At 36.3% G+C, this 72,089-nt stretch overlaps 3 protein-coding genes and 2 non-coding genes across 8 annotated transcripts; 2 read left to right on the top strand and 3 right to left on the bottom strand.

The window, feature by feature from the left end:
* Positions 1-18,769: 18,769 nt before the first annotated feature.
* LOC106663488 (helicase SEN1) lies at positions 18,770-35,483 on the bottom strand. 4 transcript variants are annotated; one of them, XM_024230220.1, is made up of 20 exons: positions 35,347-35,483; positions 34,961-35,081; positions 29,711-29,839; positions 29,537-29,631; positions 25,086-25,199; positions 24,861-25,025; positions 22,959-24,776; positions 22,735-22,901; positions 21,601-21,689; positions 21,321-21,542; positions 21,164-21,249; positions 20,958-21,101; positions 20,794-20,890; positions 20,442-20,734; positions 20,108-20,385; positions 19,905-20,055; positions 19,600-19,841; positions 19,381-19,524; positions 19,112-19,307; positions 18,770-19,048 (listed from the first exon to the last, which is right to left on the bottom strand). In XM_024230220.1, the coding sequence occupies exons 4-20, from the start codon at positions 29,618-29,620 to the stop codon at positions 18,902-18,904; spliced, it is 4,437 nt and encodes a 1,478-aa protein (XP_024085988.1). In that variant the 5' UTR covers positions 29,621-29,631; positions 29,711-29,839; positions 34,961-35,081; positions 35,347-35,483; the 3' UTR covers positions 18,770-18,901. The 4 variants fall into 4 exon arrangements, with proteins under 4 accessions (XP_024085988.1, XP_014243841.1, XP_014243839.1 ...); XM_014388355.2 differs by having other exon boundaries at positions 29,537-29,839; XM_014388353.2 differs by lacking the exon at positions 29,711-29,839.
* Positions 35,484-38,115: 2,632 nt separating this feature from the next.
* LOC106663519 (26S proteasome regulatory subunit 4) lies at positions 38,116-39,614 on the top strand. The gene has a single exon (XM_014388402.2). The coding sequence runs from the start codon at positions 38,228-38,230 to the stop codon at positions 39,548-39,550; it is 1,323 nt and encodes a 440-aa protein (XP_014243888.1). The 5' UTR covers positions 38,116-38,227; the 3' UTR covers positions 39,551-39,614.
* A 285-nt stretch (positions 39,615-39,899) lies between these two features.
* On the bottom strand, positions 39,900-41,603 carry LOC106663416 (dynein light chain Tctex-type 1-like). The gene is made up of 4 exons (XM_014388236.1): positions 41,425-41,603; positions 40,390-40,422; positions 40,157-40,322; positions 39,900-40,093 (listed from the first exon to the last, which is right to left on the bottom strand). The coding sequence occupies exons 1-4, from the start codon at positions 41,494-41,496 to the stop codon at positions 39,930-39,932; spliced, it is 435 nt and encodes a 144-aa protein (XP_014243722.1). The 5' UTR covers positions 41,497-41,603; the 3' UTR covers positions 39,900-39,929.
* A 10,660-nt stretch (positions 41,604-52,263) lies between these two features.
* Positions 52,264-52,336, top strand: Trnay-aua. The gene has a single exon. It is a non-coding gene; the product is annotated as a tRNA-Tyr (tRNA).
* A 3,035-nt stretch (positions 52,337-55,371) lies between these two features.
* On the bottom strand, positions 55,372-55,444 carry Trnay-aua. Its single transcript has one exon. It is a non-coding gene; the product is annotated as a tRNA-Tyr (tRNA).
* Between the last annotated feature and the right edge of the window lie 16,645 nt (positions 55,445-72,089).

Below are 72,089 nucleotides of genomic sequence, written 5' to 3'. Positions count from 1 at the left end.
AAAAATTTTTTATCCATTGATTCAAATTTTTTATACATTCAAAATTTTAGTAACTCGTTGTAATTTTATATTTTTAATCTGGTAATTTTAATAGTTTATTATCTGATTATTTATTGTAGATTTTCTGTTATATAAGATGAAGGGTCTGAATTGTTGTTCTTTTTTTTAGCATACTGTGTACATATTAATTTATTTTTCTGAAGGTTAAAATTAATTTCCACGTTGACATTACAAGGCTACTATATAGGAAGACATTTCAAGTTTTTTTTGTCTAATAAACACATTTTGAGAATTTTTATCCGAATCTCTTTCAATGACTTTAGCGACTTTGTGTCAGGTCAGAGATAGAATTTTTCCTGGGGTAGTTCGGGCGAAGAAATCAGATAATGATTTTCAATATCGACCCCGGCAATAACACGCGCCATTACCTCACGTACGACCGAGTAGGCCATTAACAGACTTAAGTCAGATTTTCTTTCACAATTGAAAAAGTCAATTATCTCCCGACGATTCGTGTAAAAGTGCCACGCCGGCTTTTCCTCGTGGTTTTATTACAACGGGGATTTTCTTAACGGCTCTTGGATCAGCTGGGCCGTATAATCCGCCCTAATAACGTCACCAATTCCAAAGGAATGGAACACAAGTGCCATTAAAAGTTTTCTATATCGAGAGAATCTGTGCGAGTGGCGATTTATAGAGATGTTCGGCTTCCTTATCAGAATCGACAAAGCGCGTACATCGTGGGCAGCTGGTTTTTACGGCCAAACCTCGCTGGCATCGAGGCCCTCAATCCAGAAGGGCACATATTGGATTTATTTGACATAATCCGAAAGTATATTACATAAATGTGCCTGCATTCAGATATATTTTTGGAAGAAACAGATAATACAACTTTTTTCGTTTAACTCACTAATTCCATCTTTCTTTCTTACTCACTCACTCTCTCTCTCTCTATCTCTCTCTCTTTCTCTCTCGCAATTTCTTTCTCTCTCTCTTTCNATTTTTAAACAAGAAGGTTTTATAATAGCTTGTAGAAGTACGGGTTCACTTAAAAACATCCTCTCAAAACCTAAAGATAAGGTAGACAACTGGCAAAAAGCCGCTATCTATCTATCTATCTACATATCTCACCAGTTCATCTACCTACATATGTATCTCCGTATAACTACTCTCAATCACTTTCGATTTGTCTATGTATGTAAATATCATCCCGTGTAAGAAATATAATGTTTTACTAAAAACAAATTAATTAGCAAAGAATGTTTGGGGTATTTCTCCGCGCGGTATGTGGGGTAATGAATTTGTAATTATGTCGTTACAGATCATTTTGTTCGTGCCCATCGCTGGGTACATTATATTTAATAGAAGTTTAATATCATATTGTAAGTGTGGAGTGGGTTTTGCGAAAGGATGATTTGTTTTTACTAATGGTTAGTACCATTTTTTTAACACCGGCCGAGTTTCGGGAAATCATATAACAACCAGCGGAAGAAGTTGAGCTTTAATTTTCGCTCCTTATTTTCTCACTCATCCTTAATACACTGTTTCACAAACAAACAAAATACACAGCGGTTAATGTAAACTGATGTGCTCCTTAAAAGCCGTTTCGTATCTCGTTGTATTATTAACGTGTAAAGTTTTTAAAAAGGCGTTCATATGGAAGTTCTAATTAGTAAAGTTTCATAATGTGACTTTATGTTTTTTTGTTTTTTTTTAATGTAGGGTTTATTCATAGGCTTACTCCTTTGAGAATACTTTCTTTAATAATTTAATCTTCTTCCAAGTTTTTAGTGTTTTCTACTCAGATCAATGTTATAACTTTCAGTACGATTTCATCTTTATTTTTGGTGGTCATCAAATTTGTGTTTCCTTGACTTTATCTCCAGTCTTACGTACTTTCTCAGGTTATTTGATCTTTTGTTATTGCGTTGGGGTTTTCTTAACTACGAGGATTTGACAGATATGTGTCATTTATTTTTGTTCCATTTTCCTCCCAATACAGTTGCCTAATTGCTCTTTTATTTGCGCAACTAAAGAAAATGGGAGATAGCGGGTCATTTTATTTTAAATCGACCTGCCCAGAGTAACACACATTGCACCATACCTTCAGCGTATAGAAATGGTGAATGATGGAGTGAGTGCAGTGTTCGATCCTTTTTCAAAAAAAAAATAGTTCCTACTCGCAATAACTTGTTCTCAAACGATCCGGATTTCGAGCCCTTACCTCATCATCAGGTTGAAGGACTTGTACAACCACGCCTCTCGACATGAAATGCAAAAGTGAACCCGCCGATACCCCCGCCAACACGACGTTCCAATGAAAAGCTGGTTTTTTAATGGCGCTCAATTTGAACGTGCGAAAAGCGGGAATTATAACACAAATAAATATTATAATTTGTGTTATAATGTAAGAAATTAATTATAAATTATAATATATAATGTAATATTATAATGTAAGAAATTAATTATAAATTAGTGATTAAAGTTAAAAGATAAAAAAATTAGAATAATACCTTAATATTATTAAATTATTACAAATATAATAACAATTAACATAATCAATTTAATTAACTAACTTTTTATCATTGATAAAAAACAAAGTATATTATATAAAAAAATTAAAAACTTAAAGTACGGTACACTTAAAAATACTCATAAAGACCCAAAAACCTCAGTTAAATTTTACCCAAGGGTTATAAACTTAACAAACATGGAACTAAATAAAGAAGAAAACAATTTATTAAACAAAGGTTTAAAATTTATCCCTAAATCAGAATTGGGTACAAAAAAATCCCTTGGTACATCGGTAGTTTGTTGTAACATAAATACAAATATAAAATATAAATGTGCTGAAATAATTAAACAAAACTTGGTAAATCTAAACGTCAAAAAATTAAATATCCCACGTACAAAATAAAACGGTGATAAAAAGTTAAAAAATAACAACAATGTTATTTTAAAAGCCGATAAAGTCAATAGTCTACACTACTACCTTGAACATCAAAATTACGTTTCTAAATTTGTGGATTTCCTAAAAAATAACGAGTGTAAAGAAATACAAAAAGATCCCACCTTAAAATTAAAAACTAGAGTTCAAACAGCCATAAAAATAGTAATTTTTTTAATTGTTTTTAAAAACCCCAATGTTATACGGTACAGTCAAAATTCATAAGGAAAACAAACCTATAAGACCAGGTTATAAAATATAACCTTTTATAATTCCCCATGCCATAAACTTGGAAGTACAATGGACAAAATAATTAAAATTCACACCAATTTCAAACCTACATTTGGTATTAACAATTCTTTAGAATTGATAAAAGAATTAAATAATATCAATATACCCAACAACTGTGTTTTAGTGTCATTTGACGCTACTACAATAATTTATTCACAAATATCCCCGTTGAAAACTAAACTCATAAAGCAAAAACTTACGAGAATTCTATTCACGAATTTGTAAAAAATGATATAACAGACCTCTACTATCTAATTATTGTAAATTCAATAATAAATTTTACGAAATGAAAGGGTTAGCACTGGGGTTTCCATTATCCCTACTTTGTGACGAAATATTATGGATAATTTCGAAAAAAAATCTTTTCAGATCAAAGAACAAATTAATTAAATCTGTTCATTTTTGTAAACGCTATGTAGACGATATTTTATGCATTTGGTCGGGAATATAAGAGGATCTCAACGAATTTCTCAAAATAATTAATTCTCTACACCGTAATATAAATTTTACATTGGAAATTAACAAAGATGGTTGTTTGAACTTTTTAGATCGAAAATTGTTTAGAAAACCCTCAACTACAGGCACTATGATACCAGCGTATTCTTCCCACCCGTGGTCCCTAAAGTCTGCTGGTTTCATTTGGCTCATAGACCGTATGTAAAAACTTCCATTAACTATAAAAAAGAATTAGAAACTATTAAAACCATAGCAAAAAACAACGGGACCAAGAAATATTTATTGATAGGTTGCTAGTTAAAAGAATAAAAAAATTAACTTTAAATGAATCAACAATAGGACTCAGCCACCACACCATAAATGAATTATTAGGTTTCCGTTGTTTACCATACATTGGTGAATTATCCGAAAAAGTTAGTAAAATTTTTAAACAAGAAGGTTTTATAATAGCTTGTAGAAGTACGGGTTCACTTAAAAACATCCTCTCAAAACCTAAAGATAAGGTAGACAACTGGCAAAAAGCCGGGTTTACCAACTCACTTGTAATGATTGTAATATTAAATATACAGGTCAAAGCGGTAGAGAAATAAAAACGAGAGTAAAAGAACACTTGCCTAAATCGAACAAATTTTCGGAATTTAAGGACCATCTAAAAGAAGCAAAACATAATTTCAATTCAGATTTAAATACAACAGTGCTACATAGTTACAACCAAGGGAGAGAACTGAGAGTTTGAGAAATTTGAAATTAAAAAATGTAAAATTGAACATGGAGATAAATGCATTAATAATATAATAGATTTTGATGTATCTCCCATTTTAAATATAAAAATATTAAACGTCCAAATAATTAAATTAATTATTTTAATTGTTATTATTTTTATAATAATTTAATAATATTAAGGTATTTTTCTATTTTTTTATTTTTTATCTTTAATCACTAATTTATAACTAATTTCTTACAGTATTTACTATTATAATATTTACTTGTGTTATAATTCCCGCTTTTCGCACGTTCAAATTAAGCGCCATTAAAAAACCAGCTCCTCATTGGAACGTCGCGTTGGCGGGGGTATCAGCGGGTTCACTTTTGCAATTCATGTCGAAAGACGTGTTTGTAGAAGTCCTCCAACCTGATGATGAGGTAAAGGGCTCGAAATTTGGATCGTTGCAAAACAACTTACTGTGAGTAGGAACTATCTTTTTCAAAAAGATTGAACACCACACCCACTCCACTATTTAACATTTCTAATTATTTAGATTGTTGCGAGTGTTTAGAAGAAATAATAGTGATGTTATAAACAAGTTATGCCTACTAGTTATTGTAAAAGGCAATAAAAAAATCTCTGTACTTTGAAACACACGAAATACTTTCACTCACAAATTGAGCGTCTAAAACCTGCCAAGGATTCACACCAATTTTGCTATATAATTAAAATATATAAGCAAAAAGAAAAATATTTGCAAGAAAGAAATCAATATTAGAAAATTTAAAGAATATTTTAACAAATTTTATAATGCTTATATGATACTTTATGCCGTGCCTTTTAATAAAGAAGATATCTTAGACAATGATTTCACCTTATCAGAACGAAAAATGGTCTTTCGAAAAGCTAAAAACCGTAAAATCCCTAGTATCAACAGGATACCATATGAATTTTTTAAATATGCCCCTCAGGACTTTCTAGAACAACTAATTCTGGAAATGTGCCTAATAATATTAAAAACGTTTTCATTTTTTCTTTACACAAAAACGAGGGTGTGTCAGATTGTTTTCAATACATTAAACGGTGTCAAACAGGGTTGCCTCGTATCTCCGGTACTGTTCTCTTTGCACCTAAATTTCATAATAGAGGAGATTGGAAGAGGTGTGAAAAATACTTATGAACTCTAAACTTAGTGTGTTTTACGCAGCGTCTCGGACAGGAATTTGTTATGCAGCCCAAGTTTGGGATTCTAGATGAGAAACTACAACATTTTGGGTGAAAAGGTAGAAACCGCTTTTCGCACCTGCAAATTGAGCGCCATTAAAAAGCCAGCTGCTCATTGGAACGTCGCCCTGGCGGGGGTATCGGCGGGTTCACTTTTGCAATTCATGTCGAAAGACGTGGTTGTAAAAATCCTTCAATCTGACGATGAGCTAAAGGTTCGAAATCCGGATCGTTGGAAAACAACTTATTGTGAATGATTTTTAAGACTTCTGGAAAATAAGTTAGGGTTTTATTGAATATAAGGCCTTAGTGAAGGTGATGAAATTATGTTTTTTTAGTATTCCTGTGCTTTTTAAATTATGCTCTTGTGGTTCTTTATGTGACTATTAAATATTTCCTTATTTACAAAAAAAATATAAATTATATATGAAATAATTGTTTAATTGAAAATTAGATTAATAACGCAACTCGTGCCGGTCTTGCGGAACTGTATAATCTGAGCCCCGTACAACTCCGATTGTGAGAATTTAAAATCCATCTAACAACGATATGTTATAATAATTTTAAAACAATTGAAAAATCATTCCATTGTCTCTGAAATTCCATGCCTTCCGAAACTACGTAAACTGGCTGAGATTGAGATCATATTACAACTTTAATGACATTTGTGGATATATTACTTCCACTATACAATAAAACCTCCTCCCAAAGACCATAGAATTTTTATCCGCGATCTTTCGTACCACTCACACTCCTTTTTTATGAATGTATTCCGTTATAATTCTTATTTCTAAGCTCACAAAACTCCGATCGTTATATCCTCCTACAGACCTCGTCAGCCTTCTTTGAGCAATAGCAAAAATCATGGAAAGACTCCTTTTAACACCCATCGTTGTTTCAAAGAATATCATTCCTTTTGCTAATTCGGCATCCATCCCCACATTCCACGATACATCAAGGTTTCGGAGTAGTTGGCATTTTCTCCTGTCTGGAGAATAGGGAATATTGTTTGGGTTTGTTTCTGGATGTGAATGTGACCGTTCAGGTCTGGCACCGAAGTATCCTTTATAACCTTACACAGTTCTTGCCCTCTTATTAAGTTATCCTTGAATATTTAAGTGTCCGTTGCATTAAGTGATGTAACATTCGGATTTCTGAAGAATAGAAGCAGGCGTCCCTCAAGGGTGCATTCTTACATTCATTTTTTTCATTTATACTACTGATTTTTATAAACATCTCAACATCATCATTACCATCTATGCGGTCCAATCCTACCCAACAAGACTACAATCTCCAAGAACAGATTGAGTTTATGAAAGACTGGGGAAAAAGTAAAGGACATGACTAAATGGTGAATAATGTTCACATGGAGCTGCTTAGATTCTCGCAAGTCAGATACTAAGTGTTATACCTGGACTGACGTCGAATCCACACATAACACAAGACAGCAACTTGACAGAAGACTTGGTCAATTGCGATGACTTTAAGGTCAAAATCTTCCTTTTTTTTTTCTTTTTTTTTTTTGGACCGTCAAAACTCAACTGTTTACAAGACATTACTGCACACTGAGTGGAACTGTACCAAGCCATCCAAAAGCCAGTAAATCCCATCCGTCCAAACGAAAGTTCTCAGAAAAATTAAACTACTTATTACCTCGCCGACCTCATCAATCCGTTTGACAACGAAACGTTCCGATCCCGCATCGAAAAGTTCTAAACAAAAGTTTTAATCCATCCTAACCCTACTGTTCCAGCCTTAAACGAGGGTAGGCTCGAGAGCTTTTTACCATTAATTCCTGAAATTGAGTGCCAGCGTTGACTATTCTTAACTACGTCCCTTGAATGATGGCCCATACCTCATATTTATAATATATGTATTGATATGTACTGGATACATAAAACTTTTGTTTTTAAAAATACTTTTGTCCAATTATTTTTACACTGTATAGAATGTTTGTAGCTTTGAAGTAATGAAACATACACGAAATATATTATTCTGTTATATGTATATTGTCTGATTTAATATTGGGGGACCGCGGTAGCCGAGTGGTTAGCATGAGAGACTCTCACGCCGCGGTCGTGGGTTCGATTCCCACCGTTGCATCTGGCCCTTTTCTCCCGATAACCCCCAATTTGAACACAAGAATTCGTACTATGGCTAATATGCAAGATCATAAGGCCAATAAAAAAAATTAAAAAAAAAAAAAAAGTTAATTTCGATTAATATTTCATAACGTATAAGTGATTGATTGATTTAAAACAATAAAAATACCACTAAGAAAATCGCATATCCTTCTGTCTAATCTATTGAACTTGTTTAAAATAACAAATTTCAAGGGAAAATAATTCAGTCTGATTCAGTGGATAATCCGAGTGGGGAAAAAATCCAACATTTACGATAAATTTTATTGAGTTCTTTTTCAATACAACAAAAAAGCCCAAGCGTTTATCCTATTAGCATAACGTTTCTGGCAGAAAGAAACGTCTGGAAAGAGAGGATTATAATTTGTTAAATATGTATTTTCCGCTTGAAAAGAGAAAAGAAATAAAATTAAGCGCATTGTTTTTCGTTATAAAAAAAAAAAAAACATTTTGTACGCGTAAAGGCCCTGTTTTACTCACTTTGAAATGGTATAAGAAAAGAAAATCAACTAACAGATAATTATTTATTGTTCTTCTTTGTTGTTCTTGTCTAAATTATATTTTCTTCGTAAAACCGAACGTACACTGCATATCAGCAGTATTGTAAGGCATATCGGGTCAAAGCTTTATGAGAAAATCCAGTTATGACACGTGCTCCAAGTGCTTCCATTAGAAAACGTAACCGCATAGGAAAAAAATCTCTTAGAAAGTTAAAACTTTATTAATGAGTAAAGTTTTTTTTACACAAGATTGTCATAGTTCAATTTTTAAGTAAGTTTTTGACGTTTTTTGTGTTATTTGGATAAATATAAGGAGGTTTATTTATCTAAAGGAGAAATGGTAATGAAGAATAAATCGTTGGTTTACAATTTAATTAATAGTTGTTATTAACAGATAATATTTTACCTTTTTATGCTGAGAGTTGTTGGTGGGTTTATTTTTTCACCAAAGCTACGAAACTCATTTATATTCAAATCGAAAATGACAAAGACCGATGGATTAATGTCTAATTAAAGAGATCACTTGCAAATACAAATCATTGGCGATGATTTGTAATTGTTCGAACCGGAAAAGCGGCAGGAGGAAAAAATTTTATCCCGTCGCTTCGAGCCGCGACTGAGGAAAGGCACGGGGGCTGAAAAGGCGGCCGCGGGTTCACTGAGTGGTGGTGGGTGCGTACGGGCTCGCTATCCCTTCCCCATCAGCCAATGTTTTGGAGTCCACGCTCCCCGCGGAAGGGGTAAAACCTATCGACCCCCCGGCACAGATGCTCTAAGGTTTCTGTGCCCCTGCCGCGGACTAACACAGGTATAAATAAATATTATGCACCCTCGGGCCACCCCTGATTAAACATGGGCTTTTAAATTCAAACCCACATATATTTAAGTTTGAAATATAAAGATTATAGAGGGGTTTTAGGCCAGGAGCCTAAACGGCAAAATAACTACCAAATTTGTTTAAACAAGACTTACACAAAGAGAAAAACTTCGATTATCATTTTTCTTTAGTAGACTTTTCAATAAATAAAAAAATTAACGGAAAAAAATCATTTTTTTTCAACAGTTATAAAAAATAAAAGGATATTTTTCAACAAATAGGAAAATGACCAAGCCTGTTGAATATTCATTGGAATTCGTCCATACCACTGATTCCTCCAGGCCCGACATACTGGATGAATATGCAAACATCTGAAACACTTTCCACCCAATACTTTTTTTTTCTACATTGAAAATAAAGCATTCAGAGAATTATTTCTAATTAAATTAGTTACGAATAATTGATTAGAAAAGATTAATCGGAACGTTAAACTCTCTATTGTTATAATTAATTAAGGTTTTTAGTTGAGATAAAAAGTCAGTGTCACGAGCGGGATTCGAACCCACGACCTTCGGCTTGGTACGCCGCTGCTTACCACTTGAGTTATCGTGACCTCTATCCTCGAACACTAACTTCCCATCTCAACCCCACCTTTTGAATTTTCCCTCCTTTTTTGCCGTTTTTCAAACACTTTTTTATCTCAACTAAAATCCTTAATTAATTGTAATATATTAATTGGTCAAGCGGACCACGAAATTAGTGAATTTAATGATCTCTATTGTTAGTTAAGCCATCATCAGTCATTTTTTACTAGTTTCAAGGAAATTCGATCACTTGAACAATCGGAAGCAAATATTTTCTTCGTTAAAATCTGAAAATTCAAGTACAACGTGAGAAAACTTTACAAAACTTTAGGGTTTCGTCCTAAGATCATTTTCTCACACCTTACAATTTGCAGACTATAAATAACTAATTAAGGTTTTTAGTTGAGATGAAAAAGTTAATGGCACGAGAGGGATTCGAACCCACGACCTTCGGCTTGGTACGCCGCTGCTCTACCACTTGAGTTATCGTGACCTCGATCATCGGACACTAACTTCCCATCTCAACCCCACCTTTTGAATTTTCCCTCCTTTTTTGCCATTTTTCAAACACTTTTTTATCTCAACTAAAAACCTTAATTAATTGTAATATATTAATTGGTCAAGCGGACCAGGAAATTAGTGAATTTAATGATCTCTATTGTTAGTGAAGCCATCACCAGTCATGTTTTACTAGTTTCAAGGAAATTCGATGACTTGATCAATCGGAAGCAAATATTTTCTTCGTTAAAATCTGAAAATTCAAGTACAACGTGAGAAAACTNAACGTTGGCACGATAAAGAAAATGTTTTTCTCAAACCTACATCACACCAGACCGCATCTCACGATTTCTGAATAATCATAACAAACGGTCAGTAATCACCACACATTTATTTTAATAATAACCCTGTAATTCAAACAATTGACTCTGGTGCGCAACACGAAATTCGAAAACCCCGCTAAAGTTCAAACATGGAGTTTAGGAAAGCTAAATTTGGTGAGCCATGAAAAAGTGCTGATTCATTTTACTTAGTAGTTTGGTTCCATTCTTAAAAAAAAGAGCGGTACTCCCATATCAAATACACTCCGAACTAAAAACGCCATTACCAATCCATCAACAATGTTCTCATCCTTTTGCGAACCATCGATACCTCGGACTAACTTACAGAACAATACAACGCCCTCTACTATGTTTCTAACCTTACATACCGTCCATGCCGACCTTCTTAACCCTCATTTAGCTTAATCCCTTTATAAATGTTTTTCTTCTGAACAATCCCATCACACAAATCTATTAAAAACCTGTCATACACTAAATTACCTGATGATCTTTTTTTTTTTTTTTTTTTTTTTAAATAAATTATAAAAGGCGATCAACCGCTTTGGGTCATTTTCCGCCTTAAAAATTTCAAGCCAGGTGGAGATCGGGCCACAGCTCAGGAACCCCCCAATAGCGGGAACCAGGGCCCCGGCAGCATCACACGCTCCGGACACCCCCCAGGTGGGCACCCAAACCGCAACCCAAGACACCACCCAACATTGAGTGGATTACAGATGATTGCATACTGAACTTGAATGATTTTTTATTAAATTATTATATTATTTTATCTTTATATTTCCGAAATTAGTTTAGTTTTTTTAAGGAAAGTTACTAGTTTGTTTATTTGGTCGAAGTCATCACCAAGCGAGTCTTTGAGATTGGTTGGAATTTCCAACCGATGTCTTTCTGCTACATATTTTTTGCAATTTGTCAAAATGTCTTTCACTGTTATTCTTTCTGCACAAACATCACCAAGCGGAGTCTCTTTTTTTGCCATAAGATAAGAATGAGTAAGCCTACAATGACCAATTCTAAGCCTAGCAAGGACAACTTCTTCATGTCTGGAAGTTCTATGAGATGAGGCCCAAGGTTTTACACTATTTTTTATCTCCCTAAGTTTGACATTAGAAGTCGTTTCCCACTCCGTTTGCCATAACTGCCAAGACTTTCTTTTATGCCAAGCTGCCACATCGGATTTTGGTGTTTTTGTAGTTTTAACTCCATTAAGGATGGCCTGTTTTTCCAAATGGTCCACCTTCTCATTGCCAAATATTCCGCAATGTCCAGGAATCCACATGAAACCTTGATTTTGCAGAGATTCAATTGTAAATAGGATGTCTTGTATCAACGGATGTACAGAAAAGTGGTTTTTAAGTGCCAATAGCGCTGACAAAGAGTCGGTACAGATGACAATCGTTTCCCTGGATGGGGCTAATGTAGTTAAGCATCTTGCTATTGCTATAATCTCAGCAGTATAGCTGCTACATATAGGTGGTAAGGTAAACATACATTGTCCCTTATTATTATAAGTTAAAAAAGCAACACCTGTCCCTACATCATTTTTTGAGCCATCAGTAAAACATAGTGTGGGATTCGAAAAGATATCTATTATTTTATAAAATTCTTGACTGTACACGTAGGTGGGAGTACTCTTCTTAGAAAATTTAGTGAGGTCTAAGCATAGATTAGGCTTTGGAAGCAGCCAGGGAGGTTTAGGAAATTCCAATTTTATAGAGAGGAGGGATCGTAGCATTTATTAATTGTAAATGAGCAGCCACTCTAGATGGAAAATGCTTTCTTTTACAGTGTAGGGTATCTTCAAACAGAATAGAGTTTTCACTTGGAAAAAGGGACACTAGAGGATAGGAAGGGCATGAGAGAATTTTAACTGCAAAGTTCAAGTCAAGTCTTAATCTTCGATGTTTGAGGGGCAATTCTCCAGCTTCAGCATGCACACTAACAGATGGACTAGATCTAAATGCACCTATGGCTAGACGCAAACCTGTGTTTTGTATCGGTTCAATCATGGACAATGTTCTGTCACTAGCAGAGCCGTATGCAAAACTCCCATAGTCCAGTTTAGAGCGAATGAGACATCGGTAGAATTTTAGCATGCTAGCTCTATCAGCACCCCATGTCGTTCCACCAATAATTCGGAGAAAATTGATGGAATTCGAGCATTGTGCTTTCAGTGTTTTCAAATGTTTAGACCAGTTAAGAGTACGATCGAATATTACTCCTAAATATCGGACAGAATCAGCAAAGTCTACAGTTATGCCATTAATTTTAAGTGACATATTAGTATGAGGCCTTCTCTTGCATGATGATCTTTGCACCTGATGATCCTTGCAGAAGGCTAAAGGTTCGGTGGATCTTTCTTTACGTCCTCGCACCTCATGGATGAAACGGACTTTAATAACGAATAATCAACGAATTAAATAAAAATACAGAAAAATTTGGACTCTAATTCTTACATATATAACTTCGCGCGAAATAATTCATATTTATTTTACAAAAAAACGCTATAAAAAATTGAAATTACAACGATTATTAATCGAAAATTTTCATTTAGTTAATTTACATATTTGACTTCTGCATTCTACATCAACGTTGACGAACAATGATTTATGACAACTTCCATTTTTCTTTGCCCTTTTATCCCTTGTGTCGACCGAGTATCCCAATTGGATCGCTATGCATTCGCGTTTTCGGTTTTACGACAATCTTACACCGAGTCACGCGAATGGGTCACACAATCAATTTCAAAGTGGTTCATTTCTCCGTCTCAATCTCGGGCCCTTTTACAAATGGATAAAACCCATTAATTTTCCAAGAAAATGGTCCATTTGTTGAATAAACGGTCGTTTTAGATCATAATGGTCCGCCAGTTCTCGCTATATTTCACCCGTTGTCTCTCTGACAAACTTACTATTTTTTTAAATCCATAGAAATGAAATTTACAACTGTATTATGTATTCTACCAGGGAACCGCGATGGTGGAGTGGTTTGTACGTCCGACTCATACTTGCCAAACTTGCGGTTCCGGGTTAAAATCCTGGCTCAGCCCATGGAATTTTAACTGATAATAATATTAAAAGGTAAAAGTGGTTTGAGATCCCTCGTTTGTGATACCCAAATTTGACGTTAAAACGTTAAGACCTGTATAATAGGAAATACTTTTGCATCTCCCAAGCATTTTTCTGCTTTTCTTATTGTAATTTGAATAAACTGCTTAATCGTTTTACCAGAAGAAAACTGGGTCAAATTAATTCAAACTAGCCAAAATAAACTGATTTTTAGTACCATTTACATACAGCGGTACGTGAGAACCCAGTCAAATTATTTACTCATCAATGTAAACAACCGAGACTGATTAGAGAGAAAATTAACTCAAAGTTGACAAATTCAGCTTACCGTAAATATAGATAAAAGAACAAAATACAAAGAACGCTGCCCAAAAAGGGGAGACTGATACCAAAAATTATTTATCGATAATGATCCTTGCACTACGCCAACCTCATGAAAGAAAATCATCTTGAACTTTTTGCTTATTCATATACTTGATTATTCATAATAGAAAAAAATCAGAATCAAGCAAATCTCAGTTAAACATTTTCAATTACCGATCATTTTGGTCTGTCTATCCTTGCTGCGTTGGTCCGTCAGATGCATATTGGCATTTCTCCATCTACATCACCATTTTCTGTTATTTTAGTAAATTGTTTAAATAATACTCTTTGATCATTTTAATTTGCCTAGCATAATTTATTATGGATACCAGGAACCGGAAGAATTCCTGAGGACACAGCTTTATTTTTTGTATTTCTTCCTGGTCCCATGTTGGGGCCCGTACCAAAACGTGTATAAATTGAGCTTCCGGTGGCCGGTGTTCTTTCTGCGTAAAACTACAGCGCGGATTACTATTTAAAATTTGTGATGAGTACTGCGATGGTGCTTTAGTACATAGCGATAGTGATTGGTTCAGAAGCATAAATTTTGACTTGAAAGACGTTCTGGTTGCCCTTTCACCATTGATGATGGCCAAATTCAAACATTTATCACAAATAACCCACTTATACTTACGACAAATCATAGCCACATTACCTATCTTATGCTAGCGTTTCAACGCATACCGTAAAGTAACCGGTACTCATGTATGGTTCAGAAGCATAAATTTTGATTTGAAACACGTTCTGGTTGCCCTTTAACCATTGATGATGGCCGAATTCAAACATTTATCACAAATAACCCACTTATACTTACGACAAATCATAGCCACATTACCTATCTTATGCTAGCGTTTCAACGCATCCCGTAAAGTAACCGGTACTCATGTTTGGTTCAGAAGCATAAATTTTGATTTGAAAGACGTTCTGGTTGACCTTTAACCATTGATGATGAGCAAATTCAAACATTTATCACAAATTACCCGCACATCCACCCGACAAATCATAGCCACATTACCTATCTTATGCTACCGTTTCAACGCATCCCGTAAAGTAACCGGAACTCTGTTAGGTTAGGGCGCTGTAGGCAAAACTACGAAACCAAATACTTCCTCCTACGTGAGGCTGGAGGACCAGAATAAAAAGGACTCGGAATGGAGGGTAGGTTCTTTGTAAAGACGAGGAGTGTTTTTCGCTGTTATACTAAGCATCTATCATATATAAAAATAATAATTATACAAAAGGAGGAATATCGATATCGTCTTTATGAGATGAAAAGATATAAAATTAAAGAAGTAGAAGGAACCTTAAACTAAAAAAGCCTTATAAATTTAAGTGAATTCAACCCCACAAAATAAATAAACTTCAGCAAGAAAAATACTACGCGGATTTTGAAAATAGAATTGTTATCACCGTATTTTACTATAGCATGATGAGGTATAAGAATGAAGGCCGGTTCTTCTGTTCTTTCCATGTCCTAGGTGGAGATATTCTCCTAAAAACTCTTGATAGGCCTGATGGAGTTCTGGATGTCTTCTCAATTTGATTTCGAGATTGTAAACGTGATATAGTGCTTGATTTTTCAAAAAGCTTAAGATCGCCGGTTCGTCTTTCAAAGTAGATTACATAACGACCTGAGGGAAATCTGTAGTGAGTTTCAACAAAGTGTTTTGCTTTTGCTTCTATAGGCGTTAGATTTGGAACAGGATGATAGACTTCCTTGATCTGCCAGAAACGTTGAAGAAGTTCATCCAAAGATGGCTCATTTCTAGCCATTATGGAAACTTGGGAATTAATGAAACTTAAGCTCCAGCGTCCTACAAATAATTCACGAAATATCGTAGACATGTGAGGTGGTCCACTTCTGAGGAATATCAGAGTTCGCACAGAGCAGAAAGTCAATATTTCATGGCTTCCAGAATTGGGGTTCTGCAAGATTTAAATGAGCATATTTCTCCCATATAGGGTGAGGCTGTAGAATCTGAGGTAGTGGTTCTGTTTTGGAAGGAACCACTATTGACTTTGTTTCTAACGTAGGTTATTTGTTTGTGGTCTGAGCATTCAAAAGGCTTGGTGAGATTTGTTAGGCAGAACGATTTCCTTTATTCCAGTGATCCACATCGATACATGGGCAATCCTAATTTTTTAACATTACTGGTGAAGAAGGAATTTTAATCGCCAGGATCCACCAATAATCTCAGAGGATCTCTGTCTTTCGCATGAACGAGTGCAGTACCCAGTATAACAAGAACATTAGAATCTGAAGATGAGCAAGTAAGTGATGCGGCCTGTTGGACTTCAGTTTAGTACTAACATTTGTTGAAGGGGGTGGAATTAGTAGCGGGCGTTTTGTGTGAATGGTGGTTCCTATGATGGCTACCATTATAGTGTTTGCATGAAATTTAGGACATGCATTTGGGAGTAAAATGCCCTGCATAGACACAATTGCACCCAGTTATGGAACAAACTAAGACGTTCTGAAGATGTTGACGGACGGAACTTTGGGCATTCTGTCAATTTGTGCCTTTGTGCTCATTAAAACAACGAAGAGAACTGTTTCCGTTGGAAGGATTGGCAGTGTCATAACTGGACGTGGGGAAAAGATATTTTAATTGGTTCGTTGTAGCGTGATGACCAGTTTCTTCCTACTTTTGGTTGAAAGGTGTTTGGGGATATATTCGAAGGTCGATGTTTAGGTTCGCTCTCATCCTAATTAGACGAGAGAGACTTTGCTTGTTCTTGGTGAAGAATAAATTCTATCAGTTGATTAAAACTGGGGTAATCATTATGACTCTGGATTTCAAAGGTCTCTCTCCTTGTGGGATCTAAACCTAATGGCGATATCAAATAAAATAAAGTCCGCCTTATTAGGGATGTTCAAATTTGAGAACGCAGATATGTTTTCCAAACCTTTCGCGAGAAAACTATAAAGTCTACTCTGCTTGGTATAACCTGTAAGGGCTTAAAATTGGTTAACTGACGTAAATAGGAAGATGCAAGTTTTGGTTTGTTGTCATACTGCTTCATGAGAGCTTCCCAGGCTCGAGTATAGTCATCTTCTCGTTGAGAACTAGAGATGTAGGAATGACAGCCAGAGCCACAGTTGAGCCGTGGAGGTGAGAAAATGAAATTTTTCAATTAAAGTGAGGCCTTCGTCTTCTTGAACCAAGGATCGAAAGGTGTCCCTAAAAATTGGTCAAATAATACTTTGACCTCCGAACGTGGAATATTTATTTTGGGAAGACGAGCTCGAGAAGAGAGTCATGTTACGTGATGAAGTTTGTGATAAAACAACCTCATAGGGCCTCGAAGTGGAATTAAGTTTGCAATTGAATGACATTTGTAATAATAATTATTGGCTGACTGCAGTGATGTTTTGTCGGTCTTTTTAAAGAATTCTTGATCATGAGCGACTTTCAGAGCTATCAAATAATTCCAATGGTCTCTCATATTTTTATAGGTTGGCTTGATTGCTAGAAACTTTCCTTTAAACACGAATATTTTAGTAGTATCGGTGAGAGCAAGCAAATCTCGTAAATCGCCCTTATTTCACGCGAGAACTTAATACGTAAAACATTTTTTTTTTTTTTTTGAGAAACGTTGGGATCGATCGGGGATTGTGTTTGATCATCAGCCATTGTTTACAAATCGGCGAAGTAGTGAAGTTATCATTCTTGGTGAGCAGAATGAAAGAGCCTTACAAGAATTAAAAGAAAATATTAATAAAGGTCAACTAAAACAGTAATAAGTAATACAAGATATAGACTTAAAATAAAACAATGAAAATACGCCTCGGAATGGGATAAATCCTGCCCGGAGGACCAAAAAATGTTGGCAAAGAGGGGCCTCAAAATTGCGAAACCAATTCTTCCTAAGAGAAGTAAAAAAAAATGCGTTTTTCACTGTTAATTTCACAAAATAGAGAAACTTCTCATTAAAAGTAATAAATGTTCTATTTTTTTGTATTAAACATAAATAAAGCATAAAGCCTTATTAACAAATATGGAGTGTGTAAAAAAACAAAAAAAGTTGAACAGTGAAACGTGAGCGGCAGGCAGAATGACAACGCAGACGAGCTGAAGATGGCACGTAGTACTCTGGAATGTTGGACTACCTTTTCTGTAGAACTAGCCGAATAAAGAGTAGAGCAGGATAAAGAGAGAATAGAGTGGATTAAATGAGAGTCAAACTGGATGACGAAAATAAAGTTGGATAAAGTGAGACTAGAGATGCATGAAGCGAGGCTTGTGGACCTGCCAAAATAAGGTGAAGCATTATGTGCTTATCGGCTGTAACGGATTAACACTAAGTAACAGGTAGTAGAAAAAATGGTACGTATATTGATTAAATTTGTTTAAAAGTGCGTGAAATTTTCATTGAATTACCTTCAAAAAACGCTGCAGGCAGTCGCTGATTTTGCCAGATGTTTGATGTCAAAATCGATTTTCATTTTCGTCTGGTCTGAATCAAGTCAAAATGGAAGCATCTATGAAAATTGGTTTTATGGGCCAACAAAGCACAGCATGTATAGGAAAAAATATTATTTACAAAAACATTTAACATGGTTATAAACAGTTTCTTTTTTTATATATTTATATAAACAAATAATAAAAAAAATAAGATAAAACTTTTCTACAAATTTGTTTGTAATGTTGAGCAATGCAATTGAATTTACCAGTCTCTGTCGCTTTCTCCCAATGGCTGTTTATCATTTTTAATTTTAAATAAATTTAGTATTATTACATTTTTGTTAAGTGTATAGAATTTCATAGCTAAAAGATGTGGAGATTTTTTTTTCATGGGTGGATTTTACTTGTTCAAAAACAGTTGGTATAACAAAATTTATACTAAATTTAAAAAAATGAACAAAAACAATACATTTTTTAATAAAAATTCTTGTTTATATGTTACAACACTGTATCAAAACATCACAGTTCGTTTCCTCTTTTTTTACATAATATAAAAGTAAAGTTAAGATGAATTCTTTCTACATTTAGATGGCGGCCTTGTAAGATGTGTTACAAGCTTTTTGACAGCTGGAGTCTCTGCAGATAGTAAAGAATAATACGCACCTCGTTTTTTAGCATCACAGAGCAACGAAAACCATGTTTTGTCCTTCTATAATTGTTTTAAAAAAGTCTTAGTTTTCAGCACAAAAATGAAAATAAAATAAAAAAATACCCGAAGACATGAAAAATTTCCGACGATGAGGAGGCATTTTTTTGCTCTTGTTAGCGCTACATTCACCCTCTGCCTGTCTACAAGAAAACCGATCCCCTCTGTTCTGACACAAGAGAAAATTATTATATCTTTTTCCTGGCCTTGAAAGGAATCTATTGTGTTTAGTGTGTACGGCTGTTTAGGTTTCTTCTCTTTACTGTTGGGGAAAAAATAAATAAATACCACTAAGTTAAATACTTGATACATTTTTTTTTAAATATTTATAATACTTAGTGTCAAACAGTTCTTTAATTGTGTTCTTTTGGCATTGGTATGGTACAATCACCCCTAGGTTAAGCCCTTCAAAATTTTTCACTCTGGTAAGTTCAGATATCAAATCAACAATTAGTTTTCCTTCAGATCTATTGCTCTCACTAAAAATAAATAATACATTAATTATTTAATTAAATACATAAAAATGAACACCGTTATAGAATTTTAAGACTCACCCTCCAGCATCTTGAGTGAAATTGTGCTCGATAACCAAATATGGCCTGAATGGGAAATTCAAGTCCATGAACGCTGGCGTTTTCACATTCCCGCCGTAAAAATGACACGCAGGGAACAACGCGATTTCCGGATGCATCCTATGCTGGTCCTGAAGTTTGAATAACGGTACGTCATCTCTGTTCTCCCAGCACTTCCAAAAACGATGATAAAGAGAATGGTCAAACTTGAACGACTTGCACGTCTGAAAAATCAATTTTAAAATGTTTACACAAAAAGAGAAGAAAAGTTAACTTTTTAAAATAACCTGTGAAACAACAGTCGCAGGCAGCTGGAGAGGATCGCCGACAAGAATGACATTGTTAATGTTGTGTAGTAAAGGGAGAAGTACTTCAGGTTCGACTGCTTGAGTAGCTTCATCGATGATGCAGCAAGAAAAAGTTGGATGTCCACTCTCACTAAAACACTTTATAAATAAATAATTTTATTCTAGTATACTTATTTACGTACCTGCAATCATAAAGTGCGTCAGCAACTTTTCGGCTGAAGCAAGAAGACAGCGTTGTCGCTATTATCTCGGCATTGTAAATAACGCTATTCTCCTCCTCGAGCAGCATTTTGTTTTTTTCATATTGCATAATGTCATGGTTCGTAGAGTTTTTAAGTTTTTCAAGTATAATTCGCTTTTCTTGAACTTTTGAACACATGTGTGTGAATCTATCGTTGTATTTGTTCTCCTTTTCAATTGCCATTTTATAACATGTCTCTCTCGCTTTTAACAAGCTCAACTAGAAAATAAAATTTTTTTTATTTGTAAAATAATCTATTTGTACCGGGTGTTTACCTCAACTTCCAGATTCTCTTGGTTCAGATAATTTCTAACTTCTTTTTCAGCAAGCATTTGGGGCGAAATTTCTCGTACAATCGGATGCATGCTGTCTATATTGCCGCATCTTGTCAATTTGAATTTATCTGTAAGCGTACGTCTTAACTCAAGAAGCCTCAGTACTACCTCATCGACAGCAGAATTAGACGGAGCGCACAGGAGAATCTTAGATTTTGACCTTTTACCTTGGTTCCTCGAATAATGTAGAATTTGCTCTACGAGGCTTGTTATTACAAGGGTTTTCCCAGTACCTGATACAGTGGTAAATTAATATGTAAATAATTTTTTTAAATATTTGACAATAAAATACCTGGAGGTCCGTGTATAATGCTTATGTTTGGTATTTTATGCAAAACAAATTTTGAGCAGGAAAGAACAGCCTTTTTTTGCATTTCATTCAATGGAAACTACAAAAAAATAAATAAATAAACTGATAAAATTCTCATTTTATCAAAAAAAATTTTAAAACCATACTTTAGTGACTAGTTTGTCTCCTTCAGGTAACTCAGGGGCTGGAGAATAAGATGAAGGGTCAAGGATTAATTTTTTAAGAGGAACATTCTGCACATGTTCTATTGCCTCGAACAGCCTCATGTCAGAGTTGAGATTCTTCAAACTCTAAAGAAAAATATAAACAAATAATTGACAAGTAAAACATTTGAAAATGCAATAGTTTGTACCCTGGTAACAAGTAAAAACCCGTTTTCAATAATTTTTGACGAAGATGCCCGAAATATTAAATCCAAAGTGCAAAACACAACAGGTTCTAAAAAAATAAAATTACAAAAATAGAAATAAAACCACCAAATTTTTAAATCAAATTATTTGAATTCATACTGATGGTCGGAGCGCCACTTTTTGCCCTCAGCGAGTTCAAAAGAAATCCCATGTATTTGTTGTTTTTAGAATGGTTGATCGGTGCGAATCTCGGACTGTTTGAAATGATGCTGAATGACTGGTACATCATTTTTTTTTCACGAGTCGGCACCGTGACCTGTGCTACAACAAGGTCCGCGAATCGAGGCGTCAATTCCTTCCATGAAGACTGCTCGCTAACCACTGAAAAATATTACATTCGGAATAAAATACTTTCATGATATATAGAACAAGTACGTACTCAAACAATGGCAGATGATAATTTTCCGACTTTCGCTCATATTCAAACAGTTATGTTCTTCCACAACACCATGGAGAATTCCAAAGTTTCTGGACAAAAATAAATAAATAAATATTTTATATTCACTCCAAGTCACAGTACATGACTCAAACACACTGACCCCTTACAGGAACAAGTTGAAATCTCTTTGCCCAACCCACTAAAATACTTCACACCTGGTAGTTTAAAAAAAAAAAGTCATTCTCAACCTTCCCAACTTTCCTACCCTATGAAAATTATCTTCCATCTACAATAACCACAAGCCTAATGAACTAACAATTTTTCCCTGATCCTAATCTAATCATCACGAAAGTAATAAAAAAGCTACTCCTACCAAGGCTGTAAGAAATCTTCTGTAAGACCAATTTGGCTTCAATATTACAATCCACCAAATTTGCCTTGTAGACCTCATCACAACATACCTTGAGCATGAGCAGTTACTTGGCCTCTATAGGTGTCTCCCGTGGGTTCGATCTCATGTTTTACCAGGGTACTGAAACTTAAATCTAAAACTGTTACCGAACCTCAACCTATTAAATCCATTCTATCATCTTTGGTGTTCCTCAAGGGGCCATTCGAGGTCAGTTACTTTTCACCATAAACAGAATTTCTTCAACACCCTACCTTACCTTTGCAGACAATGCATCAATCCACTCTGTGAACCTCGATCCACTTCAATTGATCCCTCCAAGGCCCACCTCCTTACCTTAGAACCATTGATCTATCCAATGGAGAATAAAAATGAATGAAAACAAATGCAAATATGTGTCCTTTACCCTCAAATGCAAAATACACTTATAACACAAGAGATCTTTTAGGTTGCAATTTAAGAAATGTAGACCCCAAAAGAAAACACAAAAGAAAAAAAATCCCTCCTAATTATCTGAATCAAATTCCACTTCCTGTGGCAGATCGTGTCAAATACTTGGGACTGTACGTAGACAAAGGTTGATGTGGAATCCACACATGCAACTTACAATGGTTAAATTGAACTACATGTACAAGACAACTAAAAAAATGTGACACTAGTAAATTCAAGACTTATTATTCGTGGAATAAGTCAATGAATGATTTGATGTTAATGACACAACTTACTTGAGGTTGCAGTCTTGTACATCCTTTTCTTTAACGACCGATGACCAAACTTCACTCATTAATAAAGGAAACATGCTTTTCTTATACAAACTATAGGAACTATAAGAATCTTCAACCATTAAAGGCCTTTCAGATATTGGTGGGTCTTTATTTATAGTTTTGCACTCCTAAAAACAAAAAATTATTAAAAAAACAAAAACCTGAATAATAAAGAACATGCTTACATGTAGCCAGTTGACGTTCCATTTACATATTTCAAAAATCGTCCGGCTTGTTGTTATAATTTTGGACCAGTTTAATTTACGGGGCTTTACTAGAGGTGGTTCTTTCCTGAGAAATTGTTCCTTTTTATGTTCTACTTTAGTATTCTCCTTGAAAGATGGAATTTCAAAAATTTGGTTTCTCTCCATGTTAAAAGTGACTTTCTTCTTTGCAATATTAGATGTTTTCATGGAGCTTGAATCATTTTGATTTTCTATCGAAGCAACTGGTTGATTTTTGTCTTTCGATTTGGCTAAATTGATTATATCTTTAAATACACTCTTCTCTACATTTTTAGTACTAATGGTTAAATTGGTTTGTAGCAATTTGTTTTGATTATTTGTACTCTCTGTAATAATGGTATCTGTATTGACAGTTTCTCCCTTTTCATCTGGATCTTGTGTTTTTTTATTGTTTGGCTGTGGAACAAGTGTACAATCTTCAGTGTCTTTTTTAGTTTTAGCCTTTTTGTTATTCGCCACTGATTCATTCGATTTAGACAGAAATTCTGATCTGGAGGAGCCACGAGGAAGTTTTATGTCAGCACCATTATTGCCTTTTTTGTACTCTTCTTCCGATAGCCTCCTGCTTTTTAGAGCAATGTTTTTCAGTTTTTCCCTCCTCGACTCCTTCACCTTTTGCTTCTCCTCAGCAGTGCAGAAAGGCTGTTTTTCAACTGACTTTTGCCTCGACCTCTTTCGAGTTTTCCTACCTTCAGGTTTAGAAGATTTTGTCGTACTACTATCAGGTTTGATTTGCGGCGGATCTTTAATAAGGATGGCTGACTTTGATTCCGGTTTTTTATTTGTAGAAACGCTAAAAAACTTACCCTTTTTATCTTTAACTTCTGCTGTACTGTCATCATATTTCTTACTTATTTTTAAATGTTTAGTGACTTTATTTTCAATATCTTTGGTACTTTCCTTAGTCTTCAATTTTTCTTCTGAATGAGTTTTACTTTCGGCAATTTCTTTTACCTTAGCCTCTTTCTTAAAGGAATTTTCTTCCTTCACACCAATTTGAACCATATCCTTTTTATCTTTTTCTTTTACCTCTAGTTTAATATCTACTTCCATTTGAATGTCTTTTTTACTTTCAGAAATAGCATCCGTTTTTTGGTCTTTGGGCACTCTAGCTTTTGCCGAGTCATTAATGGTAAAACTCTGTGAGAAGTGCTGAGAAAACATGTCATCATCGTCATCATCATCATCTATCAGTATTAAATCATCAAGGTCGACTTCTTCTTTTATGAAAACATTGCAACCATTTGGTGTTCCGATTTCACTGGTCGGTGTGATGAACATCTGAGACAATAAATTTTCATCGTCACTATCCTCAATTTCAATGATCCCGTCATGTTCAGAAAAACCAGAGTTATTCAGGTCATTTTCAGCCCTGGATTTGAAAGGAGTCGATGAATTATCAGGAACAAATTGGGGTGAAATGCTTGATGAAACGTTTGTCTTTAAAGGAATTTTAGCACCAACAAATATAATGTCATCGTCTGAGACATTGGATGTTGGGGATGCTGGAGAATCCACATAGTTGGACTCTTCTTGCTTAGGCAAAGACTTACACACATCTAAATTAAATGGCTTAGTAGGAAGCTTTGATAATTCAGGATTTTCGGTAAACAGATTTGAAGAAGTATTCGTATGAGATCCTTTTCCTCCTTTACTCCTCTTGACCCCTGGGTGTAAAAAGGTTTCTGATGACTTTCTCTTGTTCCCCTCATTTTCCCTTGATTTTAAAGCTCTCATTTGTTCCTCTTCCGTCAAACCCTGTTTTAAAAAATATACCAATAAAAATATTTTCAAACATCCGACAAAATATATTGTGATGTATTTAGTCAATTAAATTATTACTGGTAAAAGAGGGGGATTAGAGGATTTGCTGATTATCTGAAAAGCGAGCTTAGAATCAGGATATTGGACTGCATTGATTCCAAAGCCTATCTTGTCACCTGAAGACAGGCCGAGAGGCCTCCATGCTGGGACTTTCAAACTTTCGACGTAACACCCATTAAAACTCTAAAATTCAATCAATTGATCAACAAATAGTCGAATTAAAAATATTTTTTGTTAACCCACTTGAAGGTCAATTATGGATATGTTATTGTCTTGAATAACAAGTTTGCAGTGATCCCTGGACACCTCCGTTTCTTCGATTCTTATATCATTATTGACTCCTCGGCCAATACTTGTCTGGAAGAAAAACAAACATATGTGACAATGGAATTAAAACCATAAGTTTAACCAAAATAAAGCAAACACAGCCACAACAGTAAACTAATAAATAGCCTGGGTGAAACTAAAAATATGAAGGAGTTTTGGAGTGTCATAAAGACGAATAAAAAACAGCCAATCTATTATCCTATCCTGCTTTCAGAGGTGTGAGAGGTAATATGATAAAATAATACCAACCATAGGGCGCCAGACAACTGCCGATTCATAGCTGCATCTTTGCTCAAATTAATTATGCACATTATAGATTAAATCATCAATAGAGAACTTGCAAATTGCTGGGGATTCTTCTGGAAGCTCTAAATGCAATGAGACAGAGTAAAATAATGAACAAGGGAAGATATGTCAACTTGTCAATTTTTCAATAATAAACCACTCTGTTTTGGGAAAAGCTATTTTCAGCTGGATTAAGCATTAAAACAATGTGCAGGGGTGGAAGTTAGGGCAGGATTGGATACTCAGGGCCTTATTTTAGCAAAACAATGTTGTTGTTTTGTTGGAAGAAATTTAATTATTATATAAAGGAAAATACAAACAAGTACTTAATCATAAATTGTTAAAAAGGATGAGATAAATGCTGGTGATTAACATCCCAGAAGATATATTTCCAGCTGGGGCTCTATCTTAGCCCTATTTGTTGTACTGTTCCTAAGCCGTTGCCGGCTCTTTACAGTATTTTTGGCTTTGCTTCTGTATTGCTTTTTTATTAACGACGCTGGGGCTCTATCTGGGGTACTAGGACACACAGGAATTCTGGGTATGAAATGGCAGACTCATTGACCTGAGGAGGATCTGCAACATATACAGGGTGGCCCCAATCGATTCAGCCACACTTCTAAATCTTATAAGAAATTGAGCACTGAGTAAAAAAGGTCTTATGGACCTTTGTCCGCAAACCCTTCAGTTCCGAGCTACAGGCAAAAAACCATGAAAAACCACATTTTTTAAAATTATTCATGAAATTGTTAGTAAATCGTTAGCCTGACCATAAAACAGCTCGAAGCAACAGAGGATTAATTTCTGCGTCAAATGAGATTAAAACCAGCCTGATCGACTAAAAATTTCATTTTTGGCGATTTTTCGAAGTTAGGAGGTGAAGGGGTACACAAAATTCACCATTTCTGACATTTTTATCGAAAATTCACAAATGCGGTTAGCTGTTCAGATTTTTCGTGCATTATTCATTCAGTAGGGAGTACCCATCAGAAAACAGTTCAAGATGTGTTTTATTTTCAGCCAATCAGGCTGGTTTTAATCTCATTCGATGCAGAAATTAATCCTCTACAGATGTTTCGAGCTGTTTTACGGTCAGGCTAACGGTTTACTAACAATTTCACGAATAACGTAAAAAACGTGGTTTTTCATGGTCTTTTGCCTGTAGCTCAGAACTGAAGGTTCACAGTAGTAACTGTGAGTAAGGGACACAGGTTCATAAGACCTTTTTTACTCAGCGTTCAATTTCCTACAAGATCAGGAAGTGTGGCTGAATCGATTGGGGCCACCCTGTATGTTACCTCTGTACCTTATTCTTGGATTAATAAAAACAAACATATAACCCTATACCACAGAATGGATTCAAAAGTGACAAAAGGAGAAGTGGATAAACTTTACAGGTGCTAGACACAGTAAGCTTGTTACATATCCCTCGCCAAGCCTTGTAAATTCATTGCTGCAGTTAGAGAGGGCTAAACTCAGAGGATAGATCCGACTATTTAGTAGTCACTGACATCAAAGAAAACATCTAATAACATGGATATATATCAATGATGCACTTAAAAGTTGGCGACAAAGTTCAATAGATAACAATAACACTTGTGGCTAAGGAAAAAATATTTTTAAAAAAAACAGGGCTCAGTGAATTACTCTTTTAATGCTAGCAAAACCTTCTGTTTGAAAACCAGGTAGGTGTCACAGAAAGGGTCTGAAACATCTCCATTTTGATTTATGTGCTGAACCATTCAATCAAAACAACATTCCGACCATAATTCATAAGAGGATAATTCCCATAGCTCACTGGAGCAGAGTTGATGCTGGGAGACCCTAATTCCAAGGAAAAGATCTCCAGGGAATAAATCATAATGTTCAGTATCTTCCATAAGAACAAGGCCAAAGCAAAAATTCTTTTATCTTCCCAAAGGTCCAATCTGACCAAATTCAGTACAAGGAAGCTCACTATTGTCATATATGTGTAATATTTAGTGACCGTTAGGGGCAGGGATAGGGATAAAAGAGGCAGCCACAAGGCCTTCTGCACCTCGCCCTGAATAGATCTATTGTGCTCCTCTGTTATTACAACTCACTGGCTAGCTTCAGGCTATTAACCAGCCTTCACAGCTTTGCCAGCGGTTCCTGGTGTAGGATCTTCTTGCAGTTTATCTTGTCCTAGTTGCAAGAACCTGCACCTACACCTTCAAAAAAAAAACATAGTATGTGTGCTGCTGTCTCCTCTTCCTGGCAGTATCTGTGTTTCTTCTCTCTGTACTCCTATCTGGTGCATGTGCTTTCTTAAGTGGCAATGTCCTGTCAGGAGTCCAACCAGAATTCTGGTTTGGTTGCGGCTGCCTTTCAGTAATTCTTTTGTAAGTTTTGCAGATAGTCCTTCTATGAATCTCCTCGTGTGCCTCATACCTGTGGTATTGTTCCACCAGGGTTTGGACTCATTAAGGATCCATTTTAAGACGTATCATCTTTTGTGGCAGGATGCCTCAGTAGGGTTCAGGACGCAGAGAGCATGTGGCCCCCTCTTTAGCCAACATGTCAACCTTTTCATTGCCTCTATACCCTGAATGCCCAAGTACCCATGCCAAATTATTTAGAGAGTGTGAGAAGCAGTCTAGAGTACACCAGACCACATCCCACAATCTCTAAATAATCACTGTCATATATATTCATTTTGAACAGATATATAGATATCTGGGACTTTTTCAATGAGTGATCCTCTGTTTGATCCGAGTGACCAAATAATATTTGCATTCTCCAAATGGCAACGAACAACCGATCGTAGAGGATTTTTACAGCAAATAGATTTTTAAAATCTACTGTTTGCCTTTTAATGAAGGCTAAATAATTAAATGATTTTTTTTTAACAGCTTGAACATGGTCACAAAAATCGCAATTCTTATTAAAAATACACCAAGTTCTGAGACGAAGTGAATGACATTAATTGGATGACCACTGAATTTGTAAACAAACAAGCAAATTCATTTGCAAACTTTTTTTAGAAAATTGAATGACCTGAGACTTATGTGAACGTATGCACTGTTGTTGGGAACCATGATGGCTGAAGTTCATATTTGCCATACTAGCGGTTCTGGGTTGGAATCCCACTGAGCAGAGCCTATGGCTTTTTACTTGACAATATTAGTTGGATCATGAAAACCAACAGGTAGTTCAGCATTAAACCCTCCTGACATCTCTATATTGCCTTATCTAGCTTAAATCTTTTAAATATTAAATATTAATATAAATGTTTTAGTTGGTTTTCATAACCAAAATAATTATTTTAATTTATTTATTATTAGGCAAAAAAGAGGGAAATGCCAAAAAGTTGTAGGTTGAGATGATTAGTTGGTCTGAGGATAAATGTAACGATAGCTTAAGTGGTAGAATTCCGGGGTACTTATTCAGATGTTGCAGGTCTATGTCCTGCTCGTGACACCAATTTTTCAACATACTTTGCATAAAAAATAATAAATCTCTGTAAATATGTTGCATTTATAAATAATTATTTAAGGAGACTTTAAGACCCAGAATAACGTTTATTTTACATGATTTTATCACTTTTATTTATAAATTTTGGGTATGGGTTTTGGGAGATTGGTTAATTTATTTTTTATAAATGTGCTTTTTTGTTGCATTAATTTTGTATTGTCTTGGGTGATTTTGATCATTTACGGATGGAGTAAGTTGCTGCTAGCTAGACAGATCAAGTTCACCGACTCGCTGACCTACATCTACCATGGTGGTTTAAGAACAATAAATTTTTTATTTTATTAATAAATATTTATAATAATGTGCTAGCAGTTATATTTGAACGTATATGACATTAAATTAAAACTGACCAAAAGATTTGTGGTAAAGATGATTATACAAGCTAATTCCTGTTTTATACCCTTGTCAATTTACTCAAAAAGATAATTGGATTTGATTTTCAAGAGTCAAATTTCTATTCTATAATCGTCATTGACACGTCCATCCGATTGACTTCTTTTCTAAACTTTTTTTGACCAAATTTGTCACTTTTTTACTTGATACAGTGGAAAATTCGAGTTAGGGTATTTGGCAAATTTTCAACTTACCACTCCTTCTTTGAGTTTGTACTCTTTCTTTATGCAATCTTCTTGCAGGGGTCCGACCAGGTACCATCCGTCGCCTTCGGCCATAGTAGAACAAACTATTAAAATACATAAAAAACAACTTTATGTATAAATATTGGTAGTATGTTTATAAAATCCTTGTTTGGATATATGTACATATAACAGTCGTATAACTTTCAAAGTTTCTTCCGGCAAAACTTCTCCCGGGTGGCAACACTGCGCAAATTTTCTCCGTGTTCTGTCAAGATTTTTCAATTTTTTATGGGAGGGGCGTCAACATTTTATCTGTAATAGAAAATCATTCAACGTTCTATTCACGTTGGGAACAACCAGTTATTAGCAAAAAAAGTTTAACAAAAATTAATACTTAAACTAATTATAAAATATACGATTATTTTTCGACTTAGTATGACAAAAAAAGGTTTCGTTCAAATCGGTGAACCGACTACCAAGAACCATTAATAATAATAATAATAATAGTTTATTGTATTTGTAAGCAATATTATAATAAAGTGAACATAAATGTACTCAATAAAAAATAAACAATACGGCATGGATTCTCCGTCTGCCGGTAGGTGGTGAGAACATAATAATAGTAATAATGATAATCATAATAATAATAACAGAATAAAATAAAATATATAAATAAAATGAATAACTAATTTTATACACTGCAAAATAATATAAACCTCTCTGATTATAAACTTATCTACTTACTACATAAAACTTATAAACTTACTTAAACTTGTCTACATTAACCAACAGATATTCATCCAACATTTGATCAGAGGCAATTCTTACATTAAAATCACCTTAAAATGTAATTAATAGAGTTGTGTTCTACAAGGGTATCATGTAATTCCTCAAAAGCGGTGTGCCAATTATTACAATTAAGATACAATTAAACGGGTATGACGCTTACTGAGATTCCATTTATTTCGACATCAATTATATTGAGAGTTCCTAACTTAGACGTTTTCATGATCTTGTTATGACATTTTTTGAAACCTAAAAGGACACCGCCCTTTGATCTGCCAAAGACAGAAGATCTCCACTCCGGCACCCAACACAGATTAAAACCTAAAACAATCTACTAAAGAAATCAAATTTTTTTCTTCCGTCACATGAGTTTCTATTTAAAAAAAGAAATATCAATACTAGTGGCAAAATAAAAAAAGAAACGCTCATATCCTTCTTACTATTAAGATTGTTTACATTATATGCAAAAAAGCAACTATTTAACAGTAGAATAATTGTACAATTGGTATGAATGTTTACGGCAGGTCTGTCTTTCTTAGCTTCATTTGGAGATTTCTGAAGATCTTGGTGGGAACGGTGTCATTGTGTGCGGACATGTTAATGTGCTCCCTGTTGGCTTTGGCTTTTTCTAGCGGAAAAAATTGATTTCTGTGAGCAAAAAATTAGCCTCTAACTGGAGTGGATTACATAGCTTCATTTCCCACAGTAAGTCCTTTAATTTTGAAATTATTCAATTTCTTGGACTTGTATCTTTGCCGTGCTAACTGTGGAACCGGTACAAGGGTCGGTCTGATAACATCCTGGGCTCAGGGCAGTGACACTGGCCACCAAAAACAAAACCAACAACAAGAAGCCGGTCTTGACCTTGGATAAGACCTGGAGATAGGAGGTGTCAGCTGACTGCTATATGTCAACATTCAAATCCCCAAGGCTACCGTTAAAGCTTGACACAATTTCTGCTCCACCACATCTACTAACTACGTAATGCAAATGACGCCTAAGTCCTCAAAACACCCAAGAAGTTCGCCTGGATCGTCAAGCCCGGATTTTCATTCCTGTGTAAAAGCTCATAAGATGTCTCTATCGGCTGCCTCGTCAGTAAGTGATCCGAGTAATGACTTGGTTCGTAAGCTTAGCCTAATGATAGATGAAAAGTTCTTTTGTTTACCTACAAAACAGGACTTGAGTACATTGAAGAAAAGCATTGATAGAATGTTTGAAGAAATCAAAACATTGAAAAAAGAAAACATGGAGCTGAGGAATGAAGTTGCCCGCCTAACTGAAGTGGATAGAAGGCGTGAAAGACAGGTGGAAGCTTTGGATAATTTTAGCCGAAGAAATAATTTAATTTTTTACGGTATATCTTACAAAAGCGATGACAACCTTGAAGAAATTGTTCGCTCTTTTATGGCGGAAGTTTTACAGTTGTCTAAATCCTTTGAGATTGCAGCTGTGAAACCTTTAAGCCGCAAGAATACTTTTCCGTGTCCCTTGCTGGTTAATCTCGCGCGCACATCGGATAAATGGGAAATATTTAAATCTGCTCCCAGACTAAAAAGGCACGAAATGGAGAATATCAGCAGATTTTTGCTATAGCACTCGCATTAAAATAAGGAAACTTATACAGCTATGAAGGAACGTTAAGCAAATGAAACCGGACACTATCTGCATTCTGAGAAAAGACTCATTACACATAAATTATTGCCGTTTTCACTGGGACAATATTGTCGGTCTTACATACCAAAAAGTACCAGGATCGGACAAGCTAGGTGAAGTTTTGGGGATGGATGTCACGAGTCTTTTGGAGCAAATTTCATCGAACCCAAAACGCCAAGAATGACGAGGTGATCATCGCACGCAGGGACGTTTGAGGCTTCAAGACCAAGAACAATTATTTATTGCACAGACAAAAATAAAAATGAACAAAGAATAAAAAGTATATAATTAAAGAATAAATAATAATAATTTATAAAAGCAATGATTTATAAAAGAACCAAATCCTGGCCAGGTTCTACAAAAAAAAAATTTTAAGTTACAAAATATTAATGACTAACAAAGGGAAGCCTTCAGAAAAGCCAAATATGTTTTTGCGTATCTTTGGGCTTGTAGTTACGTTCGTTCGTGGTAGTAGGAATCACTTTGTTCTACTCAAAACCATAAAAATATCTAGTTTTCAATAAATTAATGTTTGTAGTCAAAAAGAAAGAAAAACGTAAACGTCAATATTCAAACTGCCCATCCTTAATACTACGAAAAATACTAGATTCTCGATTTTATGTATCGAACCTAATTGCACATACAGATTTACATATCCCTTTCGTTCAACATGAAATCCGTTCCCGTTAGTGCAAATTTCATAAAAAAACTCTCAACTACCAAAAATCAGCACATCAGAAACTTCGCATCCCGACAAATCAACTCGAACCCTGGTCGCCGACTGAACAGAAAATGGCCGCGAGATCTCCTAAAGTGATGGTTTGATAGCGAAAGTGATAATGTCACCAGTATCATTTAATCAGACAATGTTTTAGTAACATTAGAGGGGGGGGACCGCGGTAGCCGAGTGGTTAGCATGAGAGACTCTCGCGCCGCGGTCGTGGGTTCGATTCCTACCGTCGCCTCTGGCCCTTTTTTACCAATAACCCCCAATTTGAACACACAAGAATCCGTACCATGGCTAATATGCTAGATCATAAGGCCAATTTAAAAAAAAAAAAAAAAAATCAAATCAATAAAAAAAAAAATGTTATAATATATTAATTAATTTGTATATATGTATATGTTACCTGTTCACTGTTACTTGTTACCTACTTGAAAATAATAATGTACTACAAAGTAAAAAAAAGTCGTTTACGTGTAATGCACAATGTTTATTCTTGCATCAATACACCGCCTGCCAAAATGTATTTCTAATAAATAAACTCTACTGTTGCTTCATTTTATCTAATGTTGTTTGGAAGAATACAAGGTCTATTAAGCAAAGAACCGTTAGTCGCTAACCTTGAGGACATCGACAAAGTCCTGGAAAGGGAATTGGCGATGCTGAATAACTACAACATGGTGATCATTTTTAGCTACTTATTATCTTCCTGGCGAAATTCGGAGGCACTTATAGGGCAATTCTTAATGAATCTTAATATCCACGACATGATTCGTATGAAGTAGTCGTAGAACGAGAATTTGATTATTCTTAAGCCAACCTGGGTCATCCCACCAGAGATGAGTCCTATTACTTATTCATAACTATCAATCATGTACCAGCATAATTAGGTTTATTTTTGTTAGTCAATACATGATGCCAAATTTACGCGCTTTGGTCATCTTTAGTTCTTAGCAGACTACTGAATTATTAAATTAATACGCGTAGAGATTTTGGGTGACCAGTGGGTCGTGAAAGATTAACCAATTTTTTTAAAACTTGTTCTCCCTTCAGCCTTTAGACCATGTAGGGTTTTTTTTATTACATATTCCTTCTCCAAACCATCAATTTGGATTCCGACCTCTCCATTCTACTGTTCAGCAGAGTTTTATAGTCGACACGATATCCTTGACTGTAGAAAACAAAACTGCTTTGTCGGATTTCTGGACGTTACGGAAGCATTCGACCGAGTGTGGCATCCCGGCCTTCTTTATAAGTTAAAATTATCCTCCCGCACACCTACCATCTCATCCTGAAGTTCTTCCTCTCGGATCGATGAGTTAAAATAAGAATTGCATCGATTTTTCACTGATTTTTTACGCGAATCAAAGCTGGCGTTCAACAAGAAAGTATCCTAGGTCCAGACCACACTAGACACACTATCTAAACTGCTGACACACCAAACACATAATTGACAAAAAAAAGGCCAACAAGTTACGTTTACGCTTAAAAGTCAAACCTGCCAACCAGTGCACATAAACAATGTAATACCACCACCTAACCAAGTTAAACTTGGACTTTACTTAGACAGAAGACTTACATGGAACTCACATACAAGATTAAAACGACAAGAACTTAACGAAATATATACTACTCAGTTACCTAATGGAACCAAAATCAACACTAAGCATACATAAACTTACAAAACATCAACAGACCTATTGAACATACAGAGTCGAACTGTGAGGCTCGGCCAAATCCTCCAATCTAAGGAATTCAGTCCAAAGTTCTCCGCCGTAACCTTAATGTTCCCTTCTACGTCACTAAACGAAAGATCCGTAAAGACTTAAATTACGCTTAAGCTTACTCAATTTCCACACTAAACAATCACTCCTTACCCATTAGGCCAAACACTTTTCTCTATGTCCCACATTATCCTCCAGGCCGTTTCCAAAAATTATTATTTAATCAGGTATAGTGCGAACGATTAAAGATTTTTTTACGCCGATATAATCTTCCGAACAAAGTCGGATAAGAATGCATAAAATCCTTATCTTTTTTTGCTTTGTTCCTCCGATATTTTCTGACTGATGAATCATCATACATGATAAGATAAATCTTGCTGGTAGTATTAAAAGTTTTGTCCCATACGATGGTTATTATTCTTTAATATAATTATAATCGAATATCACTACTTTCAATTATAATTCTTAATAAAAAAATCAATTCACTCCACTGATTACATTATAAAGTTCTTTTAATTTAAAGTCAATTTCGGTCATACGTACCTTTTGGGTGTCGCCGAAAGGTCGAACCACTTAACACTTCTTTCATATTTTTTTAAATTGCAAAGTTCCTGTGACTGCTTAGTTTTCGCTTCCCCAGATATAGGTAAAACCTCGTTTCTCTCTAGAATTATCATATTACATATCCTAAATATCATAACATTAATGTGATTTTATGCGGTATAAAATAAATGTCTTTGTTGTTTATGCTGTAATTACTTTTAAGTTATTCAAATAAAGTGTTAAAAAACCGAGATAGACGAATTATTATGGAGATTTAATAAAATAATCAAAAGCAGAATCATATCAATTTAATTGTAATTTTTACAAATCAAATTGTAGTAGGGGGCGGTTGAAGTTTGACTTCTGTGTGAAATGAAGTTACTTACGTACAGAAAGTGGTCCTGTAGGCCTGTACTGGCTGGACGGAGTGACACAAATGGCCCAAGGATCTTTTTTCAGGCCCGGGTCATTTGGGCGGGAAGAAGGATTAGCCGATGAGACAGTTCTTCGACCAAATGCTTAACTATTGCAGAGTTATGTTTCCCAGATTGGTGGGGGACCACGGTGGTCCTGTCTGGGCGATACCACGTTCCGATTTATAGCCTTTTTTCTATGATCATTTAAACTATTTTTTTTTGTTTTACTTTAAAACTAGAATTTATTGTAAGACGGGGACCCGCTTACTAAACTCTTTCTTTCTCACTCTCATTTTCTCTCTCTCTCTCTCTCTCTCTCACACACACACTCTCTCTCTCCTTCTTTCCCCATTTCACCCACTTTTATTTTTTTGTTTTAATTTATTGTACTATTAGAACAATACTAATAGTACTCTATCATACTATTAGTATAGATTACAAAAGTCTTATGTTTGAATTTGGCATGTTTTTTATGTATTGTTTTGTCTTAAATAGAGATTTACGAATAAACATGTGATTTGTAGTATTGAAGGTTAGTGCGTCTCCTTTTCGCTAAATAGGGAAAAACCTCGGTTTATCGGTCTTTAGTTCACCTTTATTTCTAATGACTTCTTAATTTGTCTTGTAGACTAGAAAGGTAAATTTTGGGAAATTAAAACCTTTATTGTACTCATTATGGAAGTTATGGAATATCTGGTCACGTTATATACAACACGCCAGCAATGTCAAGTGGGCCAGGTGGCCACCCCTTCGCCTTAGTCAGCAGTCTTCAAATTCCTACAGAAACCGTCTATCTTAACTTTTTTAAACAAGGCCAGTTCTCAAGATTCAACTTTTGAAAGCTTTCTTACATATACAAGGTGTCCTATGAACAGATGTCAGTAGTTAAGGAACTTATTCTGCATATCAAATATATTCGAGTTTTCTCAATTTTCGTGTTACTTCAACCTTTCACTAATTTCCCATAAAACACCGGTACCTCATAAAATATTAAGCCTACTGTAAATTTAATTACATCACTGGAAAGATCATTAAAATAACACACTTGTTTTATTGTAACCTTAGTAAAACCAAGTATGACATGAGATATTTTTAATTTTTATGCTTTTCCATTGATGTAATAGAATTTACAGTAGGATTAATTCCAATAATCCATAATGAGATGGGAAGTTGATGTCCGAGTGGATCGAAGTCACGATAGCTCAGGTGGTAGAGTAGCGGCGTATCAAGCAGAAGGTCGTGGGTTCGAATCCCGCACGTGACTCTAACATTTTTATATCAACTAAAAAACCTTAATTAATTGAAAGTAGGATTAATATTTTCACTTTTTTTAAAAATATTTTCATATTATGGTTAACGATATCGTCAATTTTTCCAACCGACTATTGCCTAATAATAAACTATGAAAATAATTATAAGTTAAAAAAGTTAAAGTGAGAATATAAAGACTTGGTAGAAACGGACAGAATAAACAAGCCTCGCCCGATTTGATGTCAAATGACTGAGGAGCGAGAGAAAAAAAGAATTAGATCTTCGTAGTAATACTGGAGAAAATGATCTCATTATTAAATACAAGAAATCTCTTGATTTGTAAATAAATCGGTTCTTTCAAAAAACTATATGTGGAACAAAGTCTTGATTTAAATGCAAATATAATCCTTATTCACCCTACTGTGATTTGATTGTAAGGTGTGGTGTTCAGTGAACGTTAGCCAATGATTATTTGGAGATCGTGAGATGCGGTCTGGTGTGACGTAGGTTTTAGAAAAACATTTTCTTTACCGTGCCAACGTTTCGATCTATATTGAGGTCATCTTCAGGGCTCAAAGTGTTTGTTTTCTGCGTAATTGTGTCATTCTTGTGTGTGGTGTATTTTTAATCTAAATTGTATAAAACGATCTTTATTCAGATCATCTTCAGGGCCTGGGATTTATAAACATTGTTTAAGTTTTACAAATACATGTAGGATGTGGAAAAAAATGAATTTCTATCATTTTATAAATTCATTTTTTTACACATCCTACATATATGTTTACAATGTTTACAAATCCCAGGCCCTGAAGATGATCTGAATAAAGATCGAAACGTTGGCACGATAAAGAAAATGTTTTTCTAAAATCTACGTCACACCAGACCGCATCTCATGATCTACAAATAATCATTGATAGTAATAATAAAAAATTACTACCAAAAATGTCTGAGGACTTCGAACCAAAATTGGGGATTTAAATTTAGCAATATCCTCTTAAAATTTTAGATTTTATTTTTTAACTGAAACGTGGTTAAACGCAAATTTTAACAATGATGCTTTTGCTAAATAGTTTGCACACCAGTTTGGTAACGTGGCCCTGATAATGACCTTAAAGTCCGCGTCGAAAGCTTGGCAAATTTGAAATTTTGTTTTTATACTCTCCCTTGACCATAATACTGATAATACATAAAATAATTAAATAAATGAATTAACAAAAACGAAACAGAACTAAAGTTGATGATCAAAAGCTGAATTGTGAGAGGGCGCCTTTAAAAAAAAATGATCGCCGTTTCAACCTTTGCAGCCACTGACACCCTGAAGTGAAGTTTTCCCGTAAATTGATAGATAAGATTGGATTTATGAAACGGTTTAAATTGTTATTCGTTTTAAATTTCTTTAAATTGTCCATTCCTAACTTTGGATTTGATTTGTCATTGTTCAAGAAGGTAATTTTGAGGAGGGAAACTTTTTACGGTTTGGGCAACACTGCGACACTGACTCGAGATGACTCGTTAAGTCTGAAACTCTGAACAGTGAAAAGGTTAAATTCCGTTTGTCACATAAAAATCAGGATCATCGGATTGTACGAAATATCGAGAAATGGGTCAAAACCAGTCAGGGGGTGGAAGCTCCGGAGGCGATAAAAAGGACGACAAAGACAAGAAAAAGAAGTACGAGCCCCCGATCCCGACGAGGGTAGGCAAGAAGAAAAAAAGGACGAAAGGGCCCGACGCTGCGACCAAATTGCCACAAGTCACTCCGCACACAAAATGCAGGTTGAAACTGCTTAAGCTTGAGAGGATTAAGGATTACCTGCTCATGGAGGAGGAATTCATCAGGAACCAGGAAAGGCTCAAGCCCCAGGAAGAGAAAAACGAAGAAGAGAGGTCCAAGGTAGACGACCTGCGAGGGACCCCCATGTCTGTCGGCAACCTTGAAGAAATCATAGACGACAACCATGCAATAGTTTCTACTTCTGTAGGTAGTGAACATTACGTAAGTATCTTGTCATTTGTCGACAAGGATCAGCTCGAGCCGGGCTGCTCTGTTCTTCTGAACCACAAGGTGCACGCAGTTGTCGGTGTGCTGTCCGATGACACCGACCCAATGGTAACAGTCATGAAGCTTGAAAAAGCTCCACAGGAGACTTACGCAGACATAGGTGGTCTTGATACGCAGATACAGGAGATAAAGGAGTCCGTCGAGCTGCCGTTGACCCACCCCGAGTACTATGAAGAGATGGGCATCAAGCCGCCTAAAGGAGTCATACTCTATGGACCACCTGGCACAGGTAAAACATTACTCGCTAAAGCTGTAGCCAATCAGACTTCAGCGACCTTCCTAAGAGTAGTCGGTTCAGAACTGATACAGAAATATTTAGGTGATGGTCCTAAATTAGTAAGAGAGCTTTTCAGAGTCGCAGAAGAACACGCCCCGTCGATAGTATTTATAGATGAAATCGACGCAGTAGGCACTAAAAGGTATGATTCGAATTCAGGCGGTGAGAGGGAGATACAGAGGACGATGTTAGAACTGTTGAATCAGCTCGATGGCTTTGACTCGAGGGGCGATGTCAAAGTTGTCATGGCGACGAACCGTATTGAGACCCTTGACCCAGCACTCATCCGTCCAGGCAGGATTGACAGGAAAATCGAGTTCCCACTTCCGGATGAGAAGACAAAGAGGAGGATTTTCAATATTCACACTTCAAGGATGACTCTCGCCGAAGATGTCAATCTTTCAGAGCTCATCATGGCCAAGGATGATCTATCAGGAGCAGACATTAAGGCTATTTGTACCGAAGCTGGACTTATGGCGCTTAGGGAACGCAGAATGAAAGTTAATAATGATGACTTCAAAAAGTCTAAAGAGTCGGTGCTTTATCGCAAAAAAGAGGGAACACCCGAAGGATTATACTTATAGATTATTTTTTGTCATTTTGATATTTTTTCTCGTATTCTAATAAATTAATCTTGTTTTCTCTACACACTTTTTTTATTTTTTATTCTTGACCTTTTCTTGATAATCATTAACCTTTCAGGGTTTTACTTGTTTTATTTTAGTTGTATGGTATGATATGGTAAAAAAGATACTAGGAAGCAGGGTTATTTTAGTTGTACAGTCACCAGTGTTTTAAAATTTAGAAGAAGCTAAACCTCAAAGGAGAAATCCGTCCAATATATGCAGGTGATGATCCCAAGTTGAAATTTAAATACATAAAAAGTTTTAAAGTATTCTTTTTGTTAGATGATCCATAAATTTAATAAATAAAAAGTTAAGTAAATAACAACCAATTGCAATTTTATTCAACTTCTAGATCGATGCAGACACCTAGGACAGTGACAATACAGAGGATGGTCTTGTTGTTCCAAATTACAGTATGGTAAGTGTCGATGTCCTCGTCCCAGTACGCTGTGATTATATGGTGCATGCCCACACCGCTGTTCTGCGAAATGTCGCAGAAAACTGTAAACGACAAGAAAATGTATGGTCAATGTTATACGGCTTACAAGCTGAATGTTAAGTCACCAAAGAATTTATAAGGCTTTTTAAGATTGGCCAATTTCTCGATACACTCTTCGGAGACGTTTCTTGTCCATTGCTTGAGCAGAGCGGGATTGAACCTTTCTTGACTGATACCAAACCTTATTGCATTCCTTATAATATCCTCAACCTCTGCATGATCAAATCTCCTCTGAACAGAAGAATATTGCATATATAGTAAAGAAAAAGTCAATAACGACAATCACAAAGGTACCTACTGATTCTTTGAACATTTCATCTTCTGCCTTTTCCTATATTAAAATAAATAGATAATTAACAACCAGTTTTAACAAACCCTTCAAATAGTACATATTTTTAAACTTATACTAATTGTAATACTACATGTCATATTTGTGCCTCTTCTGCACTCTAGTTACGTTATGTTAAAATATATAGAAATTCAATTTGTGACATAATTCAACCTCGAAATTAATTTATTAGTTAGAAAAAGCTGACAATTGCTCAGAATATAGACATGAATAATTTACTATTATAACCTACAGTTTCGTACACAACATTAACCCCCAAAACATGGGTCATCTTCACACAAGAGGCCATGTGAGGTTGACACATTTTCATTGTGGTCAAGCACACATATGTGTCTGGCATGCAGAGAAAGGTTTCTTGATGTGCCCCACCTAACTGAAGGGTGCAATAGTTCCATATAGTGTGTAGTAATGCCACCTGATAGAATTGTGCTTCAGCACAGCAGCAACTATCTTGGTATGATTCATGGAGGGTTGTTCTACATTATTGATCTTTTTTTGGGTCTCTCGCATGTGCTGAGAGTAAAAAAACGTGTGAGAGGGTCGATGGTGGAATATTGGAATATACTGAGTTACGCTAGTTATATATACTAGGTTATATAGTTGTATGTAGTAGATATATATAGGTGGAAAGGGTGATGGAAGAATGTTGTGTACTCCATCATCGTAATTGAGTGAATGGCAAATAAATAGGAAAGATTTAAGAATGAATGGAAAACTGATTATGTTGGGGGCTGATACGGCTTAGCTATTGATAGCACATGGAGACCAACCTCTGCGTCTGGACGGATAAGAATCGCCAACACCTCGAGGACTGCTGGTTATTTATTGGAAAGTAAAAAAGCTGGAATTGCAGGTGGACTGCAAGAAGTGATAGGTAACTCTGTACACATGAGCAGATTTTAGTGTATACAAATCAGCAATCAGCATACACTTCAATCCTAGATTATTATTTATTTTTTTAAATTAAACGTATCAACTGATCACCTCTTCACCGACAAGTTCAACATCTTCTCCGACAGATCCCCTAGGATCATTTTCCGTCGAGACTGAAGCCATCGCTGGACTTTCTCTGTTGGACCTAAACCTCTAACACTACGATAAATTAAAAAACAAATCAAATTGTAAATAATTTTCTCATCAAGAAAATTAACAGCTGTATGTAATTTATTTAACCACAAGGAGTGATATGATTACAGTGATTTTCTACAATGGTAAAAATTTATTTTTTTAAATTCTTTGTTTATTTATTAAACATGAACCGGTAAACTCATGATTTACCACAGATGTTATTTACACGTTGTAAGGTCCTATTATTTTTATAGCGAACTTTGACTTCAATACATTACAATTGTTTTAATTATAATTATAATTCCTTGTTTTTCTTTAAATTCATCCTTCATTTGACCTCCTGAAGATCCAACTCACAACTTCACATATGGCAGTTCGATAACCTCAACTTCATCCTGTGTTTCATCGTCTGCCTTCATTCTACATTTGAGAGAAAAATATTTTTACTTTAATTACCATGGCCATTTATAGTAATATCAACAATAATTTTGGTTTAGAAACTGTAACATGTAAACGCCTTGCAAAACTGTATGATAAGTCATCATACTTAAAATCCAGGAGATGGTTCTTGCTAAAATGCCGTACAATGTGATATTTGCAAAATTTATTATCAATAATTTATTTTTATTAGGTTTTGTGGTCCGGTTGACCAAATAATTTCTTTTCAATTAATTAATCTTTAATTAAGGTTTTGGTTGAGATAAAAAAATCAGTGTCACGAGCGGGATTCGAACCCACGACCTTCGGCTAAATACGCCGCTGCTTTACCACTTGATCTATCGAGTTCCTTGTTCTAATTAATTGATGTGTACTTACTTGTTATAAAATGTGTATATGAGTGTACTATTCATATATGCTTAAAGCAAAGCATTTAAAAAAAGTTGAATATAATTTTATTGTACAAATACATTGTCCATAATTCAGGGAAATTTAAGTCCCTTTTTAAAACCTATTTACAAAAAGTGCAGAATAAACTGAATTTTCTAAAATTGTATGCTGATATAGTTTATCATGCTCTACATTAGATTTAATGATTTTTGGTCAACTGTTAGAACATTGGTATTATGCCATAGGCTAAGTGATACGGTAATGAATGTAGGTTAAATGATGTGTACAAATTTATATAATTACATACATATACACAGCACATACACATATGCACATACATATGTCAGCCTGCATCTCACGATCTCTAAATGACCAAATTAAACGCTTTCAACCAAATTATAGCTTTTTTCAATTGCATTGCAAGTCTGCAAACACCTGAGATGAAACCAGGCAAGATATAAAGTTACTGCATAGGCAGCCATTACTCTATTTACTGTGCTTGGCAGAAACTCTCGTACTTGCTATTAATAATCAGCAAGTTGTCCATACTTCAGTCATATCGGCTGAAAATTGCAACAGCGTACGGTTTCGCGAGTTTTTTTAATGAATTGTGCGCCATACTTGATCAGATGTCTCTTCAAAGATCATTTCTCATTACGAATAAATTTCAATTAATTAAGGTATTTAGTTGAGATAAAAAAGTCAGTGTCACGAGCGGGATTCGAACCCACGATCTTCGGCTAGATACGCCGCTGCTCTACCACTTGAGCTATCGTGACCNTCAAGTGGTAGAGCAGCGGCGTATCTAGCCGAAGATCGTGGGTTCGAATCCCGCTCGTGCCATTGACTTTTTTGTCTCAACTAAAAACCTTAATTAATTGTTATATATTAATTGGTCAAGCGGACCACTAAAACTAGTGAATTTAATTACAAATAAAGTTGTTATACACAAGACAGCTGAAGTTCGAGCTATAGTTCGATCTACATTACATTTAATCAAATACCTTCGCCTACTCTTTACCCAGCGGAACACTTTACACTTTCAACTTGTTACTGCTTGCTTTGAAAAGATTTTATTGAGAAGTCTATACTGTGGTTAAAACAACGTTGATTTGTTATAAAATTTCTTTTTGTTTTATGTTATGATCTTAACATTTTTTGTTATTACAATTATTACAAAGGGTGATGGTCAGGTCACAATCGACAGAGCCTTTTTCTCTTAACTTTTTCTTTTAGGACTGAAAACTTTGATTCATCCAAATTGCTGGAAGATGGAAAGACTTATACTTAGTTCCAATAAAGCACTCTTTCGCCATGTCCCTTGTCTAAAACGCTTTTCACAAGATTGAAGATCAGACCGGGGCCTAATTGTCTATCAGTCGGGTCAAAAGCCAATCGTAGCAGACTTGGGAAAGTCATTGATGCGATCTTTTAATACATTAAAACTGGCAAACCCATTTAGAAGCAACACGGGATGGAACGAATATCGAAGAAAGAGGTTTATAATCCGTTTAATGTCCAAATGGTCTTTAAAGGGTGAAATTTATCGACTTTTACCTTTAATGGACCGTCTTTTCTCTCGAATAAGAAAAGGATTAACAATTTTTTTAATAAACTGGCTTGAAAGGTTGAGTAATTATTTCCTTACTGGTCCGCATACTCTCGTATTTTTTAAAATATAGAAGATGCGCTTCTTCCTTCTCGCCATTCAAAGTATATTTGCGGCGAGATCTGCTTCCCCTGGTTTAAACCACGCCGAAGAAAGACTACAAACTTTTCTTTATTTCTTTATACAACGTCTTTGAAACTTTTAAACTTTATAAAATAAAGAAGGAAGGAAAAAAACAACAAAGAAACACTGCGTCCACGTTTTGACCTACTTTGTCACAATATTGTTGAAACTAGCCAAAATCTAAAAATAATAAAAAATATAGTATACGCTCTTTAAAAAATATACGCTCTTTCTCTTTCTCTCTCTCACACAAAAAATTATTTGTTTATTTTTGATAATGACTAGGTATAAAGAATAATTGTTGACTTAAGACGTAAACACAACCTTGTTTGTATACCTTCATAGTGTTTTTTTTTGATACCAGGAACTGGAGGAGTTCCCTCCTGAGCACTGCAGCTGTACAGCTCATTGTACTTTATCCCTGGCTCCATTTTTTGTGAATTCGTGCCGGTGTTCTTCCATCGAAGAAACTCATTTGTGAAGGGGGTTGGGACCAAATTCAGGGTTGCTGAGATTTGATCCCGCATCTTCCATTGATGAGTGCCGTGTCAATTTATTTTCAATTGCGGCCACCGGTCCCCTTAGGCGTCAGAAAAAGTCCAGAGCCGACGGTGGGGATCGATCCCACGACCGCGGGTACTACTAGCCGAGAGTCTGACGCCTTAACCACTCGGCTACTGCGGCCCCCTTATAAAGTGTTAATAATCGTTTTACACCATTTATATTAAAAATACACTCTCTCAACACGACACACAAGAATGACACAATTACTCAGAAAAACACTTTGAGCTCTGAAGATGATCTCAATAAAGATTGAAGCGTTGGTACGATAAAGAAAATGTTTTTCTAAAACCTCCGTGACACCAGACCGCATCTCACGATCTCCTAATAATCATTGACTATCGGTCACTAAACACCACACTTTAAAAATTCAGAAAATCAGTTCAATTTTATCCTTTCCAGAGTTATTTTTTTGTTGAGTTTGTTGCATAGCCTAAGTCCTAGGGGTGCCGCTGTGTACCATTCTGCCAACAAGCAATCATTGAAATAATTATGTTGTAATTAATATATCAATAAAAATACATATAATTTGAAACAACAAAATACAATTTTCATGAATATATAATCCTGAATTCATCTTTGAAGTATTTGAAGATGTGAAATGAAGTCATACAGTTCTTTTCGCTTTTGTTTGACTTTACACCATTTGTTATAAAGGAACTTTAAAATGAAATTCACTATTTTTCGTGGTCCGCATGACTAATTATCCCATTCAATTAATTAAAATTTTAAGTTGAGATAAAAAAGTCAGTGTCACGAGCGGGATTCGAACCCACGACCTTCGGCTTGATACGCTGCTACTCTACCACTTGAACTATCGTAACTTCGAGGGGTTGAGATGGGAGGTTAGTGTCCAAGTGGATCGAAGTCACGATAGCTCAAGTGGTAGAGAAGCGGCGTATCAAGCCGAAGGTCATGGGTTCGAATCCCGCTAGTGACACTGACTTTTTTATCTCAACTTAAAACCTTAATTAATTTAAAATGAACTTTTTTGCCAACTAGTTTCGATTTATTAAACTATCATCAGGGAAACCTAGGATAGGGCATGTAAATAAACAATGGAAACTGCGGGAGGAGATACAGGCAGATACTATTCTAGGCATGCAAATTGATGCCACTACTCCACAGTACAACTTTACTAAAAAGTACAAAGCACCGATACCAGAACGGGAAGAATCGGCAAAGGAACACCGCTAAAGGCAAACTCCTACTGGTATACTGACGGCTCCAAACCCGACAAGCAGTTGGGAGCTGGGGGTCTTCGGGATGAATCCCAAGACCGAACTGACGGTATCCTAGGTAAATATGGTACAGTTTTCCAGTCTGAAATCTTAGTGATAGAACTATGCGCCAGAGAAATAGAAAGGCTAGGAATACATTCCCGGAAGATAGTCTTTTTCTCCGATAGCCAGGCAGCTTAGGGTCTGCATGGAGGCCCTGACGGAAGTCAGTGACACTAACGACCTGACCCTGGCATGAGTCCCTGGACAGTCGGGGCATAGAGAGCGTTTAGTTTGCCATGTAGTTTCGATCTATTAAACCATCATCAGAGCTACAAAAATAACTGAATAAAGGGGCGTTGACACGCGCTAATCGAAGGCAAACGTCCCGGATTCGTAACCAACGGCCCTCCATCCGAACCAGAGATACTTACATATGGGCGTTTTTTGAAAAACGCAGGTACCCCGAAGCTTCATATAACCTAGTAGATGAAATACACCCATAAAAAAATAAAAAAAAATAATTTAATTAACTTATTTGATTTCTGTATTCTACGTTGAAGAACAGTGATTTATGACAACTTCCATTTTTCCATTACAACAAGTCATGTAAATACAAACAAAACCACAAAAGTACTACAATCCAGAAACTTCACCGCCCATCAATTACATTAGCCGAACTATTATTGTAGTTTACATGCGTCTTTTATGTAATTGATACTGGGTTCATCTCTGTTGATGTAAACTATTTCTAAAAAGTCACGTTTATGTTTTGTTTTGTGTGTAATATTTTTGGATTGTTGAAATCGAAGTTGTGTTGGTTCAAAATGGTTTGCTCCCCTTTGTAAGTTGTGCTGTAGGATTTTGTTTGGGTTGTTTGCAATCATAGATATGTTGATTTTCCTTCTAATCGAAATATTGCGATGTAATTCCGATCTAAGTTGCCGGACAATTTAAACAAATGATTTTGTAAATTACATCAGATTTATTTGTTACTGGTGTCGGATTTTTAATTTTGGAAAAAAGTGTTTGAATTTTTTAGTTTTATAGTTTTTGAAGGCTATTTTAAAGTTATCAGAAGAGAGAAATGTTTTTAATTTATGTGATAGGCCGAGAATGAATGGCATATGTATGTTGGTTAGCCTGCATTTGGTAGATTTGATGTAGTTTTATTAGTAATAGTAGAGGGCGTTTAGGTGTTGACACGGCGCTCATCACTGTAAGGTAAAGGTCCCGGGTTCGAATCCAGCGGCCCTGCATTCGAACCCGACATACTTAAAAATGGGCTGTTTTTCAAAAACACCGGCACCCCGAGGGTTGATACAATCTTTGCTGTTGCGAACCCTCGTAAAAAAAATTAATAACAATGTCGATTTTTGAAAGTGCTGTTGATTATAAAATTAAATTTTATCGAATTCAAATGTTGAACCTGCATAACTGGCGTAACGTAAAACCGTCTCATTTATTATTTGAGCTCCAATAATACAAAGGAACCAGGCGAGTAGAAGGGTGACCAAATGTATCCTCACTCCGTGGACACCCATGAGCCACTATATATGCTAAAGTGGCCTCCTTATATAATGGGGAGTGATTCGGAAGGGTTTCATTTTAACTCGAGAACCATATCAAGAAGTTCACCAAAAACTCCATTGTTAAACAATTTTTTCCCCTATTTACAAAGGAAATCACATCAGAAACCCATTTTATCCAACGGGCTTGATAATGAAGTTCGGCTTTCTACTGGGGGAAAATGGGATTTGTCTATAAGGCTACACTGTAATTCCATCTGCGTATAATGGCCACGGAGTAATTACTAGGGCGTCATACGACCTGATAGGGTGTGATATGGCGTCACTTATATATATGATGATAAGGGATCAAGTTAATGCTAAATTGCCCATTACTCAGGGTTTATTCACGAGAGGAAACATTTTCCTGCTAATACAACCATTTTGCAAACATATTCCCCAGCCTATCTATGATCTGTCTTCCTGAATGACCCCAGGAGAGAAAAAATAATTGGCTACGAACATTTTAACATATACTGTCCACATTTCAGTTACTTACAATGTCAGAATATTATGCCATGTGTTGAAAATGGGTCTGCAGTCTGAAGATATCAAAACTGGCTCCTGAATCAAAAAGTTGACCACATAGTTGAACCACCAGGATAAAGCCAACTCAGTTAATTAACTCCTTTCAATGAATTATTCTTTGTGTGTAAGGTAAAGGTTGAATCGAAAAAGTTAGTGTCACGAGCAGGATTCGAATATATGAAGTATGGTGTCCGAGTGGACCGAAGTCACGATAGCTCAAGTGGTTACAGCAGCGGCGTTGAGCCGAAGATCAAGGGTTCGAATCCCGCTCGTGACTTTTTCCTTTTAACCTAGACCTTACATACAAAGAATAACTAATTTAAAGAAGTAATTTAGTCAGCCAGACCACTAAACATAATAGATGTTAATTAACGTTTGACCTCAAACATGCAACCAGTCGTAAAACAACAAACGCTTAAAAAAAATCAAATATCATGTATGTCGACAATCGATGAAATTTTCTCGTAAAGGTATCATGATTAATCTAAGAATTATTACTCATAGTAATAATAATAATAATAATAATAATAATAAGTTTATTGCACACAAGAAGAAAAAAGAAAATTTACATATAATTCAAACAAGAAAATAAACTTAATACGGCAAGGTAACCGTCTGCCGGGGCTTGGATTAATTATTGACTAATCCTGTAAAATAAACGTACAAATGCATTAAACTAAGTCTATGCTAAGTGTAACATCTATAACAAAATACCAAATCAAAAGGACACAAAACTGAGAATTAAAAATCAATGAGCGGAGCTGAGACCGGAGAAACAGAAACACCAAATATCAAGGGAAAGAGCGGAGGCAAAGAAATTGGGAGTAAAAGAGAAGAAGAGAGAAGAATTACTAATTAAATTCGTTTAATATTAGCCTTCGATAGGCCCAGGCCGCTTTAGCATAATTCACTAAGTCTGTCCAATCTGGTCCGTTGAGCAATCTGATGCATCTGTCCATTGATACGGTTCTTTCGCCGAACGCAGATAAACGGTAGGGGGACAGAATGGGGCATTCCGCGACAAAGTGGTATATGTCTTCCTTCACCCGGTAATTACATAACTCACACTCCTGTTGGGTGAGGAGATCATACGGCTTATGTCGTAGGTTCAGCAATTCTCCCCTCAGTTTCAGGATCCAACGTATGTCTGTAATTTTCTTATTTGTCTTTTGGTCCCCAACCAAGCTGGCACATCTGACTCCGTGATCCAGCATCCTATATATACGGTATCGACGGGAAGCCTGCACTCTCTCTATGTTGCTCACCATAAAACTATCTTTCAGTCGACTAATAATTGACTGGAGTTGAAGAGAGAGACCCTTACTCTCGGGTTGCGAAAAAGACAAACCCACTCCCACCCTGTCCGCCAGTCTACCCCAGTCAGCAGCCCAAGATATCCCCAGCCTGATGATCTCTTCAGCCACCATACGGGGGAATCTGGAGTGGTCCATTCGGAGCACCTTAACCAAATAACGACCGTTCAAAGTCAACGTGAATAGAAAGACTGGGTGAAGGCCGGTTTCAATGTGCAGTATGTAAACTGGAGTGTAGTTTGGGAGACTGAACAGTTTTCGTATGAAGAACCATAGCACCCTCTCCACCTCCACGAATTCCTCTGATCCCCATACTTGTGCAGCATAGCAAAGAATTGAGCGTGAGACCGCGTTAAAGATATGCAGCTTAGCCTTTAGCGGGATCTGGGGCTGCATCATTGCTCCTCTCCAAACAGAATTAAGGGCAAACTTGGCCGAACTCGATTTCTCCGAGAAGTGGGGTTTCCAAGAAAGTTGAGAAGTCAGTTGTACTCCTAGGTATGTATAACGATTTACCACTTGTATATCCTGACCTTTCTATTTCCAACGCTCTTTAGAGCCAAGCCTACTTACCCTGCGGAAAACAACTATATTCGACTTTTCCAGATTTACCCTAAGATTCCACGTATCACAATATTCCTCTAGTTTGGTAATATTCTAATAAAAGGTAATAGTAATAAAAGGTTACAATCGTTACAAAACGATTTGCTGGATTATATGCTGATGTACAAATTAATCCATCGTTAATCGTGCAACGCTGTTCCAGATAAGTACGTAGATGTAGAATATTTGTGCAAGAAAAAAAAACGAAAAAAGAAGAAAAAGAATAATTTTTCATATTTTTCATTTATAAAGAATAAATAAACAGCCAATATTTTAATAATTTTTTAATTGTTATCCACAGAAAGGTCATTCGTTGTGTCACTCTTCCAAGAGGGTCTACCCTCGGAACCATACAAAGAGGAAATGCCACATGTCAAATGTAGGAATGTCACATGGTATGGGAATTGTGCTCGAGCACTGTAGCAAGTCTAGGATCGCCTATTCCAAATTTTTGGATGAAACAGTTTTTTTTTTGACTGGGGCTTCCGACATCTAGTTCATTTCAACCCCCAACTAAGTTTATATTCTATTTACCCTTTCAAACACTACCTTCATACAAATAAATACATTCATACAATACACTCATTCCGTTTGGTCGGTGGAGTACTTGATATTCCTCCACCGACCTATACTCAAACTAACCTAGATTGTGGTCGATGGAGTACTTTTATAAATAATATAAATATTCCACCATCGACCCCGAACACACACTCATACGCTCTCAACGTTCGAGGGGCGATGAGGACGTTATATTTCACCCTGACCCCTCCCCATTCACGCTAATAAATACATGCACTCAGACAAAACATACAGACATACAACACATAAGACATATTATATACCCAACAATACATATAGACATATTATATATTATATAAGACAATCAGAAAACCCAATTTACCCTAAAAAGCAGAACAGGGGCCAGAAACTCGCTGCAGTGCTCGAGAACCATTTTCAGATTGGATGGCATGCCTACTCGCTCCCTGTAGGTAGCCAAGGCGACATGTTTCCAGTATGTGGGACACATCGAGCAACCTTTCTCTGCATAAAGGGCACCTGCGCGGGCTTTGGCCCAAGAGCAGGTGCCCGTGTGTCAACCGCGTTTGGCCTATTCTTAATCGCGTAAGGACAATTCCTTGTTTCTGGCTCAGGTTCTCGGGGGACCATCTACGAATCGTGCTCTTGACGAGCAAAAGCCTCTCGGACGACCCGGCCCACTGACGCTGCCATATTTCTTTTATCATGTTCTTTACTGCTAGCTTGGCGTCAGAGGGCCTGGTCGCGATGGTCCGGTCTGGAGGGTGGGACAACACCAGTTATTATTCGTGATGTTTTCACCCAAGTTGGCCAACCTGTTACTCGATCGTTTCCGATCTTCTCGGTCCACTTATTTTTGCTGGTCTGTCAGACTCGTTTTGACATTTCACTCATATCATGGCTGGCACACTGAAAATAACGAAATTATGAGCCTAAACCGGCTTGTTGTATTTGTGTACAGTACTGATAGAAATTTCGTTTTGTGATTCATTTTGAATACATTGATATTGAAGGCGCGTGAATGCATTGTAGAAAGGGCTTACGTTGGAATCTTGTGTACTTCACTACCCTACAATATTTGAATGAATAATATGAAAAAAAGTATATGTAAGTATATAAGTGTGTGAGTGTGCCTCGCAATAAAAGTGTATGCCTTGCGGGCTGAAATGGATCGGTACTAATGAGAAAAAGAAGAAAAAACTTGGCAGTTAGCTTTAAAATTTTCACAAAGTAATGGTGTTCTTTCTTTAATTTCCTGGGGCTGACTCAATTTCAACCCACACAACATGTAATATGTCCGTAAATTTTAGTTATAGAACAGTCCCTAAGTTTGTAATTGAAATAAAATTAGTTCATTCACTTGCTTTTAATCTTTCTATTACGTTCCTTGAATATCTTTCTAAATTAAAAAGAAAAACAAACGGAGCCGGAGTTTTAATTTTGATACGCTCTCACTTGATCATCTAAAAACAATTTCTCCATATTGTTTTTTTTTTATAAAGAAGTTTTAAGCTGATTTTTTGATTAATGGGATTTATTTTACAAACGCATCAGAATTTACAAGTCTGATTAGGCCAAAATACAAAAAGGATAGCTGATTTATTCCTTAGACTGGTAAAAATGGCTGCCATCCAGCCCTTTCGAATATTGCTGATGAATTTCCATATTGCCGGGATTTCTCAACTGAGAGGAATTGATCAGGGAGTCAAATAAAAACACCCTGTCCAAACACGCTTTCGGAAGTAACGGGACAATAGTGAAAAAGTGGTCAGCCATGTATTACACGACATTTGAAAAATGGCAAAAAAGAGGGAAAATTCAAAAGGTAGGGTTGAGACGGGAGGTTAGTGTCCGAGTGGATCGGAGTCACGATAGCTCAAGTGGTAGAGTAGCGGCGTATAAAGCCGAAGGTCGTGGGTTCGAATCCCGCTCGTGACACTGACTTTTTTACCTCAACTAAAACCTTAATTAATTGAATGATATTAATTGGTCAAGCGGACCACGAAAACTAGTGAATTTCATTTTAAAGTTCGTTCTTCTCTTAAAGATTAGTAGTAAGACTTTTGCTTTTTGGTTTTTTTCATTATTGGTTGAAATGAAAACCAGTCCGGCCTTGTTAACAGTCTGAACTGTAGCAGCTGAGCATCTTCATTGGCGCAAAACATTTTTTGTTTAAAATTGGGTGTTTTTCCAGCCTTGGAACCGAAAAGATTTATCGAACATAGGAGAAACAGCTTTAACTCAAAACAATTTTTTCGTCCTGTTCTAACAGTTCTTGAGAGTTCAAAGAAGTAGCTTCGTCAACACCGAATAGTATGATATTCTTCCTTCTTACAGAACTTCATTTAATTAAGGTTTTTAGTTGAGATAAAAAAGACAGTGTCACGAGCGGGATTCGAACCCACAATCTTGGCTAGATACGCCGCTGCTCTACCGCTTGAGCTGTCGTCACTTCGATTGCCTCGGGCACTGATGGGAAGTTAATCGAAGTAAGTAGGAATGTGGAAGGGACAGTGAGAGAGAGATTAATAGAGCTAAGAAACCTAATGAGAATATTTTAACTTATAGTATATAGTTCCCGCTCGTGGCACTGACTTTTTTATCTCAACTAAAAACCTTAATTAATTGAAAGAATTTAATTGGTCAAGCGAACCACGAAAAATAGTGAATTTAATAAGTTAAAATGAAGTATATCTTCACTAATGCTCTCCGTGGCTATTTCACTTGTCGCCGAGAATCGAATAGATTACACGACATTTGAAAAATGGCAAAAAAGAGGGAAAATTCAAAAGGTGGGGTTGAGATGGGAAGTTAGTGTTCGAGTGGTTCGGAGTGACGATAGGTCAAGTGGTAGAGTAGCGGCGTATCAAGCCGAAAGTCGTGGATTCGAATCCCGCTCGAGACACTGACTTTTTTACCTCAACTAAAAACCTTAATTAATTGAATGATATTAATTGGTCAAGCGGACCACGAAAACTAGTGAATTCTTGCAGAACGTCAATTTAATTCTGAAAATACAGATTCAGTAAAATCAGGTTAATCACAAAAATGCTCACCTTTTGCAGAAGACAGTCATCAATCTTTTTATTTATGTCGTTTAGTGATTTTTCCAACCGAGCAAGATCAATGTGATTATTTTTCAGTTCACAAATAGACTGATTTAATTCCTGGAATAATTCGAGTCTGTATCACAACGAAAACAAAAGAAAATGAATTGGTAAATTACATTTGAAACATTTGAATGTGACAGTAGCACAGATGTCTTTTGAACATTTTAAGCACAAACTTACGTCTAAAAGCACCATTATTAAAATTGTATATTGTATATTGTATATTGTAGTGACCACGTAGCCAATCTCGTGGAGGCAGTCAGACAATGATATGATATATGAACATTATCAAACCGAATTAATAATATAAAATAGTGAACAAGTGTAAATAAAGGACTTATAAAATCGATGCATTTTCAGGAATGTATTGATTTTGTTCTTTTATAAATCCAGCGAAGAAATATATATGTACCAATAAAATATATATATATAAAGAAATTTTTTTAACAAATTTAAGTTTTTCTTTTGCTACTTGTATAGAAAGCTTAAGCAATATAAGTCAGTTAGATTTTTATGCAAGTTAATTCAAGACAAGATGTGTTTTTACATCTCTTTTTTTCTTACGTTGAAAAATGAGAACTTCCCCTCATCACCAATGGAAAAGAGCAAGTTTCACAAACAAAAGAGCGAGAGGGAATACGAACCCGTTTTGCCCTATTTGCTTTCTAAAGGCTTGTCCGAATTGAGAAGTTACTTCATCGGAAAAAATTGGATTAGAGTTTCCTTCCCATCGTCCCGGTGTTTGGTATACAGCCCGCAAACGCCTTTTGTTTCATCAGACCTTGCCCTTTAAAAGGATCGGAGGTGGGATTGTGAAAAATGGAAATAGTTCGATTTTCTTATTTTCTTTTATACGAGTTTACGCCCGAAGTTTGGCTAAACGTTGCTAAACAGAACAAATGGAAAAAACTTCTGATTCCATAACACAAACTAAAATATAAGACAAAATAAAGAAAATGAAGCAAAGAGGGAAGGAGTGATGGAGGGAGGGAGGGGAGAGAGAGAGAGAGAGAGAGAGAGAGAGAGAGAGAAAGAGAGAGAGAGTGAGAGAGAGAGAGAGAGAGAGAGAGNGACAGAGAGAGAGAGAGAGACAGAGAGACAGAGAGAGACAGAGAAAGAGAGAGAGAGTGAGAGAGAGAGAGAGAGAGAGAGTGAGAGGGAGGAAGAGAGAGACAATGAGGAGAGGAAGTTTAAAAAACGGGGGAAATAAGATAGAAAAAGTAGATAGCCAGTTGTTCGCAAAAAATTGCTTATACGCCAGACATTTGTTGTTCACCTATATTTAACTTTTTTAAATGTATTCAAGCACATTAGAACCCATTGTTTAAAAACTTGCCGCTTTAAAAAAAGTGAGCTTTTTTATCATAATTTCTCAATACAAGTAGTAGAGTAGTAATAAATAATGCGAACGTTAACCTCTCGTTATAAGCTTGTGTTCTCTTTATTCTTTATAAAAGTTAATAATGGTGCTTTTAGACGTAAGTTTGTGCTTAAAATGTTCAAAAGACATCTGTGCTACTGTCACATTCAAATGTTTCAAATGTAATTTACACATTCATTTTCTTTTGTTTTCGTTGTGATACAGACTCGAATTATTCCAGGAATTAAATCAGTCTATTTGTGAACTGAAAAATAATCACATTGATCTTGCTCGGTTGGAAAAATCACTAAACGTCATAAATAAAAAGATTGATGACTGTCTTCTGCAAAAGGTGAGCATTTTTGTGATTAACCTGATTTTACTGAATCTGTATTTTCAGAATTAAATTAACGTTCTGCAAGAATTCACTAGTTTTCGTGGTCCGCTTGACCAATTAATATCATTCAATTAATTAAGGTTTTTAGTTGAGGTAAAAAAATCAGTGTCACGAGCGGGATTCGAACCCACGACCTTCGGCTTTATACGCCGCTACTCTACCACTTGAGCTATCGTGACTCCGATCCACTCGGAAACTAACTTCCCGTCCCAACCCTACCTTTTGAATTTTCCCTCTTTTTTGCCATTTTTCAAATGTCGTGTAATCTATTCGATTCTCGGCGACAAGTGAAATAGCCACGGAGAGCATTAGTGAAGATATACTTCATTTTAACTTATTAAATTCACTATTTTTCGTGGTTCGCTTGACCAATTAAATTCTTTCAATTATTTATGGTTTTTAGTTGAGATAAAAAAGTCAGTGCCACGAGCGGGAACTATATACTATAAGTTAAAATATTCTCATTAGGTTTCTTAGCTCTATTAATCTCTCTCTCACTGTGCCTTCCACTTTCCTACTTACTTCGATTAACTTCCCGTCAGTGCCCGAGGCGATCGAAGTGACGATAGCTCAAGCGGTAGAGCAGCGGCGTATCTAGCCAAGATTGTGGGTTCGAATCCCGCTCGTGACACTGTCTTTTTTATCTCAACTAAAAACCTTAATTAAATGAAGTTCTGTAAGAAGGAAGAATATCATACTTTTCGGTGTTGACGAAGCTACTTCTTTGAACTCTCAAGAACTGTTAGAACAGGACGAAAAAATTGTTTTGAGTTAAAGCTGTTTCTCCTATGTTCGATAAATCTTTTCGGTTCCAAAGACTGGAAAAACACCCAATTTTAAACAAAAAATGATTTGCGCCAATGAAGATGCTCAGCTGCTGCAGTTCAGAGCTGCTAACAAGGCCGTTCAGGTGTCCATTTCACCACTAATGAAAAAACCAAAAAGCAACAGTCTTACTCCTAATCTTTAAGAGAAAAACTGAATGGATTCTGGAGAATCGAACTTGGTTATTTGTCATTGCAATGGCACCCCTAAAATAGTAAATAAATAATACTCAGAAAACATGTAAATAACGGATTGAATCATTCTCTCAGTTTAAATTATCAAAATTTAAGAGGCTTAAATACTAAACTATACAACTTCAGAAGTGTAATCCCTTCTTGGACTGCGATATTATTCTAGTTAATGAAACATGGCTGGAGACTCAGACTTTGAACTTGGTTTGAATAATTATTGCGTATATATACAGCAATGCTCTAACCGGCGCGAAGCACCATGGCGGATGTGATAGATTGCAGTCAGGAATTCGTCAGTTCGTTTACCACTAAACTCTCAAAGCCTGGAACTGCTCTTCACACTTATTGACGTCGGCTTTACTAAGTATTTGGTTTTCCTCAGCGTACTACCTAGTCAAACATGTGATATTTACGAACAGCTGTGTGATGAAGTAGAGAATGTAAGGCCAAACTGCCAGATTCTTCTTTGCGGTGATTTGAATATGCCAGATTGACAATGTAGATTGTTCCTCTAGTCTCTGACTCCTTTGTAAATGTACTAGATTTAAAGCAGGTAAATAATACAATTTTTTTACGGGTGACTATGATACGAAGCAAAATTACCTTTCCCACTTCCATTGGTTTATTCTATTTAGTATTACAGATGTAAAAGAGTGTTTAAATTATTTTTGTCAAGTTCTTTCAATAGCTACAGAAATGTATGTTCCTAAAACAAAACTGGCAATTATTACTCATACCCGAAATGGTTTTGGCCAGAACTTATTGAAAAAATCAAGCCAAAAAAGATGTATCATTCATTGTATAAACAAACTCTTGATAATTATTTCAAAATTTTCATCTCGTAGAGTCCAATGTAAAACACTGTCCAATATCTGCTATAAGATATTTCTGATAAAGAAAACTCAATCCAATCTAACACTAAAAAGTTGTGGAATTATGTGAATTCTGTCAAAGTTTCAAAGGCCATGACCTCTTCTGTGAGTTTAGGAAATGAATCTTCGTCTATTGGCCATGATATTGCTAATCTCTTTGCTAAGTATTTCTCTCAAGTCTATGATCACAGTCCTGATCTCCCCACTTCCTACCTGAACCAACCTCTCTCCTTATGCCATTTTCTCACACTATCTCTAATTACTATATCTCATACGATGAAATACTAAACTCCATCTCATTACTCAATGTGAAAAAGTCTTCTGCTCAATCCATGTCCTCCAAGATATTGATTCCATTATTCCTAATAAATTTAAAAACGACAAAATATTTTATTAAGCCTCAGCAACATGATTTCTGCTCCAATAGATTTTATCAGCTGGGATTTTTGTGGCACTGACAAGGGCGGGTGTTGTGTTGAGAGAAGCCTTGACGAAGGTATAAGGCCGAGACCGTGCAAGTGGCGCCGTCGGTTTTGGAGTGTGACAGAGTAAACCGTTGGTTGAGGTCCGGTGGGCCGTGAGTCGGTTGACTCCACAGAGGCCGAAGGTACTGAATGCAGCAATTAGCCGAGGGGAAGCAGTTGGCGTTTATTGCCAAGTCGGCTGCTTAGAAGGCGAGAATCAGGCTAATACTGCGAGTACTGTTGCTGTCGTCGACGGCGTTCCATTAGTGATATATGAAAACTCGTCGGCTGACGAGTCTGCTGTCGTTGTTGCCGATGTCGTACATTAGTGATTGGTGAGATCTCGTCGGGCTGACTGTCGTCTGATTTCAGGTGGTAGTGCCCCTGCTTATATAGGGAAGAGCTCCACGCTGATTCGCTGCAGAGTGGAGGGCGAGGACATTCCATAAGTCGTAGTGGCATCTAGCGGTAAGGTGTGGCAGCTACAAGTGGCCACTACAAGATCAACTGTTACTAACCTGCTCACATTTCAAAATTACATCTTAAATGCAATAAACTCTGGACACCAAGTAGACTCAGTGTACACTGATTTCTCTAAAGCTTTTGATAAAGTAAATCACACAATACTGTTAAGGAAACTAATGGATTATGGCTTCATTGTACCTTTCTTGAATTGGTTATCCAGCTTTTTCTCCGACAGAAAACAAATATTCAAAGTAAAATCATTTAAATCATGTCCCTTTGCGGCTTCCTCGGGATTGCACAGAGTGCAAAATTTAGGTGAACCAGCAAAAGAAAAGAGCATTATTTATTATATTCACTAGTTTTCGTGGTCCGCTTGTCCAATTAATATCTTTCAATTAATTAAGGTTTTTAGGTTAAATAAAAAAGTCAGTGTCACGAGCGGGATTCGAACCCACGATCTTCGGCTAGATACACCGCTCTATCTAGCCGAAGGTCGTGGGTTCGATACCTCCCGCGAGACTGGCTTTTTTATCTCAACTAAAAACCTTAATTAATTGAAAGAAATTAATTGCTCAAGCGGACCACGAAAACTAGTGAATTTAATAAGTTAAAATGAAGTACACTTCACTAAAGCTCTCCGTGGCCATTTCATTTGTCGCCGAGAATCAAATAGATTACACGACATTTGAAAAATGGCAAAAAGGAGGGAAAATTCAAAAGGTGGGGTTGAGGTGGGAAGTTAGTGTCCGAGTGGATCGAAGTGACGATAGGTCAAGTGGTAGAGCAGTGGCCTATCAAGCCGAAGATCGTGGGTTCGAATCCCGCTCGTGACACTGAATTTTTTATCTCAACTAAAAACCTTAATTAATTGAAAAAAATTATTTATTATTATGAAAAAATCGAGTATTTACATTTGTGAAATAATAAATAAAAATATTAAAGAAAATGAAAACAATGTTATCACGTGCATTATAATACAAATTACGGAGTGCTTATAAAGAAATTTTAATGATGATTGCTAGTTGAAATTGTTAATGTCAATATGCAAATTGTTGAATATATTTTAACAACTGGGGCGTATATTAAGCGTAGGTCATTTTGTCCAATTTGCCCAATGGATCATTAGTTTTGCGTTTCAATTGCAACACCCTGCATTTATCGGACAGTAAATCCAACAGTTTTAACCTAATTGGTACAAGGTGTGCCGTATACAGCTCGCTAAGGGGAAGTTGCCGTTTTAACCAATTTCACCCATTTCAACGTGAATGCCATAACAGAACCGGCTGTATATAAAGGTTCCATTGTGCCCTTAGAGTCCTACAGTTTATCCAACTGTTTTAACCTAATTGTTACAAATTAGGTCTAACAGTTTACCAAGGAGAAGTTGCTTCCTTAACTAACTGGTTTAACGTCGGACTGTCATCATTATTCTAAAGGAATCTAATCTAAAGAAATTAATCTAAAGAAAAAAAGGCTCTCTTTTTATTATTAATAAAATAAATTTTACTAGGAAATGTAGTAATACTATTTCAAAAAATTTAATTGTTTCGGTTCGTAGCATAATTGAATAATATGAACTTTTAAGTTTATAGAAACTTCAAAACTTATTTAATCATATTTCAAATAAGACAGGTCAACAATTTCAAAAGAGCTAGTAATTATAGGACATTTATAGTAATTAATTTATTGATTTATGGGCTGACAAATGGTCATCGCCGGCCTTCAATACATAAGAACTAATTGTAATTGACACTTATAGTTTATTATTACTTCTAATTGCTCAAAATATCAATTATATTCAATCGAATTCATAATAAACTTTATTAATATATAATATAAATTCAATTAATGGTGAAATTAATTAAACGCACAAATCAGCGGCGCCTTTCAATTGGACCATTTGAAATGGAAATGTTTTGTTAACTTGGTTATTGTTTTGTTAAAAACTGGGTGTAAACTCGTCAAACACTGGCAATATTACCATGTTTTATAATGTTTAATTGTTCGATTAAAATTACCGACTTTTCTCGCCATAACTTTACTCTAACTTGATGATCATTGCAGCGTGGTTTCTTGCTGGCCGGATGTTTAACGTAAAAATTTTGAACACTCCAGAACACAAAAGTGGAATACATAGATCAATAAATAGAGCGGGGAAGATGGTGGATTAAATGAGAAATTAAAGGTAAATGAGAGAAAAATATTACTAAAAAACATACGGAAAATATGAACGCAATAGGGAGAAAGAGAGGGAGTTAAAGGAAGAGAAGGAGGAGAGAAAGAGTGAGTGAGAAAGAGTGAGAGAGAAAGAGGCAGAGAAAATTATGGTGAGTGAATGTAAATGAACGACAGAAAAAATTAACACTAGAATGAAATAAAAAAATCAGATATAATAAATGAAAACAAAAGTGGGTAAAATGGAGAGAGAAAAAGAGAAAGAGAGAGAAAAAGAGAGAGAGAGAGACAGAAAGAGAGAGAGAAAGAGAAGAGAAGAGAAGAGAGAGAGAGAGAGAGAGAGAGAGAGAGAGAGAGAGAGAGAGAGAGAAAGAGAGTGGGAGAGAAAGAGGCAGAAAAAATTATGGTAGTGAATGTAAATGAACGGCAGAAAAAACTAACACTAGAATGAAACAAAAATAGCAGATATAATAAATGAAAACAAAAGTGGGTAAAATGGAGAGAGAAAGAGGGAGAACACGTTAGGGTGAGTGAATGTAAATGTATGACAGAAAAAATTAACACTAGAATGAAATAAAAAAATCAGGTATAATAAATGAAAACAAAAGTGGGTAAAATGGAGAGGGANGAAAGAGAGAGAGAGAGAGAGAGAGAGAGAGAGAGAGAGAGAGAGGAGTTTGATAGAGAAATAGAGACAAGGTGAGAGTGAGGTAAATAAAATACTGAAAAAATTAAGCTAAAAAGGAAAAAAAGTTAAAATGAGGACAGAGAGGGGAAAGAGAAAGTAGAGAGGAGATAGCAAGGCAGAATTATTTACGGATAGAAACACGAACTCACACTTAATAACAAGTAACATTTAATTAATAATAGTTTGCTCAACAAAACGAACATTTATTACGGTTTTTAGAACAAACCTCATCATATTACAATAAACGGCAGGAAAAGTAAAAAAAAATTCACAGCAACGTACATTGTACATATTATTCAATTAATTAAGGTTTTTAGTTGAGGTAAAAGCGGGATTCGAACCCACGACCTTCGGTTTGATACATCGCTTCTCTACCACTTGAGCTATCGTCACTTCGATCCACTCGGGCACCAACTTCCCATCTCAACCCCACCTTTTGAATTTTCCTTCCTTTTTGCCATTTTTGAAATGTCGTGTAATCTATTTGATTCTTGGCGACAAATGAAATGGCCACGGATAGCTCTAGGGAAGTATTCTTCATTTTAATTCATTAAATTCAATATTTTTCGTTGTACGCTTGACCGAAATATCATTCAATTAATTAAGGTTTTTAGTAGAGATAAAAAAGTGATAATAAATATCACGAGCGGAATTCGAACCCACGACCTTCGGCTTGATACGCCGCTGCTCTACCACTTGAGCTATCGTGACTTCGATCCACTCGGGCACCAACTTCCTACCTCAACCGCACCTTTTTTATCTCAACTAAAAACCTTAATTAATTGAATGATATTAATTGGTCAAGCGGACCACGAAAAATAGTGAATTATACATAGTATAGATAATTAAAGCAGCTAAAAATAAAAATTAATATATGCTTATTTAAAAACAAACGTGTTGTCTTTTTACTCTCTATAATAATGATTTTCTATTTAGGATTTAACAGAAATTACACATTTGTTTACATTGTCCTGTTTATGCATTTTTGACCGTTTTATAAGTTAACAACCATCCTTTTTGTATCCATTTGTTTTCATTTTTTATACTGACGTGTTAGGTTACGATTTATTTTTAATATATTTGATATATTACAGCACCAGGGTTTTTCCGTACTGGAAATGGATTTTACAAGCATAATATTGTATGGAACAAGGACGCTAAAATGTAGGGTACGTGCAAACAAGGGAACCTTAAATGGAGCAACTGGTAAATCCGAGCCTCTGCTTTTACGTTTAAGAGCATCATAATATGTTATAAAGCCCTTCAGCGTTGAATTTTTTAGGATCTAAGACACGTAAAATTTTGTAATATTGTACACGGGGGTTGAACGTTTTACGTCAAAATGAGATTTGGCGGAATTCACCCTTTTTTTAATTTGTTAGACCAGTTTCTCGATTTGTTAATTTAAAACAGTCGGAATAAATCCAGAATGCGGCATGGCTCCGCTATTCAAATTGGAACGTTTATAACTCCCAGGGGAGACACAAACAGCGAAGGCATTCCCTTTTTCATCTCTGTGCAAACTCAACAAATCCAACGGGGCACGTTAGACTAAATGTGTCAGAGTCATAAGATTACAAATGTAAAAGGTATTTTGGCAAAGCATATTCAACATTTTTTCCTTTATATCTTGAAATTATATAATTGGTAGGAATGTAATGAAATATGGATGAATGTAAACGACGAATTTAAAATATACACCACTTGAATATTGATATATAAATATTTTGTTATTCAAATTCTCTTTTTTCTGTCTCACAGTACACAAGTACGTAATATTTAAAATGTAGTATTTTTTGACAGAATTTCTATTAGATGAACAGTTTAAGAGTGAGCATGTTTTCCTCCACAAAACACAATAATAATGACGTTTGAACATTTAATATAATTAGAGAGAATGTCTAAAAAACAAAATAATTGGAATCTCCGCATTGTCGTTAAATCATTCGTTAAGGAAGAAAGCGTATTCGGAAACAACATGGCCGTTAAATTCGCCCTGTGCGGGGGGTTTAGAAGGAAGTTATCTCCCAACCTCTGGTACCCATGAACTCGAAGTCACGCTGACGTTTTGCCAGATTTGTCGTTTCTTTGTTGTATTCTTGTCTTTGAACTGATGCTCAACTTGTACTTTTTACGCAGAGGGGGGTGGTGTTTCTTTAGCTTTGTCTTCCAGATATATTTTCAAGTTGGTAAAAGAGACCAGGAACTGGACTGAATTCACAAGCCTTTAAAACGAATTAAGAAGACTATTGTGCCAAACTCGAGACTTCAACTTGTTTTCTCTTATCTAAAGAGTTTAACAGATGAAATTTATTCGTATCTAAGTAATTCTGAACTTTTTAATGTTATCAAGACATATACTATTTCAAGCTTAATTTTTTAAACATATTTATTTTTATCAAATTTACTAATTTTCGTGGTCTTCTTGACCAATTACTACCATTCAATTAATTAAGGATTTAAGTTGAGATAAAAAAGCCAGTGTCACGAGCGGGATTCGAACCTACGTCCTTCGCTAGATACGCCGCTGCTCTACCACTTGAGCTATCGTGACCTCGATCCACTCGGGAACTAACTTCTCATCCCAACCCCTCCTTTTGAATTTTCCCCCCTTTTTGCCATTTTTCATACATATTAATATATTTATTGGTCAAGCGGACCATTAAAACTAGTGCATTTAATAAGTAAAAATATGAGGTGATTAGTGATCGTTAATCGATAATTATTCAGAAATCGTGAGATGCGGTCTGGTGTGATGTAGGTTTCAGAAAAACATTTTCTTTATCGTGTCAACGTTTCGAACTTTATTGAGATCATCTTCAGGGCTCAAAGTGTTTGTCTTCTGTGTAATTGTGCCATTCTTGCGTGTCGTGCACTCTCAACACTGAAAGAATGGCACAATTATACAGAAGACAAGCACTTTGAGCCCTGAAGATGATCTCAATAAAGATCGAAACGTTGGCACGATAAAGAAAATGTTTTTCTGAAACCAACATCACACCAGACCGCATCTCACGATTTCTGAATGATTAATAAGTAAAAATGAAATATATCTTCACTAAAGCTCTCCGTGGCCATTTCATTTTTCGCCGAGAATCAAATAGATTTCACGACATTTGAAAAATGGCAAAAAGGTGGGAAAATTCAAAAGGTGGGGTTGAGATGGGAGGTTGGTGTCAGAGTGGATCGAGGTTGCGATAGCTCAAGTGGTCGAGTAGCGGCGTGTCAAGCCGAAGGTCGTGGGTTCGAATCCCGCTCGTGACACTGGCTTTTTTTATCTCAGCTAAAAACTTTATTTTTATCCTTTAAATGTGTCGTACATATTGTTGTTTGTTGATTGTTTGATCTTTATTATTCTTTATTCTATAACGATTCCGGACTCAACACTACGGCCAACACTGCAAACTGGGTACAAGTATTATGAGAAGCCAACTAATGCTGGTACTCAATTTGTTATCGGATCAAGGTGGTCTCGCTTCCCCTGCCTTTTGAGGCGCCGTGTTTCTTAGCATGGAAGGTAATAGAGAGGGCTTTAGATGTTGGAATAAGGTGGCTTGAAAGATTGAAGTTCAGTTAGGGAAGCGGGAACGAATCAATTCTTCAAGGAATGATGAGCATAGTGAGGTCAGAAACAAACCAGCATGTTTGGAGAATTCTTCCGAGGACTTTTGATTAGAATGCTTCGATTAGTGGGACATTCGATCTGGCATCTCACAGTCCCCCTTCGGATGTCCAAATAGTTCGCAGAAATGTTTCGTAGACTTTGTTTTTTACAGTCATGTTTCATTTCGGTCCTAATAATTTTCGTAGTAGTCCAAATTGTCTATTTTCTAGTCGCTTGAGTCTTGGGTGACGATTCTACAGTCTAGTGGGCTAGTCTTGTAGACGTTTTGATGTTACACTCTTAAACAGTGATATGTGGCAATCTGATTGTTATCGATCATCTTGATATGCCAGTTTTTCATAATTTCACCATTTTCAGTGTGCCTGCCATGATATGAGTGAAATGTCAAAACGAGTCTGACAGACCAGCAAGGATAAGAGGACCGAGAAGATCGGAAACAATCGAGTAACAGGTTGGCCAACTTGAGTGAAAACATCACGAATAATAACTGGTGTTGTCCCACCCTCCAGACCGGACCATCGCGACCAGGCCCGGAAACAAGGAATTGTCCTTACGCGATTAAGAATAGGCCAAACGCGGTTGACACACGGGCACCTGCTCTTGGGCCAAAGCCCGCGCAGGTGCCCTTTATGCAGAGAAAGGTTCCTCGATGTGTCCCACATACTGGAAACATGTCATGCCTTGGCTCCCTACAGGGAGCGAGCAGGCATGCCATCCAATCAGAAAAGGTTCTCGAGCACTGCAGCGAGTTTCTGGGTCCTCTGTTCCTCTTTTTAGGGGAAATTGGGGTTTTTATTGTATATAATATGTCTTATGTGTTGTTTGTCTATATATTTTGTCTGAGTGCATGTATTTATTAGCGTGAATGGGGAGGGGTCAGGGTGAAATATAACGTCATCATCGCCCCTCGAACGTTGAGAGCGTATGAGTGTGTGTTCGGGGTCGATGGCGGAATATTTATCAAATTACTCCATCGACCCCAATCTAGATTAGTTTGAGTATAGGTCGGTGGAGGAATATCAAGTGCTCCACCGACCAAACGGAATGAGTGCACTGTATGGATGTATTTATGTGGATGAATGTGTTTGAAAGGGTAAATAGAATATAGACTTAGTTGGGTGACTGAAATGACCTACATGTCGCAAAAAAAAGAAAAGAAAAACAAAGGCTGGTGTTTAAGGTTGAACCACCCCACGACAAAATTTACAGGAATCGGACAAACTACAAAAATGTATTGATGTATATTCTAGTTTTTATTAATGTTTTTCTATTTAAAAAACTTGTTTTTTTCAAAGTAATTGTTAAAATAGTAGTGATTTCTCTGTAAAATTTTGGTGTGGAGTTTTATTTGGCTGGTGTTCAGACTGGATTGAATTATGCCGGCAGACAGTGATCGATAAGCGTGAAATCAAACTTTTATTTGCCTGCTGCAGATATTTCAAAGGGTGTTTTCATTGACTGACTCCGCTCAAAGTTCATTATTGGGAGAGTGCAACTAAATTAAAAAGTAACAAACTTCCTGCTTTTTTACAAGGGGAGGTGGATTTTAATGAAAATTTTGGTACTATGTGATCCTCACGTATCCTCACTAAATACGTAGATGATATATTGACAGCATTTCCCACAGATCAGATTCAAACTGATCGCTGTTTCCGAGTGATGTGCGGCAATGAATTCTCGGAAGTCAAACAGACACAGGCCGGTGAATCGCAAGGTAGTATCCTTGGTCCTGTCCTATATATCATTTATAATGTTGACCTACCAATACATCCTGACGCTATTATCACCACCTACGCGGACGACACCGCAATCCTATCCTCTAACTGGAATCCTATCCAAACTATCTCCAACATCCAGGAACACCTTGAGCTTATCGACTAATACAAGACTCGGAATACTATGAAGAGTTTTAAGACCGAAATCGACTTTGACATTATACCCCCTCCCACGCGTCCCCGTAGTTCCACATTGAGTGGGCTATAGCTTCCAGGGCGGATTATAGCTATAGTAATTATAGCTCCCATTTGGAGCCGAGCAAATGCGTATTGATTGAAAATTAAAATATTTGAAGCTATAAATAAATTATTATTCATTTTTTGAACTCCCACAATAACACTAATGTAATTTTTTTTTTATTGGTCTTATGATCTTGCATATTAGCCAAAGTACGAATTCTTATGTGTTCAAATTGGGGGTTATCGGGAAAAAAGGGCCAGAGGCGACGGTGGGAATCGAACCCACGACCGCGGCGTGAGAGTCTCTCATGCTAACCACTCGGCTACCGCGGTCCCCCATATACACTAATGTAATATTTTTGAGAAAATAAGCAAATATTTTTCTCTCGATTTTTTCGTCTTCTAACTTCTTCAATCTAGAAATGTTTGAAACGACTCCACCAATCCATAGAATATTTTGCACGGATTTAAAACTTCATAACAATCAGGTAACGATTTAAAGATGGCTCGAAAAATACATGAAAACCGGAGATACACAAGAAAACGTTTGATTTTTGTTGATTTGATCCCTCGTTTTTGCAGTAATAATATCACAAAAGGTTGTAGGTATAGACTAACAGAATAAAAATGCAAATTTCCAACAGTTGCTGTACACTGTACAGGTTATTACTTTAGATAAAATACAGAAATTGTGAATTGTGTGGGAAGATTGTGTGATCACATCAATATTTATGGTGTCGAAATGGAACCACCTTACATAATACGAAAGTTCCAATATAATTTTTAAAAACAATAGAATCAACTCATAAAACAACTGTTTCTTTAGCACATAGAACGTAGACAATCGAGTACTGCACAACTTTGTCCGCAACCCTTGTTCTTGTTTAGGCATTGTATTATGGATTATTTCATCCCATAATTCGGTCCTCGCACTACCAACTCATCCGCGCTGTATTCCTCCTTTAACTCTGTACTTCTCAGCTTCATTGTTTTACATATTCAACCATAGTGATAGTTTTAGTCTTCTGCGTTCCTAACTTTTCATCATCATTTAGATGAAACGCCAAAATCTTGTACGGGCCCAATGACTTGGTCATAATTTTCTTCTCTTGGTGAAATCACGTCTGTTCTTTTTTTGATTTATTGCTAGCTTCTCTTTCGCAAGATCCTTCAGTTTGTTTCGTTTCTCTTGGTACAAATTAACCTTTTTCTTTTACCATTTTTCTCAAGTCTATATTTTCTTTTAGATTCAAATTGGACATATAAGAGTCGTTCTTTTTCCTGCATAGCTTTCTCGACCGCGAAGTGTCTTCTCGTGTTCGCATTGGTTATCCGTTTTTCCGTCTGCATTTTCTTGTATAAAACATGTAGATGGTCTATTCAATGGCAATGAAAACGTTTTTTAACATCCTTTTAATAATGTTTACTTTAGTCAATATAAAGTCTTGGTCCACCGACCTTTTTCTATGCCGTCACAACTGGGCTTGCGTAATCAAAGTTATTGGATGAATTATATTATTTTTTATCTCATCTGATAGAACAATTTTCATGCTTGCATCAACATTCTTGGATACATTTGGTAAAGTAATTTAAAGATTGGGATACTCGGTCAGGTAGATACAGGATAAAGTACCCCGACGATTCTTTAAATTTATTGACATCCCCAAGGCGGGTACTAATTGAGCGTGTTAGTCGATCGTTTTAAGTTTAAGTTTAAGGTAGAAATCTGTTTTAAAAAATTCTTCCTTATTTCCTATGTACAGATAATTAATTACACTTGGATTCAGATTCAACCAAGGGCCGGCGGACTGCAGAAGTCTTCATCTGGAAAAAATATGGTATCATATACATTATTTCCAACCTCCATTGAACTTTAACGTTATATATTTTTTTAGTTTTTCCCCTCTTAATTTTGGCTAGGACCAAAGCCAAAAGCAATTAGGGCGACAATGAAAACTTTTACGGTTTTCCATGTAAACATGTTTGTTATATAGGCCAAATTGAAAGTTCAGATTCATGCTAAAATATTAGTTTACATCTCTTCGACCTTCTGAACAAATAGCGTTATCAAGGTTTAATTAAATAAGTAATACGAAAAATATATAAACAACGTGATATTTTGCTTAGCCGAAGCGTATTTCCTCGTCCATGTATATTTCAATTTTATTTTATTTTCTTTCGGCCGCTAACTACTAGGGTCATTGGCGGCACCTCAAGTATATAAGCTTCTCGCATTTTTCTTTCTTTCATTTCAACTTTATCTCTATCTCATTCACTATATCTCTTCTTTTAATTTTGTTTCCTACCGACCAAACAGAGGAGTGTCTTGTTGCTCGTTCCTACCATCCCACACGTGGTTTGTTAAAAATACTTCAATATTTACAAGCTCACTAGCAATACCCACTCACGCTAAGAAAATGATTACCTAATCTACAGTTGACAGGGCTCAGAGTACAGGTGCACGACTGAGGCCTGCCCCTACAACTAAATAAAAGTCTGTAGGATAGTCATAATCATACCGACTTTCTTCCATTCGTGCTAATAAATACATTCATACAGTATATACAGAATTTCATTCATCCATTAGACTTATTTCCTTTTGACGGGCTTGTGGAGTACTCGATATTCTTCGACATCCACGTCCATTTAACAAAACATTCACGCTAATAAATACATTCATATTGGAGAGGTCGTAGCATCTCGGTAGTATTACTACAACCTTGATAGCGTTGACCTGTCCCTCACATCACACAACAAATATATAATTACATAAAACTAATTTGGCGGGACTGTGAGATATTCGATATTCAGTCACAGCCACACCCAGACATACCTCATCACCCACGCTAATAAATACGTTCCCACTGCAAAATAGAGATATCCCACGTGTGGTTGGTTATATGTTAACGCATTTATCAATTTTAAGTACCTAATAAGATTTTTTTTTTTTTTCTTATTGGCCTTATGATCTTGCATATTAGCCATAGTACGAATTCTTGTGTGTTCAAATTGGGGGTTATCGAGAAAAAAGGGCCAGAGGCGACGGTGGGAATCGAACCCACGACCGCGGTGTGAGAGTCTCTCATGCTAACCACTCGGCTACCGCGGTCCCCAAGATTATCTTTGAAGTCACTGTTATGCTTAAGAACTATTTTCAGATTAGATGGTAGATCACACAGTTCTAGGTAGGCTCTTAACTTATTGTAAGTGTCTCACCGTTACTGGGTTTCACACGGTGAGCAGTGTTTTTGACTTCTACCCGCTAAGAGGTTACCGTGCGTGAGACGGGTGTGACCTATTCGCAACCTTGCTATAATTCTTTTGTTACGTTCTTCCAAATTCTCCACGGGCCATTACAATTGTAATTTTTAAATATATTTGTAATGTAGATGTTTCAAATATTTGATTACAATCTGCAATTTATAATTACAACACGTAATTTGCGTATACATAGACATGTGTACAACTATTGACTTACGGGGACAAATAATCAATATCATTCTCCCATTTCCCGTCACTAATGGAACTTTACTACCTACTCGTGTGAAAGGAAATCGGAGGGTTCAAAACAACTTTGTCATCGGCAAAAAGAACAATGAGGATCTTTAACGTCCGCACCTAGCCTATTCCGCCTTATCGGACGTTTTCATTCTCAAGATGAGAGCTGACGCACCTCCACATACGACAGAATGATGTTACTGCCGCAGCAGTGGTGTAGAGAGCCCCGAAGAGCCAAGACAACCTCGCTCCCCGCTTGTCCATTCCGAGTGGTCGGGTCTGCATTAAGCATCAGACCGTATGCCGCTCGCAAAGGGCTATCTAAGCTGAAATACATCAGCTCGGTCTCCCGCGCACTCCCTAGATAGAGAAGGCCACCCCCATCTCCCAGAGTATTGGGCCCTCTTTAGCGTAGAAACTACCGGATACGCTCCGGCCGCGGTTTCGTTAAAATTGGAATTGCTAACCACCCCCTAGAGGAGTACCGTCTATGGTGAAAGCCTCCAATCGAGCTCAGCCTAAATCTACGTGCAAAGCATTCTCGAGCAAAGCATCGGAGCAACCGATGCACTACCCGTTCATATCCGCCATTATTCACGCATTCGAGGGACCATCCAGCACGATCATCGCGTCTTCAACGCCTATATGCTGCTGTCCGATCCGCCGTATCCCGTGAGGCCGGGTATATAACGGTGGTCATACGCAACTTTCGTACGAAGTTCAAAGGTAGCCTCTTCTCTATGTTCCCCCCAGGAGCGTCACCACAAGCCACTACGAATCCATTCCCAGTGTAACAGGCGCTGAATTTTGGAACATTTTTGTTACCCCGTAGTTCAGATGGTTATGCACCCTCCCCCGTCTGTGCAGAAAGGATATGGCACCCTAACCCTCGTGTGCCTCTGATAAGACACCTGCCTCCCATGCCGACCCGAATAGCGCTTGTGCTGGAGAGAGGTTGCCACGCCCTCTGGCTACACCGTTATTTTGCGCCCGGACACCCCCCTTGTAACCAAAGGTTGAGTGGGGTTCACAGGATAGAATGAAGGAACTTGGATTGAGAAAAGGACGTGGATGAGGACTCGAGAGGTGGGCCGTTTCGGGGTCTCGAGCCTCAACCACACTATACTACCCGTCGTCGCTGTAGTTCCACATTGAGTGGGCCACAACTCCCTGGGTGGGTGGCAAAAGATACTCCGTTTTCCTGAGACAATTTGTATAATTTCTGCCAGCCTTATTTTACTTTTCTTAGGATTTTACCTCCACGCTCTTTTACAAGCCAGGAATCTTGATGATGAATCGGATGAGTGTCGCTTTTTGGACTTCCTATGAATATCGCAAAAGGCGAGCTTTGTCCCTTGAAGTCACATTGCATAGTAATTTTGTTTTATGGAATCAGCCATCTAAATACCTCTAGTTTTCTTTTTGGTTGGCTTTACAGCAGGTGTAGAAGGTCGTTTCTTAACCAAATCTTGCCTGCTGACGACATTCTCTTTGCCTTCTAGAGCTCGAAGGACATCAGCTCTGTTTAATTGTGATTCTTTTGCTACCTTTATTCCATGCTTTGCCATAATATTAGCATATGCTAGCACTTTTTTTTACCAATTCTAGATCACCATTTAACATTTTAACTAGAACATTACCTCGGCTAAAGTCAACCCAACAGCACTTATAATCTTACTTTCTACAAAAACCACCCCTTTTACAGGAGACCCTTGTGCCACATCCGGTCGAGAAAAGTCATCATCACCCCTATAATATATTCTATGCTCTCAACGGAGGATATTCGTTCTGTAACGTAATCCGTTGTAACGCAAAACACTTGCTGTATTGTGTATTGATCGGAAACTGATGGTCAGGGAGAAGGGTACAGGAGTTAATTTTGGCAACAGTCATTTAAGAAGAATTTTTTCCAAATACGTGATGGACAGTAAACTAATTGGACGATATGATTATAACTGGTTTGCCAGGATTCAGGAAAAAAGAGTGACGTTCGAATATGTCCGGAGAAAGGGAAAATGATTAGTGCAGAATGTACAATAGTCCAGGTATGTGAGGTGTATAATAGC

This window comes from Cimex lectularius, unplaced genomic scaffold, assembly GCF_000648675.2.
Source record: "Cimex lectularius strain Harlan isolate CLEC.00 unplaced genomic scaffold, Clec_2.1 scaffold292, whole genome shotgun sequence".
Lineage (NCBI taxonomy): Eukaryota > Metazoa > Arthropoda > Insecta > Hemiptera > Cimicidae > Cimex > Cimex lectularius.
The sequence above is the reverse complement of the archived record's forward strand: the minus strand, read 5'-3'. Positions and strand labels throughout refer to the sequence as shown.

Bases quoted from the DNA above. Each gene is read 5' to 3' on its own strand.
- LOC106663488 (XM_014388353.2), bottom strand. From the start codon at position 35,006: ATGAAAGAAGTGTTAAGTGGTTCGACCTTTCGGCGACACCCAAAAG. The intron at 21,102-21,163 runs GTACAAACTATT...ATTTTTCTTTAG, and splicing joins GGTTTTTACTTGTTACCAGG to AGTTTGAAGAATCTCAACTC. The intron at 19,049-19,111 runs GTATTTTTTTAT...AAACAATTATAG, and splicing joins GAAATTTTTCATGTCTTCGG to AAGGACAAAACATGGTTTTC.
- LOC106663519 (XM_014388402.2), top strand. From the start codon at position 38,228: ATGGGTCAAAACCAGTCAGGGGGTGGAAGCTCCGGAGGCGATAAAAAG.
- LOC106663416 (XM_014388236.1), bottom strand. From the start codon at position 41,496: ATGGCTTCAGTCTCGACGGAAAATGATCCTAGGGGATCTGTCGGAGAA. The intron at 40,423-41,424 runs GTGATCAGTTGA...ATTTTAATATAG, and splicing joins TTGAACTTGTCGGTGAAGAG to GAAAAGGCAGAAGATGAAAT. The intron at 40,323-40,389 runs GTAGGTACCTTT...TCTTCTGTTCAG, and splicing joins ATGAAATGTTCAAAGAATCA to AGGAGATTTGATCATGCAGA.